The 72089-nt window shown below is 36.8% G+C and overlaps 5 protein-coding genes across 7 annotated transcripts in view; 1 reads left to right on the plus strand and 4 right to left on the minus strand.

Annotated features, from left to right (window-relative positions):
• Nucleotides 1-438: 438 nt before the first annotated feature.
• Nucleotides 439-4485, minus strand: tp53rk (TP53 regulating kinase). The gene is made up of 2 exons (XM_067387514.1): nt 4230-4485; nt 439-1318 (listed from the first exon to the last, which is right to left on the minus strand). Exons 1-2 carry the CDS (start codon nt 4456-4458, stop codon nt 846-848), a joined length of 702 nt encoding a protein of 233 aa, XP_067243615.1. The 5' UTR covers nt 4459-4485; the 3' UTR covers nt 439-845.
• Nucleotides 4486-6319: 1834 nt separating this feature from the next.
• On the plus strand, nt 6320-13153 carry slc2a10 (solute carrier family 2 member 10). 2 transcript variants are annotated; one of them, XM_067387516.1, is made up of 6 exons: nt 6320-6508; nt 6938-7009; nt 9056-10264; nt 11842-11964; nt 12058-12193; nt 12462-13153. In XM_067387516.1, the coding sequence occupies exons 2-6, from the start codon at nt 7006-7008 to the stop codon at nt 12553-12555; spliced, it is 1566 nt and encodes a 521-aa protein (XP_067243617.1). In that variant the 5' UTR covers nt 6320-6508; nt 6938-7005; the 3' UTR covers nt 12556-13153. The 2 variants fall into 2 exon arrangements, with proteins under 2 accessions (XP_067243617.1, XP_067243616.1); XM_067387515.1 differs by lacking the exons at nt 6320-6508; nt 6938-7009 and having other exon boundaries at nt 8830-10264.
• Nucleotides 13154-14701: 1548 nt separating this feature from the next.
• csnk2a4 (casein kinase 2, alpha 4 polypeptide) lies at nt 14702-28934 on the minus strand. 2 transcript variants are annotated; one of them, XR_010895302.1, is made up of 13 exons: nt 28570-28934; nt 25619-25730; nt 25183-25284; nt 24993-25043; nt 24815-24874; nt 23726-23809; nt 20919-21029; nt 19746-19847; nt 18995-19095; nt 18749-18897; nt 18531-18620; nt 16656-16861; nt 15115-15245 (listed from the first exon to the last, which is right to left on the minus strand). XR_010895302.1 is itself a non-coding variant. In XM_067387517.1 (12 exons), exons 1-12 carry the CDS (start codon nt 28668-28670, stop codon nt 15130-15132), a joined length of 1179 nt encoding a protein of 392 aa, XP_067243618.1. In that variant the 5' UTR covers nt 28671-28934; the 3' UTR covers nt 14702-15129. The 2 variants fall into 2 exon arrangements, 1 of the variants encoding a protein (XP_067243618.1); XM_067387517.1 differs by lacking the exon at nt 16656-16861 and having other exon boundaries at nt 14702-15245.
• Nucleotides 28935-35036: 6102 nt separating this feature from the next.
• On the minus strand, nt 35037-49101 carry ube2v1 (ubiquitin-conjugating enzyme E2 variant 1). Its single transcript, XM_067388681.1, has 4 exons — nt 48971-49101; nt 43179-43327; nt 39843-39968; nt 35037-36605 (listed from the first exon to the last, which is right to left on the minus strand). Exons 1-4 carry the CDS (start codon nt 49038-49040, stop codon nt 36459-36461), a joined length of 492 nt encoding a protein of 163 aa, XP_067244782.1. The 5' UTR covers nt 49041-49101; the 3' UTR covers nt 35037-36458.
• A 14226-nt stretch (nt 49102-63327) lies between these two features.
• pip4k2cb (phosphatidylinositol-5-phosphate 4-kinase, type II, gamma b) overlaps nt 63328-72089 on the minus strand; it is a 10032-nt gene continuing 1270 nt past the window's right edge. Inside the window, exons 3-10 of the mRNA XM_067387518.1 lie at nt 71770-71866; nt 67069-67218; nt 66033-66179; nt 65788-65826; nt 65362-65475; nt 64268-64532; nt 63559-63662; nt 63328-63411 (exon numbers count right to left, since the gene is read on the minus strand). Of these exons, the coding sequence (XP_067243619.1) occupies nt 63328-63411; nt 63559-63662; nt 64268-64532; nt 65362-65475; nt 65788-65826; nt 66033-66179; nt 67069-67218; nt 71770-71866 (1000 nt within the window). The remainder of the gene's footprint in view (nt 63412-63558; nt 63663-64267; nt 64533-65361; nt 65476-65787; nt 65827-66032; nt 66180-67068; nt 67219-71769; nt 71867-72089) is intronic.

Below are 72089 nucleotides of genomic sequence, written 5' to 3' on the forward strand. Positions count from 1 at the left end.
AGCAGTGCCACAGACTGATCGACTCCATGCCAAGCCGCATTGCTGCAGTAATTCAGGCAAAAGGAGCCCCAACTAAGTACTGAGTGCTGTACATGTTCATACTTTTCATGTTCATACTTTTCAGTCGGCCAAGACTTCAAAAAATCCTTTCTTTTTATTGGTCTTAAGTAATATTCTAATTTTCTGAGATACTGAATTTGGGATTTTCCTTAGTTGTTAGTTATAATCATCAAAATTAAAAGAAATAAACATTTGAAATATATCAGTCTGTGTGTAATGAATTAATATAATATACAAGTTTCACTTTTTGAATGGAATTAGTGAAATAAATCAACTTTTTGATGATATTCTAATTATATGACCAGTGCTGGGCATATGAAGTTTTTAATACTAGAAACTATATATTATTAATTTCAACAGTACAAACATTTTATCCAGTTCTTTATTGGATACATTTGCAGGTTTTGAGGAAATCTGAACCTGTTAAGAAGCTGATTTACATGTTTAAAATCACATTTATTTTTAGTAGGTCTCAAAATATTCAGCTCTAATTTTTTGGCAATTGCTCCTCTATATTATTATTTATATTTACCAACAGATAAAACACTACATTAAGAACAACAAGACCACTCTTTGAACAACATTGATTATGAACTTTTTTTTTTTTTGAAAATCAGAAGCTTTCCATGTGTAAATGTTGAGGGTCAAGGGTGTACATTTGTCTATTATGAATTGATCATTTGAGTTCAAACCATTTATCACATTATATTTGTATACTAAAGCTCAAATAAAAAGAAAAAAAAAAGAAAAAGCATGTGATGCCAAAATATATTGTGTACTGCGCTTTATCCGACCATAGACCTCTTCCGTCCTCTCAACCGAACCTCGTCCAGTTTCTTGATGACTGCCGAGGACTTTTTAGATGAAGCCGTGTAACTTTTCAGAAGTCTCTCAAACAAAGTCTCCGTTTTGGGGTGAGTGCTGAGAAATGCTTTCTCCAACACATACAGGTCAACTCCTTTATCTTCTGCAAGCGCAGAAATGTAACTCAAGCCAAAGTCAATCAGAACCAGGTGAATACGTTGCTGGTCAGCTCCGGTGACCAGAAGCATGTTGGAGGTGGTGAGATCACCATGGATTACGTCTTCATCATGCATCTGAGCCAGGACTTCACCGATCTTGTCCGCTAGAGCCTGGAGGCGCTGTGGGTTTTGTTCTGATGCAATGTGGTCTCTGACCGACACAGAGTGAATAATATCCTCCAGGAAAATACAATGCGTGGTGTAGTCAACGAAATACACAACAGGTGCGTTGATACCTGGGACAAAGGAAACAAACAAGTCGATCAGAGTAGATGTAATTAATGTATATCACATCTTATTGTTTAACTGCTCAAATACACACACTGTGAATGTAATCAGGTGGGGACAAAAGTATGTGTCAGTATATTGGATCTGTGCATTAGCTCTTAAAGTGACAGCAGCCTAAAAAACCTGCTGCTGTCAATATTGTTAATTAATCACCAATTGCTCATGACTTGAGTGCATTTTGTGACTTTAATAAGAATTATTGTATATTTAATTTATACAGTGGAGAATATGCACTCTTTTAGTTTACTGTTGATTACTGTGATCAATTCTGTAGTATCTTATGTTAGAACTTGTTAAAACTTAAAGCACTATTTATTTAATTTTTATTTGTTTTATTGTATTTTTGTCCTATTGTATCAAAATTGGTAGAAAAATATGAAAAATTATGGGTATTGTTAACCATTTCCAGCAAAAAACAATTATATTGGAATATAAATGGTTTGGAGTAAATAAAATTGCCTACATTATGATAAAATTTGGGTCACATCAGTCACCCGATTTTTTTTGTTTTTGCACACAAAAAGTATTCTCGTCGCTTCATAGAATTAAGGTCGAACCACTGTAGTCACATCAACTATTTTAACACATTTACTACATTTCTGGACATTTCAAGTGCTAATTTTGTTGCTTTCAATGGAGGATAAAAAAACCTCTTGGATTTAATTGAAGTATCTTCATTTGTGTTCCGAAGATGAACGAAGGTGGAATAACATGAGGGCGAGTAATAAATTACATTATTTTCATTTTTGGGAGAACTAATCCTTTAAAACAAGGTATTGGTTTAAAACCAAAACTAGACAAAATCCAGACAGATAATTGAAGACCCGCTACTTTAATGAACGTAGACTATAAGATCTAAACGTTAGCATATGCAAAGATTGCAAACAGATTAAAAAGTTGATATCAATAAACTTCTGGCATTGAAATATCAAGAAGGGTCAAAAGGTGATTCAATTACAGATAGAGAGAGACAGGACAGAATATGAGCGAGAGGGACATTTGAAGAAAGACCGTAGAAAGGGAGATGGCTGAGAGACATTACAAAAGAGAAATGGTCAGAGGAATATCATGTTAATATCGTAAAAGCTTTCCAGCGCTGGAAAGACTGAATCGGGAAGGCCTGAAAATGGACGCCGAGGTTGCGTTGTTTCTGCTCCATATGCGAGTAACACTGGTTATGCTCGGTTTCACAGAACCAAGATATGCTGTTGTAATATTAGCTATAGTAGGGGTGTCAAACATACGGCCCGAGGGCCGAATATGGCCCACAAAGGTGTCCAAGCTGGCCCGTGGGAAGATTTGATCTATAATAATAATAATAATAATAATAATAATAAATAGAGATGAACTACTCCACTGGTCATAAATCCAAACATTTTTTAGTTTTATTTTGGTCAATCTTTATTTCCGGGCTGGCAAACAAAGTGCTTTGTAATAATTTCCCAAAAATTAATTTGTGTGGAAATATTTACGATGTCTGTAAACAGGACGTTAACACAGGCACACACTGAACATGAACACAAAGAGGAGAACAGACGTGCTAACAGAGAAAATGCTGCACCATGCAGAAGCTCACTGTTCGCCAAAAACAGGAAGAATAATATACAAATTAAATTGGGGTTGATATGAATGTATCTCTGAAGGGAACTGTCTTCAGAAAAGTTTTGATGGCTTTTCCTCTATTTATAAATGCAGCGCTGCTTTGTGTATAGCTGTAACCATAGAAACGCTATATCACTGCTGCTCCGTAAGTGCCACCTACGGAATTTGCCTTTTCATTCAGTCCGTCAGCTGATTTTGTTTTCTGCAAGTGTCTTATGTAGCATAATTTCACAAAGCTAAAGTCAGACCATGCCGTTTTTGCCGTTAATCTTGAAATTATACAGTAATTTAAATTAAAAACAACTGCTCGTGCTCATATGCATAACATCTTTGTTGGAATTGTGATAAAAAAAAGCAGTGTTTGCTTCTAATATCAAAGTGCTATTTTTTGAACAAATAAACAACAAACAAATTTGCTTTATTAAACCTGCAACTAGTATCAGAATCGCCCAATTTGCTTCTAAAAACAAAAATTGTAATTAGCCATGAAAAATCAAAATAGGTGCATCACTAATAAAAAAAAAACATTACATAAAGCATAAAAATTTAATAGTTTTTTCGCTGTAAAAACAAATGCAGTTTTGATGAGCAGTGTAATATTTTTCTTGCAAATTAATTTGCTGTTTATATGGTTAATCTTAATGCAACTACGCAAATTTCTTTTTTTTTTTTATTAATTCGGCCAGCACATGGTAATTTTTTCCAATCCAGCCCTCAACCTAAAATGAGTTTGACACCCCTGACCTACAGTAACAGGACAGTTTTGAGTGTCATTGTTTGTCTGGAACCAATTCTAGCTTCTATATACTTGCGTTCTATAGGTTAATTTTTTGTTCTTCCTTGTCATTTGCTTCTTTATCTACACATTATTTTGCTTCACTTCAGATAATTTTGTGGGGAGAGCAATGAAGGTCGTTTGTTTGGGTTGACTTCAAATATGAACAGTGTCTCTCAGAAATTGCTTACTGCACCTTTAATGAATTACAACATTTGTATATGCTTTTATTTTGGAGTGTTTTCAAAATACAATCAAATCACATTATTTATAGCATCAAGTAATATGCATAACAGTACACAGAGCTGTACCTTTGTCTTTTTGTCTGATATTTTTAATACCTTCAAATGCTTTAGCTAAGACTTTTTTTAAAACCCTGATTAAAATAAAAAAAGATTGAATTAAATATACATTTTATATACTCGCTCGCACAGGACCTGTAGTGCGCGATAAACCCACAGGATCAGGTGTAGTGCGCTCACCTGCTCTCCTGCAGCGCAGTATGGATCGCACCTCCTGCGTGGTTCTGCGGCGCGTCAGCTTCTCATCAACTTCAGGATGGCGATATAATTTTGGGAATCTCTCTTTAATAATGACGGACCGCCCCAAAAACGTACCTCGATAGACACGAGCTTCAGCGCCTTGTTTAATCAACTGTGCGTCTTTTAAATACGACGGGACACTCGCTTTTAGTGAGTTTGACTGAGCCATGATCCAAACCAACCCCTGACATGCAGCCATGCGCTCTCTGCTTCCGGAAATAAACACTCTTCTTCTTTTATAGGGCACACAAGCGCATAGCGCCACCTATCGTACCGTCATGAATGTGCATACCTATCAATATTTTGGGAACATTTGTAAAAAAAAAAAAAAAAAAAAAAACAACCGTAAAATTAACATTCAACTAAAACGTTTCAGGAAAAAAAGTTCCACAAACAATAACGTAAGCTGGGTTCTCTCCACATCTGTACATATAAAAACTAAATATTCCAGTATTTCACTCACATGACAGGCATTCAATTTTGACGTTTTAAATGTTCTGAGAACATTCAGACATTTAGTAATAAAGTAATGGAAACATTATCAAATTGTTCTTAGGACATTTTTTATTAAATTATATAACATTTATGGTGATTATATTATATTATAACATTATACTATACTATACTATTGTATTATATTATATTATATTATATTATATTATATTATATTATATTATATTATATTATATTATATTATATTATATTAATGAGGTGTTGGGAGCAAAAGGGAGAAAAGGCCAACATTACTATGATTTTAAGTTTAATGGTATCAGAACATCTTCATGGTCTTTATAGTGATTATATTATATTATATTATAACATTATGCTATTATATTATATTATATTATATTATATTATATTATATTATATTATATTATATTATATTATATTATATTATATTATATTATATTATATTATATTATATTATATTAATGAGGTGTTGGTAGCAAAAAGGAGAAAAGGCCAACATTACTATGACTAAGTTTAATGGTATCAGAACATCTTCATGGTCTTTATAGTGATTATATTATAACATTATACTATACTACAGGCTACTATACTATACTATTATGTTATATTATATTATATTATTTTATATTATATTAATGAGGTGTTGGTAGCAAAAAGGAGAAAAGGCCAACATTACTATGATTTTAAGTTTAATGGTATCAGAACATCTTCATGGTCTTTATAGTGATTATATTATATTATATTATAACATTATATTATATTATATTAATGAGGTGTTGGTAGCAAAAAGGAGAAAAGGCCAACATTACTATGACTAAGTTTAATGGTATCAGAACATCTTCATGGTCTTTATAGTGATTATATTATAACATTATACTATACTACAGGCTACTATACTATACTATTATGTTATATTATATTATATTATATTATATTATATTATATTAATGAGGTGTTGGGAGCAAAAGGGAGAAAAGGCCAACATTACTATGATTTTAAGTTTAATGGTATCAGAACATCTTCATGGTCTTTATAGTGATTATATTATATTATATTATAACATTATGCTATTATATTATATTATATTATATTATATTATATTATATTATATTATATTATATTATATTATATTATATTAATGAGGTGTTGGTAGCAAAAAGGAGAAAAGGCCAACATTACTATGACTAAGTTTAATGGTATCAGAACATCTTCATGGTCTTTATAGTGATTATATTATAACATTATACTATACTACAGGCTACTATACTATACTATTATGTTATATTATATTATATTATTTTATATTATATTAATGAGGTGTTGGTAACAAAAGGGGAAAAAAGGCCAACATTACTATTACTTTAAGTTTAATGGTATTAGAACGTCTTTATGGTTATATTATATTATTAATGAGGTGTTGGTAAAAAAAAAAGCGAGAACATTACTATTACTTTAAGTTTAATGGTGTCAAAATGTCTTTATGGTCTCGAGGCTCAGTGAATCGTAGGGTGTTTAAGGAAGAGTTCAGCCTCCTGCCACGTAGCCGCGACTTCCTTGGATGTACAGACTTACGGGAAAGAAATTTTCAAGGAACTTTCCAAGAGCAAAAGGCAGATGAAAAACTGCAATGCAGATGCAACAGTAGCGTTTCAATTTTAAACAAAATCTATATGAACCGCGTAAAATCAATGTACGCCAGTTTATATCGGGATAAAACATCTCACGTGAGGGATGTTAACCGGTCAGAGGTGAGAATGCGGGTTAGCGGGAGCTGCTTTTGTTGTTTAAGTAACTGTTGGAAGCTAATAAACGGTGGAAGCTCTGTTTTTAAGCTTGTGTCCTGAAGGAAAAAGTGTCTTGCAGATGTATTTTTAACTCCGTTTGACAGTGGCTTGCTTCATAAAACTTTAGTCACACGTGGACTCTACAGGCTAAATGAGTTTCGAAGTTCTTTGAGAACAGGATTCCTGACAGAAACATCAGCTGCGTGTTATTTACAGCTCATCAGAAACACGTTCAAGAGATCTCTCTTTTGATTAATTCAATAGCGCCCTCACGAGAGTCGTCATGGTGACAGCGTTCTGAAAGAAGCGTGATTAGAACGACTACAATAACAGATCGTCCTTCAGAACTCACAGTTCTCATGTAACATGTCTACGCTTTGGTTTTGAATATAGGTTATGTTCCCGAACGAGACAGACCTGCTGCGTATTTGATGATCCAGCATCTTTAAAATCGGATAAAAATGGGTGAGTGTTAGACCTGTTCAATGTTTGTTTTAGTTTTACAACATCATTTTATAGTAGAATAAAAATGTAGCATATAATTGATTATGTGGTTATGTCTGTAGCAAACAAATATGACAGGTTTTTATTAAAGTTATGTGTTTGTGAAGTGTTTGAAGCCTGTTATGGAAAAGTTATGTATCCTGCAGAGAGACATGCTATAGCCTACTTACTTAACAAGGCTACTTAAAACAATATATTGTTGTATAATTGTTATAATATATATTTTTTGACAGGTCAAAGTTTAAGACCTCATGTTTTTAATTTCCTTTAATGTAAGATGAAAGGAGACTTTCTGAAATATGACTTTTTCTCCTTTTAAACCATTTGTAAACATGATTTTAAGTTGACGGTGTCCTGAAAATCTGACCTATCTCTCAGGATGATCTACCTATACAAGTTAGGCTTGTAGGTTAGTTGGCAGCAGCACATCCTGACTTGCTACATACTGTACATTTAACAAATTTTTGTGGTTGTTGCGGTGGTGATATATCAAATGTAAATGTATGTCCCTGTTACACTTAATGTTACACTCAATTTTCCTGGTTAATCAAACATTACATAAAAAAGAGAGACCAAATACAATTCTATTTTATATTTTTACACTATGTAATATTCTAATTATTAAAACTAAGATAGGGTACAACGGGGCTAAAGGCACACCTTAAGAAAAATTGTGCTTTTCAATACTCTCAAAGTATATGACTGCAGGAAAAATATATATGTTTGTATTGGACATTGATGAAGCAACATATTTTGTGTGAAAAAAAAAATCATAAAGTGGTTAATTTTGTTTAAAAATCTTATAATTGTATGAGGTGGTGAGGGGGCCTTTTACCCCACACATGCCCTTGGGTTGTAGTACATGTTAATTTTACAGTAAAAAAAGGAAGAATTTTACTGCAAAAAATATGGTAGCAACATTTTAAGTTTTACTTTTTTAACTTAAATTTACAGTGAAAAAACATATTTAATTAACTGATATGTTAGTATACCAACCTACTGAAGTACTAAAATCTGTTTTGTACCTTTAATACAATGATAGCCATCATAAAAACACAGTAAAAAGAAAACCACATGTAGAATCAAAGGTCGTCATCACAAGTAGCTTTTCCATGTGCTGAAGTACTAATACTAATGTATAGTGTCATGCACACAAATACAAAACACCATCATCATAACACGCATGACTAAAATAATGCAATAAACATTAATTTAACAGCACAAGATGTACCATAAAACAATATGGAAGCTTGTTTCCACCATGGAATAAAACAATTTAAAAGATAATTGCACTTTTTTTCTCACAATTCTGACTTGTTCCTCAGAATTACATGACGTAAACTCACAATTGCGAGTTATAAAATCAGAATTGTGTGATATAAAGTCAGAATTGCGAGATATAAAGTCAGAATTGCGAGTTATAAAGTCAGAATTGCGAGTTATAAAGTTGGAATTGCGAGTTATAAAGTCGGAATTGCGAGTTATAAAGTCAGAATTGCGAGTTATAAAGTCAGAATTGCGAGTTATAAAATCAGAATTGCGAGATATAAAGTCAGAATTGCGAGTTATAAAGTCGGAATTGCGAGTTATAAAGTCGGAATTGCGAGTTATAAAGTCGGAATTGCGAGTTATAAAGTCGGAATTGCGAGTTATAAAGTCGGAATTGCGAGTTATAAAGTCAGAATTGCGAGTTATAAAGTCAGTTATAAAATCTTGCAATTCTGAAAAAAGTTGCAATTACCTTAATTTCTTATTCTCTGCTGGAAACAAGCTTCTATGTTAATTCACATAACTGATAGTTTCTTTTCTTTTTTTTCGTATTTCAGTGGGAAAAAAAAATCAAATGTGGTGTCACTTCTTTTTCACTTCCAATATCTGTAAATGTAACAGTATTTTACTACATCTATTATGGAGTTTCACAGTGTCCTGGTTTTCCCTATATGACCTGTTCATCCCAGCTGCAAAGTTCATTTCTGTCTTATTTCTGTAGCATTTTCTCTTTTCTAGGTTGTTCTGTCCTGGTTCTCACTATCATCGCGTCCACTCTTGGCGGCCTAGTGTTCGGCTATGAGCTGGGAATAATATCCGGCGCTCTGCCGCAGCTCCAAGCTCACTTCTATCTGGGTTGCGTCTGGCAGGAAGCTGTGGTTAGCGCTCTTCTGATCGGATCATTGTTAGCGTCTGTGATTGGTGGCTGGCTGATTGATCGTCATGGCAGGAGAGCGTCCATTTTACTGAGTAATCTCCTCATTCTGGGAGGCACCATTATCCTAACTGCAAGCATGTCTTTTTTGACACTGGTGGTTGGTAGAGGTGTCATTGGTTTTGCAATGAGCATTTCCTCCATGAGCTGCTGCATCTTTGTCTCTGAGATGGTCGCTCCCAGTCGCAGAGGGTTGATGGTGACCCTGTATGAAGTTGGAATTACTGTTGGGATCTTGCTGGCTTATGCGGTCAACTACATCTTATCTGGTGTCCAAGCAGGATGGAGGTACATGTTTGGATTTGCTATTGTACCGTCCCTCGTGCAGTTGGTGTCCATTGGGTTTCTACCTCAGCAGACCTCTGAAGGCCTCATAACAGAAGATGATAACCAGCAGTCTGACAGATTAGCAGGGGAAACGTTGAATCGCCACCAAGCAGAACATGTGAAATATAGCATCTTTGACCTTTTCAGAACCAAAGACAACATGCGCAGAAGGACTGCCATTGGCCTCGGGCTGGTGCTCGGTCAACAATTCACAGGCCAGCCGAACGTCCTCTTCTACGCTTCCACCATCCTTTTCTCAGTGGGATTTCAGAGCAATGCGTCTGCAGTTCTTGCATCAGTGGGTCTGGGTTTAGTCAAAGTCATTGCTACTCTACTGGCAATGGTATGTTCAGACAAGGTTGGCCGAAGGTCACTTCTGATTGGTGGATGCACTGTGCTGGCTGTAGGATTGATACTTACTGGTTTCTTGTGTGGACAGTCAGTGATTGATACGACAAAACAATGCACTTCATTGGAGCCACATGTAAATCTGACCTCACCAGCTGAAAATCAAGAAAACATGGGCAACAACTCTGTAAATCAAAGCACTCCATTTATTGGAAATGAAACACATGATGCTCATGGACTTTCAAATAAATTCTCACACTCCGAGGATATGTATAAGTGGATAATTTTCATCTGCATGATGGCTGTTGTGAGTGCTTTCTCAGTGAGCTTTGGCCCAAGTAAGTTGCCTTTTAGTTTACATTTTCTGTAGTTAAAGATACAGTGTCACTGGCGGCACCAAACAAAATTTGCTGTCAGATTGTTTGAGTATAGAGTGGTGCAGGTATGACGCCACTTTGTAGTCCAAAGCACGGAAACGAGTTAGCATTTTAGCACTTCCGGTTCCATCGTCCCGAAGTCAATGGATTTTTTTAAATGGGATATTGGTTAAATGGATGAAATAAGGTCTGTGGTCGATGCAAGCTCAACTCGTGATTTCTTTTTAAGCTGTTACATGTCTTGAAAAGATGATTGCTAACAAGTGGCTAAATGAGACTACAGAGGCTGTTGGTGACATTAAACGTCATCACACCAAACAGGTAGTCCGTTTTTACAGCCTCATTATGCTTATAATCATGCTCTTATAAACTAAATCTAACTCAAACTTTCAGGAAAAAATGTTTTTAGATAAAAACTGAAAGAGTTGTCAGAAGCTTAGTGGTGGTGACATTAAAGTGACTTCTGATGACTGCATTTAGGCTTCAGAATTCATAAAAGTTGTTCATCTGTGAAATTTTTTGATGGACAAAACGTGCAAGCACTGTAGGGGGTGATGGGGGTATTTCCCCCCTTCTGGTTTATGTATTCCTGTCTCTGCTGAAATATTTTTATAAAAAAAATTATATAAAATATATATATATAAAAAAACTATTACTTTATTATAGCTTAAATAAAGCGCAAAAAAACTATGAGCATGCAACATCGTTGTTCTGTTGTAAATTAACTAAATTACCAAACATGCGATTAAAGCTGTCTCAAAACTGTGCATGTATCTATTTGTTGACATGGCTTTAAAGCTATTGTTATCCAATTTGTTGGCCTTAAAACGTCTTAAAATGCACATATGTACACCAGGGAAATCAAAATTTTCAAGGGGGATCATGCCCCCGAACCCTCTAGCAAACTACATTTTGTGATCTCGGTAATTATGAAAACCCTGTATGGCCCATTCTATCAAACAAAACATAAGGTAAACGTGCATTTCTCCATATATAAAGGTTTGTATGTGCATGCACAGCTGTGATAATAAATATGACCAAACGCGATTGATTGTAGAGGTTTACGTCTCGTTATTCTATTCAAAAAGTACATTGATTTTGCATGATTTTGCATTCCTATCAGAAATTAAGAATTTTTAGTTTCATTGTAAATAGTGGTGCAAATATCGAAGCTATCTAATCTATTTAAAAGGCTACCTCAAATCTCAAGGTTAAATCAGAAGATTTTTTGTTGATCACAGAGCTTGTTTTTTTTTTGTGATAATCCGAAAGCCAATGGGAAAATCCCATTGGGTTTTTGTCGAGGGAACCAGCGTGATTCTAACTGCTGATTGGCCTACAAAGTGACATCATAATTCAACATAATTTTAACTCCAATGTGTTTTGGTAGGTGATACCTGTTTGTCCGAACAGTGACAGATAGGGGAAGTGTTATATATTTAGCTGTTTGGTGCCGCTATTTGTGCAGAAATGACTTCAAATCTGATGCTGCACAATAGCTATTTATAATGCTCTGAAACTGTGTATGTGGTTCACAGTGACATGGCTTGTGCTAAGTGAGATATTTCCAAAGGAAGTCAGAGGAAGAGCCTACTCATTCATCAACTGCTTCAATGTGGGGGCCAACCTCATAGTTACTTTTTCTTTCTTGAGTATAATAGGTATGCACAACAACGAAGACCAAACATATGAAATATGACATGTATTTGTAAAGTATTTTCATAATTTTCCCACAACTTTAATCTTTCCCTCAGATGTGATAGGTCTGTCTGGAATATTCTTTGTGTATGGAGTTATTGGAATGGCAGCAGTTGTATTCATCTACCTTGTGCTACCAGAGACCAAAGGAAAATCTCTTCATAAAATTGACAGAGAGCTCTCTCAGACACGGTAAGAGAACATATTCGGGTTTAAGTATATTTATATAAAAACGAGTTCTGGTGCAACTATAAAAGATAATAAATCTGTGCTAGTTGTGCATCTATAAATGAGTGGTTGACTCAATCGCCAATGCCAATATTTGGCATTTTTTAATTATATAAGTTTTTCTCTTTGGCCGAGGTGTCGTAAGCAAGACTTTTATTTTGACGCGCCTGGGCACACCATTATCTCATAACATTCAATCAATGCAATACTCAAAATATGTTCTTTCTTTTAGATTTTTTCACAGAGAAGAAGTCTGCAATATTTTCCAAAGAAGGCATTTCTCTCCAGGTTATCAGAGAGTTCAGTTGACGAGTACAACAACATGACATGAGGTGGAAAGTTATGAAATTCTGTTCACTGGATGATATTAAATGTATTGCTCAGCGTTTTAATGATAATTAATAGCTTTACCTTTTGTAGTAACTATTGTACTTTGGTTCACATGTTAGCAATTAGTGATGAATCTTTGTGAAATCACAAAATACTTTTGTAATTATAATCTTAAATAAAGATAAATGACCCCTACTATTTGAATGCTTTCATAGTTTTGACAACATTTTTGTTTTAGAGAACAGGATGTAAAGTTTAAAGAACACGTTAAAATGAAATATATATTTAACTTATTATTTATATTATTATTTAATGAATTATTTAAACTGATTATGTGTGATGATCTGTGGAATTGCACACAGGATAAAGAAAACATTTACAGAGATATAGGGACATCTACTTTAATATTTCATGTATATTTGTGTTGCCAATAAATTTAGTTTTTGAAATGTATATATTCACTTTATATATGAAGTTCAATGAGAAAATCAAATGTGATATGTGCTTAGAAGAAACAGTAAAATAGGGCCCAATGTACTGTGTTAATATGAAGGAATTTTCCATATTGATTTGAAGAGTGTTTTCTCCGTAATGATCTGGGAAAAATTACCATTTTTTTTTTCTATAGATTTTTTTTTCTCATTGTATAAAAGTTGTCAATAAATAAATAAATCTCTCTAATTAAATATGATATCTTTATATGGCAACACGATCATCACTTTGTCTGAAATTTAACAGAATGAAACAATTCAACATTCATTCATTTGGCACTTTCATCGCAATCAAGGTATTGTTTCATTAGTTCATACATTGACCTTGCCAAACTTTTATTACTTGAAATAACATTAACAATGTACTGTAAGTGGTTGCCAAGGCAGTGTTTCTCATTTTCAACTAAAACTTAAAAACAATGTAACATAAAAAAATGAAAATGAAGTGAAAATGAATGGTCCGATCTGCACAAAAATTAGCGTGCTTCTTTAGATCATAGTCATATCCTGCATGTGCTCACATATTTTCATGAAATTTGTGAGTTTTCTTTGAAGTTTTATAGGCTTTTGGATATATTTAGCCACACCACTGGTTTCGTTCCGATCGGTTGAAAAACCTAGGACTAGTTTGCAAAAGTAGTTTTTTCAAATATTCGCAGCAATGGTTCTTGAGGCAAAGTTGTTCAGAAAATGGAGATCTATCCAATAATATGAATATTGTGTGGATTTGTGAAACACCACGCGATTACTGAGGTGTAAAAACTCATTAGTGGAAAAACTAGTGGCCGATTTCTTTCAAAATTCTTTCAGACCTCTAGGCCCATGAGTTGAACATGCCCACCGAGTTGCGTTCCGATTGGCCTCCATTAACCTTGTCTAATAGGTGCTCAAACTTCATTGGCTGATGGCAGCCATGATAGACTATCATGCCCCATTGGACCAAGACACTGCATGCCAAATTTCAAGTCAATCGGACTAACGGTTGCATAGTTACAGTTGTTTTCATGTTTTTTCAAGTTATAGCGCCAGCTAGTGTCTAATCGGCGCAATTTTTTATCGTGACCACAGATTGAGCCTATACACACGTGAACCGAGTTTGGTGCAAATATCTCATTTCGTTCTCGAGTTATAGCCATTTTAGTAAAAGTGGCTCTGCCCACATCGTACGTTTTGGCGCCCCTTAGCGAGAGTGAATCAAAATTTCAAGTATTTTTGATAATTATTGATATTCAGATGCCAGAGAACATTTCTGCACTGGTTTGGTTCCGATCGGGCCAAAAACCTAGGACTAGTTCGCAAAAGTATGTTTTTCAAAATTTCGACGAGTGAATCCCATCTTGTTAATCCCACGAGTGACATGCATCTTATCCTAATGGTTCAGGAGTTATAAGCCATTTCATACTTTTGAGCACTGTAGCGCCCCCTTCAGGCTACGCGCTTGAACCCCTAAATAAGGGTCAACCCATCAGAATTGCTTGGTATTGGTCGCTATATTTCCCTGGCCAGACTTAATTCTGGTTCAGTCAAATGAAGTGAGTACAAAGACTTGATAAGCAGTGATTCTTTATTACTGGATTGTGGGATAGGGAAGTTTTATGGATTGCTGTATTTATACAAAAATAAAATATGCCACAGCATTGCCATTTTCCACAGTGAGAGGAGCTGAAGACTCTGCTGTGTGTCGAGTAAACGCGGCTGGTGTGACCTGATGTGAGCTACAGTAAACAGCACCAAACTACGGCAGTATCATTTCACACTTGAGAGAGGATCTGCTCACTGAATGCTGAGGGAAATACTGTGCCACAGCGTGCTTCACTTGCTCCGAATACTCCATTTTTAAGTAAAAGCTAAGCTTTTTAATGGCACGACAATGTATGTAATATCACATGGGATGTTTCTCTTTTTGAACACAGCCTGCGCACCTTTGCCTGAGCTAAATGCATGAAGGTGAACGTCTCATGATGAAGTGCATTCAGTTTCAGGTAAACTCATGCTGCTCTGAGTGGGGTGGTGATGAAGAGCTGTATCTAACAGTCCCAGAGACCTCAGCGGGTTTCATTCAGGGTTGGTACAGTGGCGTCACTGGGCGGCTCCCGTGGCTGCAGGCACTGGAGGATTTAGGCTGCTGGGAGCCATGAGAATGGGAGAGCCGGTCAGGGGCCCTAGAGCTGTGGAGGCTGGGAGTGCAGCGATTCCTGATCAAACAAGGGAAAAAGAGCAATCTCAAACCTTCAAGTGTCACCAGCAGTACTTTTTATGTAGATTCCTTCAAATTTTAGCCATGTCATGCTGTAAACAGGGTGATCAAAAGTTATATGACACTGTTCTTGTCTAAAACACCCACAGTCAGACATACTAGCATTCAATAGTTTTGGGTTGGTGATTCTTTTGTTTTTGAAAGAAGCTTTTTATGCTCAACAAAGCTGCATTTATTTGATCAAAAATACAGTGAAAACATTAATATTGTTAAATGTTTTAATATATTTTAAAATGTAATTTATTCCTGTGATCAAAGCTGAATTTTCAGCATCATTACGCCAGTCTTCAGTGTCACATGATCCTTCAGAAATCATTCTAATATGCTGATCTGCTGCTCAAAAACATTTCTGATTATTATCAATGTTGAAAACCGTTTTTGTGACTTAACATTTTTGAGGAAACACTGATGCATTTTTTTTTTATTAATAAAATGTTCAAAAGAAGCATTTATGTACCAATGTAAAAAGCTTTACTGTCACTTCTGACCAATTTAATGCATCCTCGCTGAGTAAAAGTTTTTCTTTAAATGTTTTAGCGTTCATTTGCAAAACAACAGTGTTTTGGGGGCAAAAACGTGAATTTGTGAAAACGGTGTCGTCATGCAGATTACATGTTCAGTCTAGGTGCGTAAGCCCTATCATACACCCGGTGCAATGTGACGCCAGGCAAGCATTCTTTGCTAGTTTCAGCCCGAAGCAGTTATCATTTTCACGTCCAGCGCCACGTTTAAATAGCAAATGCATGAGCGCCCATGGGTGTGCTGGTCTGAAAACGAGGTGTGTTCAGGTGCGTTGTTGGCGTGTTGCTATTTTGAGGAACTGAAATAGACTGCTCCATTGACCAACAAAAACCTGGTCTAAAGTCAATGGGGCAGTATGTTTTTGTTATTTAAAGAGTGTGTTACTAATATGCACCTATAGGCAGGTGCACAGCGCTCGTTAACTCAGCTTGTTACACACAGGGACGCGCAGCAGCACACAAACATGCCTGATATTAAAGTCCCCCTGTAGACAATAACTGTGTCCCTTAAAACTCACCTTTGATCACCAAAATTACACATTTAAACCCTTTTTCCTGTGAAAAAAAATGTTCATAAAATCTGTTGTGAAATAGCTACAATGTAACTCTACACCCTTGCCTCATTTATTATATGCAGATCTATGAAAATGTTAATTAGCCCCGCCTCCACTCACTTGCACAAGCTCAGAGATCCACTCTGTCAACTTTTACTCAACTTACTGAGGTAAATGCTGCACAATGGTATCGCTTTTTACAACATCAGACATGTAATGGTATTTAAAGGATTAATCCACTTTTAAATAAACTTTTCCTGAAAATTTACTCACCCCCATGTCATCCAAGATATCCATGTCTTTCTTTCTTCAGTCGAAAAGAACTGATGAAAACATTCCAGGATTATTCTCCTTATAGTAGACTTCAATGGGCACCAAACAGTTGAAGGTCAAAATTAGTTTCACTGCAGCTTCAAATTGTTCAACACTATCCCAGATGAGAAATAAGGGTCTTATCTAGTGAAACCATCGCTCATTTTCTGAAAAAAAAATGAAAATTATATAAAAGATTTAACCTTGAATGCTCATCTTAAACTAGCTCTCTTCTTCTTCTCCTCTATTAGAATTCCAGCAGTGTAGATGCTAAGCATATTACTGCCCTCCACAGGCCAAAGTTTGAACTAAATTTTATATGCAATATGCTAGTTCAATAGTATATAACAATTAGTTCAAACTTTGGCCTGTGGAGGGCAGTAATACACAAAAAATCCTGGAATGTTTTCATCAAAAACTTTAATTTCTTTTTGACTGAAGAAAGAAAGACATGGACATCTTGGATGACATGGGGGTGAGTAAATTATCAGGAAAAGTTTATTTAAAAGTGGACTAATCCTTTAATATGATTAGCCTTAGACTATGGTATCAAACAGCTAATAATGTGTTGCTAATGTTACACAAACCATGTCCCTGTTCGCAAGTCAGACAGCTGCCTTCTAACAATCAGTATCCTTAGAAACACTTTGAACACCTTAACTTCAGTGGAGAAAGGCATATAGTTCATCATAACATTGTTATCATACACCCAATATATTGCCAAATCTACAATTTTTTATATCAACAGAAAAATATACCGGGATGTTCTCTTGAGACTCTCCTGCTTCAGAGCGCTCATGGTTAATGATATGCTAAAGCCCGCCGGCACATTGACGTGATTGGTTACAAGGTAGTTTGTGACGTCAGAAACACCAGCGATTTCAAACTGTGGGTTTGAGATTGTCCTTTTTTCAGTACAGTTTTAAGGAGAAATTCCTCAGCAATGGTGTTGACTTATGAATTTACACATGGTTTGTCTTAAAGCATATTAAAAACACCACTAGATATATAAACAACATTAAAAACTTGATTTTCACCACAGGGGGACTTAATAAAAATAAAATAAAAGGATTCATCTCTGCAGAAGCGTTCAGTTTTTCAACTTGCAAATTCCGCCATGTAAATAGCAATCGGCCATAATGCAAGCGCACCTGGCTTTTAAAGGGAATGGAAGATGAGACTCTGTTTGGTTTATTGCATTTTACACCCAAAACACACCCATGACTCATTAAGAGACTAGGTATAACCCTTCTGCACCTGGCATGCCGACCATTTTTTGCCTCATTAAACCAGCAAAAGAGGATTCAAACATGCCCTAAGTGCACCAGCGCCATGCGCTTCAGACCACGTGCTTAAAATAGATTGTTAAAAAAGTAGTCTTTCTTAACAAAGTGATATCGCCATCTACTGGCCTAGCAGCAGAATACAGTGTTTTTAGTCATTTCCACAAATTCGTATGAACGGGGATCGTTTTGACAATGTTGTCGTGTAAATACTCTTAAAGTACGATTAAATCTGCTTATAATTTTTGATCAGTATAAAATACTGACTAATACTGAATAATTTTTTTATGTTGATTCTTTGAATTATGCTTAAAGGAATTTAAATATCATATCATATCAGGAGTCTCTCCTCAACCACCACAAGTGGGCAGCATCCACTTGGATGGAAGTCAGGACCTCGGTTTAACGTCTCATCTGATGGATGGCGTCTCATCCGATGGATGGCGTCTCATCCGAAGGATGGCACAGGATCATTTAATATTTATATTAAACATATTAACATTATAATGATTTAAAGCATGTGCTTTAAAATTTCACATGCTGGTTAAATCACCTGTTATCATAGTGGCAGTGCTCACTGCGGTGTTCACTGTCGGCACATTAGCTGATCCTGCCATGCGACACTGGTCTTTCACAACAGGGACTAAGGCAAGGAGCAAGATGTTAGAATGAATAAAAAATACTAGTATTCTTTAGTATAAGCATTGTCTTCATAGTAATTCGGTAGCACAGGTGCTTTATGCACTAATGTAATAATTAAGAGGCTCTTACAGAAGTAGGGGTGCTCCATGGCCTCTCTCGCAGTCAGTCTAGTCTGATGGTCGTAACGCAACAACTTGTCCAGAAAGTCAAGAGCTTCAGGACTGACCAAGTGTTGGTTTTCACTGTGAACGAACCTCTCCCATCGCTTACGGGAATGTCTAACATGAAGCAGAAGTAAATCAGATTAAATGAACTCAGAGAAGATAACGCTAACAATGTTGGGTTATGAATGAAAGAGGCATTACGAGGGCTCACCTTCCCAGAATGTCATTAAATCGAGGCTCCAGCTCGATGTTGTATTTATCAATGCAATCATAAAGATCTTCTGTTCCAAGAACTTTGGCAATTCTCACCAACTTTGAAGAAATAGGAACATGCACTGTAATTAATTCAGTCAATACAATGATTACAAAAAGAATCCCAAAAGTAACGACCAACAACAACGTTTATTTATGTTGCAGTGCTCATATTTAGAGGTTCTTGCACTTACATATTGTTATTGATTTTATTATACAGTAACAAGATATACATAACAACAAAGATACTGTGAAAGAGACACTGTAACAGTATGATGATTCTGAGTATGATATTACTTAAAGGGATAGTTCACCAAAAAATGAAAATTACCCCATTATTTACTCACCCTCAAACCATCCTAGGTGTATATGACTATATAGATGTATATATTCATCTATAAAAAAGTAATCCATATGACTCCAGTGGGTTAATATAAACTCAAAATCGACTTGAGCATTCTGCGTCTGGTTGTCCGCTGAAAGCTAGATATTTGAATTTATAAAGTTTTAAATATGTATATTTTTCTTACAAAAATGCATCGCTCCCCTGGAGTCATACAAATTACTTTTTGTATGGATGCATTATTTATGGCTTTTTTGTGGAAATCAACATTATGCCACCAGTGCTGTTATTGAGCTTGTATTCAACCCAGAATATCAAACAGCTGTCACTTGAACTACCTATTGATCAAGTCCCATATTATATTCACCTGGTCATAGTTATCATGTCCATGGAAAAATGGCTCCTTTCTAAAGATCATACTGGCCAGCATACAGCCAAGACTCCACATATCAAGACTGTAGTCATACATCTGGAACGACAGAATAGAAGTGTTTCAGGTTTCTAAAAGCTGCCATTGACTGCAGTTTTTTAAAGGTGCCCTAGAATTAAAAATTGAATTGGCATAGTTAAATAACAAGAGTTCAGTACATGGAAATGACATACAGTGAGTCTCAAACTCCATTGTTTCCTCCTCCTTATGTAAATCTCATTTGTTTAAAAGACCTCCGAAAAACAGGCGAATCTCAACATAACACCAACTGTTACGTAACAGTCGGGATAATTAATATGTACGCCCCCAATATTTGCATATGCCAGCTCATGTTCAAGCATTAGACAGTATTAACCAGCCAGTATTAACGTCTGGATCTGTGCACAGCTGAATCATCAGACTAGGTAAGCAAGCAAGAACAACAGCGAAAAATGGCAGATGGAGCGATAATAACTGACATGATCCATGATATCATGATATTTTTACTGATATTTGTAAACTGTCTTTCTAAATGTTTCGTTAGCATGTTGCTAATGTACTGTTAAATGTGGTTAAAGTTACCATCGTTTCTTACTGTATTCACGGAGACAAGACTGTCGTTATTTTCATTTTTTAAACACTTGCAGTCTGTATAATTCATAAACACAACTTTATTTAGGGCCACAGCCTAAATCGGCTCATATTTAATGATGCCCCAAAATAGGCAGTTAAAAAAAGTAATAAAAAAAATCTATTGGGTATTTTGAGCTGAAACTTCACAGACACATTCAGGGGACAACTTAGACTTATATTACATCTTTTAAAAAGATGTTCTACGGCACCTTTAAAGAGATTTATTTAACTTTTTTTGGCCCAAGCTCAGCAATCAAAGTCTAAAGAAAACGTTTGGGTAACCATCCTCAGAAAATAAACAGTTTGAAAAGGCTGAAGACTTTGCAGGGTTAATTAACACAAGACGTTTCTAATCAATATATACCCCCCTAGTAAAAACAATACCAATCTGTACCAAATAGTATTGTTCCAAATAAATATATTAATGGTGAAACTAACAACAAAACACATTTTCCTCAGTTAGACATTGCTATACGCACAAATGGTAATAAGTCTGACCTGGTAATCTATCAGTAGTTCTGGGCCTTTGAAGTAGCGAGAGGCGACTCTGATGTTGTACTCCTGTCCTGGGTGATAGAATTCAGCCAGTCCCCAGTCAATAAGACGCAACTGAAACATGACAGCATTCAAGTCATTTTCTTTTCCATCCATCCATCCATCCATCCATAAATAATGATACAGGCTTAATGATACATGACCTTCCACTGAAGTTTGTTTCCACAACAACAAAAAAAAAAAAAAAGACTTGATTTTTTTGCAATTGCAAGTATTCTGCCTTGAATTGTGAGATATAAGCTTGTAATTGCGAGCGGTAAAGTCAGAATTGTGAGAAATAAAGTCAGAATTGTGAGATATAAATTCGCAATTGCGAGAAATAAAGTCAGTATTGTGAAATATAAATTCACAGTTGCAAGAAATAGTCATAATTGTGAGATATAAATTTGCAATTGCGAGAAATAAAGTCAGAATTGTGAGATATAAATTTGCAATTGCGAGAAATAGTCAGAATTGTGAGATATAAATTCGCAATTGCGAGAAATAGTCATAATTGTGAGATATAAATTTGCAATTGCGAGAAATAAAGTCAGAATTGTGAGATATAAATTTGCAATTGCGAGAAATAAAGTCAGAATTGTGAGATAGAAATTTGCAATTGCGAGAAATGAAGTCAGAATTGTGAGATAGAAATTTGCAATTGCGAGAAATAAAGTCAGAATTGTGAGATATAAATTTGCAATTGCGAGAAATAAAGTCAGTATTGTGAAATATAAATTCACAGTTGCAAGAAATAGTCATAATTGTGAGATATAAATTTGCAATTGCGAGAAATAAAGTCAGAATTGTGAGATATAAATTTGCAATTGCGAGAAATAAAGTCAGTATTGTGAAATATAAATTCACAGTTGCAAGAAATAGTCATAATTGTGAGATATAAATTTGCAATTGCGAGAAATAAAGTCAGAATTGTGAGATATAAATTTGCAATTGCGAGAAATAGTCATAATTGTGAGATATAAATTCGCAATTGCGAGAAATAAAGTCAGAATTGTGAGATAGAAATTTGCAATTGCGAGAAATAAAGTCAGAATTGTGAGATAGAAATTTGCAATTGCGAGAAATAAAGTCAGAATTGTGAGATATAAATTTGCAATTGCGAGAAATAAAGTCAGTATTGTGAAATATAAATTCACAGTTGCAAGAAATAGTCATAATTGTGAGATATAAATTTGCAATTGCGAGAAATAAAGTCAGAATTGTGAGATATAAATTTGCAATTGCGAGAAATAAAGTCAGTATTGTGAAATATAAATTCACAGTTGCAAGAAATAGTCATAATTGTGAGATATAAATTTGCAATTGCGAGAAATAAAGTCAGAATTGTGAGATATAAATTTGCAATTGCGAGAAATAGTCATAATTGTGAGATATAAATTCGCAATTGCGAGAAATAGTCATAATTGTGAGATATAAATTTGCAATTGCGAGAAATAAAGTCAGAATTGTGAGATATAAATTTGCAATTGCGAGAAATAAAGTTAGAATTGTGAGATATAAATTTGCAATTGCGAGAAATAGTCAGAATTGTGAGATATAAATTCGCAATTGCGAGAAATAGTCAGAATTGTGAGATATAAATTTGCAATTGCGAGAAATAAAGTCAGAATTGTGAGATATAAATTTGCAATTGCGAGAAATAGTCAGAATTGTGAGATATAAATTTGCAATTGCGAGAAATAAAGTCAGAATTGTGAGATATAAATTTGCAATTGCGAGAAATAAAGTCAGAATTGTGAGATATAAATTCGCAATTGCAAGAAATAAAGTCAGAATTGTGAGATATAAATTTGCAATTGCGAGAAATAAAGTCAGAATTGTGATATAAACTCGCAATTGCGAGAAATAGTCAGAATTGTGAGATATAAATTTGCAATTGCGAGAAATAAAGTCAGAATTGTGAGATATAAATTTGCAATTGCAAGAAATAGTCATAATTGTGAGATATAAATTTGCAATTGCGAGAAATAAAGTCAGAATTGTGAGATATAAATTTGCAATTGCGAGAAATAAAGTTAGAATTGTGAGATATAAATTTGCAATTGCGAGAAATAAAGTTAGAATTGTGAGATATAAATTTGCAATTGCGAGAAATAAAGTTAGAATTGTGAGATATAAATTTGCAATTGCGAGAAATAAAGTTAGAATTGTGAGATATAAATTTGCAATTGCGAGAAATAGTCATAATTGTGAGATATAAATTTGCAATTGCGAGAAATAAAGTCAGAATTGTGAGATATAAATTTGCAATTGCGAGAAATAAAGTTAGAATTGTGAGATATAAATTTGCAATTGCGAGAAATAAAGTTAGAATTGTGAGATATAAATTTGCAATTGCGAGAAATAAAGTTAGAATTGTGAGATATAAATTTGCAATTGCGAGAAATAAAGTTAGAATTGTGAGATATAAATTCGCAATTGCGAGAAATAAAGTCAGATTTGAGAGATATAAATTCGCAATTGTGAGAAATAAAGTTAGAATTGTGAGATATAAATTCGCAATTGTGAGAAATAAAGTTAGAATTGTGAGATATAAATTTGCAATTGCGAGAAATAAAGTTAGAATTGTGAGATATAAATTCGCAATTGTGAGAAATAAAGTCAGAATTGTTAGATATCAAATCGCAACTGCAAGAAATAAAGTTAGAATTGTGAGATATAAATTCGCAATTGTGAGAAATAAAGTCAGAATTGTGAGATATAAATTCGCAATTGTGAGAAATAAAGTCAGAATTGTGAGATATAAATACCTTTCTGTGCTCATGATCAATCATGATGTTGTGTGGTTTGACATCTCTGTGCATAATACCCATACTGTGACAGAAATCCAACGCCTATAGACACATAAAAACATGACTTCATATCAAAACCTCCAAAGCTATTGAAGGAATCAAAAACAATACAAAAACATGCTTGATGCTTGGTGCTTGATGTAAAAACTTGTGGTGTCCAATTCCTTTTTTTTAAGCTATAAAGAAAACTTTATTGACATAATTGAACTTTACATTTGTGATTTGTGAATTGTTACATGAATTGTGATAAAAGCTTTTTAAATAACTGATTTGAGTATCTAATGTCCATATCGCAACCCATGCTCACTGGAAAAACATACCTGTTTCTGCAAAATTATATTATGTTGCTTCCTGCGTTTCACGACACATTCAAAGCGAAATATCCGTGTTCGGTTTTATCCAAAACAGATGAATGTGAATCTGGCAACATTTTATAATGTCGGTCGTTGCACGTATCGCAGCAGTTCAGAAATGAAATGTTTGGGGAGTGGTGCTAAAAGGTTAATGCTCTAACGCTTTTGAAAATAATGTTTCACAAACACTAAACCTAACAGATAGTGTGTTAACAAAGGCAAACACGAGATAAAAACACATTTGCTGAAGAAACCATGCCATTTTAACTTGTTTCTACAAGTCTTTGAGCTCTTTTATCGTGACTTGTGTATCACAGGACTCATATCACAAGGGCAACCTTGTACCAGGTGAGCTACCGAGCAAATTTACTACGTCAGAAAAGCCACACACACATGGTGCAGAAGTGTAGTTTACAAATGATGCACTATGGTAAAAGTGTTTTGAGGTCATAACTTAGTATTGTGCAAGGAACCGTGCAAAAATATTATTAATCGATTCTAATTATAATTTGTTTGAAAAGGAATAAAAGTTTTACTGCCACTAGTGTTCATTTCAGCTGGAAACAGCTGAAGGTAGAGGCACGTTTCTTCAGTGAGCCTATGAAACCATCATTTGAAACCATCAATCATCATTAGTTCACAAACAAGCTAGTCCCTAGTGAGTTATAGCCTTATTTAAGGCCATTTAACTTACCTTTAGAATCTCATACATGTAGAAGCGAATGTCATAGTCTGTCAGTGTCTGATACAGTTGCTAGTAAAAACAAGCAAAAAAGGAACTAATTACATAACAGTTTTGTTGCTGTTGTTGTAGATCAGTAATAAAATGACATGATTTAACATAACTGAGATTGTTTGAGATTGACATTCACCTTAAAATCTGTGTTGTTCACATGTTCAAAAACTAAGGCAGGTGTTCTGGACTGCAATGTGAAAAAAAAGTGTTTAATTGTCTTACGTAACATCAGAACGAAATAAATACTCAAAAGCCATTATAATATAATTTGATTGTTGTTTTTATATTACGAATATCACACACAAGCATGCATTCTGAATACTGACCACTGGGTCTTTGACGATGTCTAGGAGGGAGATGATATTTGGACCTCCTCGAAGGTTCTCAAGAATCTTTATTTCACGCTTTATCTTCTTCTTCTTCACAGGCTAAAAAAAGAGAATTCTCAATGATCTGACAAACAAAATGTCTGTAACAGCTTTTTAAATGTTGTGGTAGTGATTTTTCACAATGGAAGGGATCAGTGTCGTCATCACATCAAAGAATTAAAAAAGAGAGTTATATGTGCATCCATTTCACCTTTGGACACCTCTGTGTGCTTTTGATATTGAGAAGCCATTTGTGTTAACAATGAATGCTCTAATAACCGATTTGCCACATTAATATCTGACACCTGAGAAAATAATGGTTTCAAAAGCATTCATTTTTGTACTTGGATCATCCATTTTCATTTACCACAGAATCAGGAGGAATTGTTCTTACCTTTAGTATTTTCACCACTACTTTCTCATTGTTCGTGATGTTGATTGCTTCAAACACTTCACTGTACTTTCCTCTGCCTAACTTGCGGACCAGTTGAAAATCATCTTGATTGCTGGGAAATATATTCAAATCCAAGTTTATAAGGTCATTTAAGTCATTTTAACATGACATATATGAGCAAATCTAAGTGAAAAATCATGTGATCAGCCAATAATTTCAAATAAACTCAGAACATGTCAAGTTACTGAGAACGAAACAAGACTCAAAACTGAAGTCAAAAGAGCTCTTCTAAAAGCAAAATGGCTACAGCAGGGCAAATCTGAACCACAATGAGAGCTGCAGAAGCATTTAATAAATGAACTGAAGAGGAAAAACAAAACATGTGTGCAGAGCCCCTGATAACTGCCTCTTTCCGGCAGAATCTGATGAATCTAGAATTTTTGGCACGAGGGAAAAATTTAACAACTCAAATAAAACATGAACTTAAAAAAACATGCAAACTGATAGTGTTTGTATATATATATATATATATATATATATATATATATATATATATATATACACTGATCAGGCATAACATTATGAGCACTGACAGGTGAAGTGAATAACACTGATCATCTCTTCATCACTGCATCTGTTCGTGGGTGGATATATTAGGCAGCAAGTGAACATTTTGTCCTTAAAGTTGATGTGTTAGAAGCAGGAAAAATGGGCAAGAGTAAGGATTTGAGTGAGTTTGACCAGGGCCAAATTGTGATGACTAGACAACTGGGTCAGAGCATCTCCAAAACTGCAGCTCTTGTAGGAACTACTGCAGGAACAGTAGTGAACCGGCGACAGGGTCATGGGCGGCCGAGGCTCATTGATGGCAGGCCTGTGTGGTCCGATCCAACAGAAGAGTTCTTGTAGCTTAAACTGCTCAAGAAGTTAATGCTGGTTCTGATAGAAAGGTGTCAGAATACACAGTGCATCAGTTTGTTGCGTATGGAGCTGCAGACCAGTCAGGGTGCCCATGCTGACCCCTGTCCACCGCCGAAAGAGCCAACAGTGAGCATCAGAACTGGACCACAGAGCAATGGAAGATGGTGGCCTGGTCTGATGAATCATGAATCACGTGGATGGCCGGGTGCGTACGCGTCTCTGGCACCAGGATGCACTATGGGAAGAAGGCAAGCCGGCGGAGGCAGTGTGATGCTTTGGGCAATGTTCTGCTGGGAAACCTTGGGTCCTGCCATCCATGTGGATGTTATTTTGACACGTATCACCTACCTAAGCATTGTTGCAGACCATGTACACCCTTTCATGGAAACGATATTTCCTGGTGGCTGTGGCCTCTTTCAGCAGGATAATGCTCCTGCCACAAAGCAAAAATGGTTCAGGAATGGTTTGAGGAGCACAACAACGAGTTTGAGGTGTTGACTTGGCCTCCAAATTCCCCAGATCTCAATCCAATGGAGCATCTGTGGGATGTGCTGAACAAACAAGTCCGATCCATGGAGGCTCCACCTCACAACTTACAGGACTTAAAGGATCTGCTGCTAACATCTTGGTGTCAGATACCATAATGTAAAGTCATAATGTTATGCCTGATCGGTGTATATATGTAAAATGTGAGAATAAAATCTATTGAGTATATGAAAGAGTGTCAATCGCCAGTTGGCGGGTAATATTTTTATGAATACTAGCAATGCAGTGTTGTGAGAACATGAACAAACGTGAACGATGGTCGGGACAGTTGACGGGCCAGTCATGAAAGTTTAAGCTTTGCCAATAGAAATATTCAAGCACTTAAAGACGTGAAAGGGAACTCAATTCATTAAGCGCTGTGTGAGATGCGCAAACATCCAAAGTGTGCGTCCAGAAATCTGCATCTCAGACAGCGCGCAAAAACTGAATTGAACACTCTTTGATGTCTTCTTTCCCTTTAAAATGCCCATATTGGCAAGTATCCTCAAGCCAGTTATGTCTTAAATGAACATAAACAGTTGAGAAGAAAATACATGTGTATCAGGATCCATGCATTAGCTCTTAGAGTGACAGCAGCCTAATATAAACCTGCAGCTGTCTGTTATTGAAGGATTAGTTCACTTTTAAATAAACTTTTCCTGATAATTTACTCACCCCCATGTCATCCAAGATGTTCATGTCTTTCTTTCTTCAGTCGAAAAGAAATTAAAGTTTTTGATGAAAACATTCCAGGATTTTTCTCCTTATAGTGGACTTCAATGGGCACCAAACAGTTGACGGTCAAAGTTTGAACTAATTTTTATATGCAATATGCTAGTTCAATAGTATATAACAATTAGTTCAAGCTTTGGCCTGTGAAGGGCATTATTACACTTAGCAGCGTCTACACTGCTGCAATTCTAATAGAGGAAAAGAAGAGAGCTATTCAAGATGAGCATTTATTGTTAAAACTTATATAATGTTCCATTTTTTTCAGAAAATGAGCGATGGTTTCACTAGATAAGACCCTTATTTCTCATCTGGGATTGTGTTGAACAATTTGAAGCTGCAGTGAAACTAATTTTGACCTTCAACTGTTTGGTGCCCATTGAAGTCTACTATAAGGAGAAAAATCCTGGAATGTTTTCATCAAAAACCTTAATTTCTTTTCGACTGAAGAAAGAAAGACATGAACATCTTGGATAACATGGGGGTGAGTAAATTATCAGGAAAAGTTTATTTAAAAGTGAACTAATCCTTTAATGTTAATCAAACAACAAAAGACAGAATATAACTCACTGCTCTTGACTGAATAACTTTTGGAACTTTAACAAGCACTGATCTATGTTTAAATTTATACAGTGAAGACTATGCATTGTTATTTTGCATTTGATTACTTTTTTTTTTTTTTTTACATTTCTGTGAATTTTCAGTGGCATCTAAAATAACTACCTGTTTTTGCAAAACAGTTTCAGTTATTTTATATATGCATTAGTAATACATACCCCCACTCAATAACATGAGATTCATAATCCCAGTATTCTCTGGGCCGGTGTGTGTTCACCTCAGTGTAGACTCTGGCACGACTCGCCACAGGTCCTGACATGACACACAGTTTGACACTGTGTTTACTATGTTTCAAATTAAAAATCAGATGGGAAAACACAAACAGTTGTGCTGAAGGCCACAGAAGATGAAAGCACCTCTGGATGGCTGTAGGAGAAAAACAAATAAAGTGGAAAATCTGAGACTTTGTCAGGAGGATACTATTTAAGATAATTCACTAAATATACAGTATAAATGATTATGAAACATAATCACCACAAAGAGTTTGAGATATTCGATAATTGTTGCACCGACTGTGTGCCATCTGTTCAGCAAAGCTTTGCATTACTTAGTTTTCTGTTTGAACTAATTAAAGGCACAATATGTAAAGTTTGGCCACTAGAGGTCGCCTATTCAAAACAGAGGCGTAGCTTAATGATGCAGAGGTTAAGCTCAGAATCTTGGGCGTTGTCGTCTTTACCTTCACAGCTGGTGTAAAAGAATCAGGACGGGACTTGGGCAGAAATCATGTTCATGGATGAGATTATTAACATTACTGTAGTATGAAGCAGAGCAGGGCTGAGTGTGGAGCGAGTGATAATAAGAGACGAGCGCGAAACACGCCTCGAGAGCAGCGGAGCTTTTATTATGCCACAGTCGCCACTTCCGCTTCTTCCGGTCAAGTGAATGTGGTGTAAAGCAGCTCTGTTTATCATATAAGATACATTTGAGTTTGATGAAAATGATGTTATAACGTTACTCTGTGCGTTCGCTCAGCGGCTGCTGTGAGACACTGTTACACACTGCAGTAAGATAGATCCATTTTACAATATCAGATTAATATGCTGGGTGGCTTGTGTTGATAAATGGCATGCAATTAATTTTAAAACGTATTGTATGATGGAGAAAATGCTGTATTACTATGTTAGCTACTTCACAAAATAGTGTTTTTCTCTGAGACATGGTAAAACATGCAGTTGGGAAAATCAAGAAAACAAGATTCAGACAATAAGACTAAACGTGTTGAGGTATATAACAACAGTTAGTTTACTGTCTATAAATGTATCCAAACCGTTGTTCCCTTGTCTAATAAAACATGTAATATATTAAAGCGTCTTTGGTGTTTCCATGGTTTCTACAAAATAAAATAGGAAACTGAGGGTAAGATGTCATTGATAGGAGACGCACGGACACGGTCCACGTCCTCTAGATTTCTCTAGATTTAAACATTCTTGGAAACATTTGGGATAATGTAAGTACACAAGTCAACAATATATTTTGGATATTTTAATCCCAAAATCTTACATATTGTGCCTTTAAACTTAATCTAAAAAAAAAAAAAAACCCTCAAAGCAACAGTTTCAGTACTTTTTTTTTTTTTGTCCATTCAATGTCAATAGTAACCAAAAGTGTTTAGTTACCAACATTCTTCAAAATTTCTGTATTTTGTTTTTTTGTGTTCTGCAGAAGAAAGAAAGTCATAAAGGTAGAACGACATGAGGGTGAGTAAATAATGACAAAATGTTAATTTTGGGGTGAACTAACCTTTTAATTAGTATTTGATTCAATAATGAAGATCTTGTTTTCATGGAAGAATCTAAAGGATCTAAAGAACTACAAATGTGGTGGTTTGCATTATCAAAAATCCTTTGTCAGAATATGTAAATCCCCATTTCATAATCAATCAGATTGCAGTTAGATTTGCATTTTCTAAAGGAAATACCAGCACTTGCAAGGAAGCCAAAGAAAAGTTTAGTTTTTTTAAATGCAGAAAAGGAGACCCAGATGACATCATCAGCTACTGAACACTATGACATCGTCAGCTCAAAAAAGCCTCTTGTTCAGTTTAATGAATTAAAAAATGAGCTAAAATAACATGATTTTGGAACATCTTGTTACAACTTAATGTGTTCAATCCACCTAATATATTTAAATATTAAGTTTACTTAATCCATTTGTGTTGGAACTACACTAGTCATTTTTGTTGCCATAACTAACTGGGCAGTGGATCTGTAGTTCCCAGCATGCTTTGCAAGGGATTAAGTGTTATTTTATGTGTTTTTCAGTAAAAGGAAAGACATGTTTGTGTTTAATATTCAGTTATGTTGGCAATTTATACGAGTTTCTGTAATGTTTTTGAATCTTGTGGTGAACTCAAGAGTGGTAGAGATTCATAGTTTGAATAGGAATAATTGTGTTTCAATTATTCGTATGATGCATTATTACATAGCATTTTAATTAGAGATTTTTTTTTATTTATTTAATTATGTTTACTTGAATTTACATTCTGCAACTGATTAGATGTTAAACCAGCTTGCCATAATATTATTATTCTAAATAAGAGTAATTGCAAATGATTCACTGGTTAAGAGATATGTCCACTTCAGCACAGATTACTGATAAGGATTATCATGTGTTATAAAAATGATACAAACACATATCTGAAGCACAGTGTAATAAATGTGTGATGAGTTTCCTCAGCACAATTCATGAGCAACTACCGGCTTCCTCATCCCAGCACTACTAGTCTTCTTCACTATAGCATTACACAAACGCATTTACCTGTTCGATGATCGCAGAGTGCTGATGCGCTTATGTCCAGCCCGTTCTGGAGGTATATATCCTTATTTCATTGGTTTATTGAGTCATTTCTGTCTCAGAGACTCAACATGGCTGTTTGAGAGCTGCGATGAGAGCGCACGCGCCAAACAGCGCACAAACAGGCAAATGCTGACTGACCTACACTGACTGAAGTGTGTTTTTTCTTTTCACATGGCTAAACAAGCAAGCATGGCGCTAACAACACGAGTGGTTCGATTCCAAGGGATACAAACATCTTATTTTTATGTATTTATTTATTTTGTATACCTCGAATGCAATGTAAATCTCTTTGGATAAAAGCATCTGACAAATTCATAAATGTAAATCTTCAATTTCTTATGTACACGTGCGCATACTGAAGAATCCCCATGGCATTTGTATGTGTCAAAGCATGGTTTTTGGCACATAGCACAATGCATTATAATCAACTTGTATATACACAGTTAAGTGAAAAAGAAAGTAGGCTACACCCTCTTTGAATTGTATGCTTTTACATATCAGGACATAAAAGTAATGTAGTCCTTAGCAGGTCTTGGAATTAGGTAAATACATCCTCAGATAAGCAACACCACATGACATATTACACATTATTTTTTTAACAAAAATATTTATTCAACAAAAATAAAGCCAAAATGGAGAAGCCATGTGTGAAAAACTACACCCCATGATTCAGTTGCTTGTAGATCCACTTTTAGCAGGACTTGAAGTAATCGTTTTCTTTAATGGGCTTGAGATCTGGGTTCATAATCATAAAAAAGTATTAGCTCCTACACTGTCAGAAAAAAAAAAAAAAAAATAGGCAAAATCTGTAATTTTAGGGGTACAATGGCTTGTGCCCTCAAGAGTACACCTGTTGTACCCTTTATAATGGGACCCTAGTGCTCACAATATACCCCAACCGCACCCCTTTTTCTGACAGTTTAGTGATAAAATTCTAAGAAAATTCTTAGAAATGTGGTGTTTTCTCTTAAAATTGAATAAAAGTAATTCAGAAAGCATCTTAACCCTTAAAAGAGGTCTTAAGGTCCAAAAGTTATCACGAAGCGTGAAGAGGGTGAAGAAATGTATTGTATGACAATGTATGACAGTGAGTTAATAAGACGCTACACATTAGATTGTGCAGGGATCATGTTTGTGACCGATCTTATTAGAGACACGCTAACATCTCCGACAGTGCAGAAATGGAAGTAATCACTACATTAACATATTTGGCAACTGGAAAAATGCAACTATGCAGCAGTGATAATTTGGGTCTGTCACAACCTTCTACAGGCAAAGTGATCACACAAACAATTACAGCACTTTCAGAACCTCTCATTAGCTGTTCATTTCCTATCAAATATGTTATGAAAAATATCATGCTGGATATATATATTGATATGGACTGGGTAATGTGTTAAAAACAAAAGGATCCCACATCATTTGATGGACAGAGACACCCTGAAAATCAAAGTGAAAAAATGATGCAGCAAGCTAGTCCATTTTGCTGAAATTTCATTGCAGCAACTCAAAATGGTACTCAGTAGTTTGTATGGCCCCCCATGTGCTTGTATGCATGCCTGATAATGTCGGGGCATGCTCCTAATGAGACGACGGATGCTGTCCTGGGGTATTTCCTCCCAGATCTGGACCAGGGCATCACTGAGCTCCTGGACAGTCTGAGGTGCAACCTGGTGGTGCCGAATGGGCCGAAACAATCTCCCAGAAGTGTTCTATTGGATTTAGGCCTGGTAAGCGTGGGGGCCATTCAAAGGTGTCAATTCCTTCATTCTCCAGGAACTGCCTGCATACTCTCGCCACATGAGCCTGGGCATTGTCGTGCACCAGGAGGAACCCAGGATCCACTGCACCAGTATAGGGTCCGACAATGGGTCCAATGATTTCATCCCGATACCTAATGGCAGTCAGGGTGCCGTTGTCTAGCCTGTAGAGGTCTGTGCGTCCCTCCATGGATATGCCTCCCCAGACCATCACTTACCCACCACCAAACCGGTCATGCTGAATGATGTTAATGTTCTCCGCAGCTTCTCCAGACCCTTTCACGTCTGTCACGTGCTCATGGTGAACCTGCTCTCATCTGTGAAAAGCACAGGGCACCAGTGGCAGACCTGCCAATTCTGGTGTTCAATTGCAAATATCATTCGTGCTCCACGGTGCCGGGCAGTGAGCACAGGGCCCACTAGAGGAACTAGTGAAAAACAGTCAGAAAAGATGAGTAGGGAAAATAATGTCAGTTGCCTCCACCTGTAAAACCATATCTGTTTTGGGGGTCATCTCATTGTTGCCCGTCTAGTGCACCCGTTGTTAATTTAATTAACACCAAAGCAGCTGAAACTGATTAACAACCCCTTCTGCTACTGAACTAGATCAATATCCCAGTGAATGGTGGACTTTAAATTGTTTGGAAATGGCCATATAACCATTCCCAGATTGATGGCAGGAAGAACTGCTTTTCTAAGATAATTGCTGATGGCTTTCCTCCTTGGGATTGTGTTAACACACACCTGAATGCCCCAGACCAGCAAACTGTGAGAACTTCAGCTTTTATAGAGTTGGCCACACTTGATAATCAATTAATCTAAGGCATTTGATTAGCAGCGTCTGACCGCTACTTACCCTCTTGATCCCTATGGAAGCTGTATGGGTGTACTTACTTTTTCACACACGGCTTCTCCATTTTGGCATTATTTTTGTTAAATAAATGACACATTATTACATGTAATGTGTTGTTTTTCTTATGTTGTATTTACCTAATTTTAAGACCTACTAAGGACCAGATGATTTCTATTATGTCCTGATACATATAACCACAGAATTCGAAGTGGGTGTACTTTCTTTTTCACACTCATGTATATATATATAAGTGAATTCTGGTATAGCTTGGTCCACTTATTTTGAAAGAAAATGATGTGAAACGATGGCCCAATTAACCATGAATTAATGTCTTATGTGTGCACTTGTTTTTTATGCAACTTTTATATAACCTTGAGTTTTTAAAGTCTTCATTGTGTGCATGTGGTCACCTATTTAGTGCATCAAGTGATCCAGCGAAGGTCTGCTCTTTGAACACTTTCAGCAGTGAGTAAAATCCAAATCCCTTGCAAAAAATAGTACAATAAATTATACTACCCTGAATAAGCGGTTTCACACACCAGTTTACATGCAGTCCACAAAACAAAATAACAGAATGAACACAAATTAACTAGTTCAAAAGTTTACAAATGCTTTATACCTAATAATACTGCCTATGATCAATGACTGTATGTTTTCTGATAGTTATTCATGAGTCCCTTGTTTGTCCTGATCAGTTAAGCTGCCCAAAGTTCTTCAGAACAATCCTCAAGCTCCTGCACACTCTTTGGTTTTCCAGCATCTTTCCAACAATGACTATAAATGGTTGAGATAGTTTTCACACAATCGGGGGACTCGAGAATACAACATGATGCATTAAGAGTCGGGGCGTGTAAATTATTTGGTCTTTTGGAAAACATGAAGCTTAACGTGAAGGGCAGTACTAAATTGAATAAGATCTATTTAAAGCTCTTATTTAATTTAGTATTGAATGCTATAAAACTTCAGTATGCAGCAATCCCCTAACTCTTAAAGGGATAGTTCACCCAAAAAATGAAAATTGTCAATTTATTCACCCTCAAATTTTTCTAAATCTGTACGAGTTTCTTCAAAAGGAGTTATTTTAAAGAATGTTAGTAACCAAACAGTTGCTGGTCCCAAACGTTCTTCAAAATATCTTCTGTTTTCAACAGAACAAAGAAACAGTTCGACAGGTTTAGAACAACTTGAGGGTGACAATTTTTATTTTGGGGTGAACTATCCCTTTAATGTGGCATGTTGCTTTCACACAGTCATGGATAATCCAGGTAACGACACTATTCAAGTGCATGTACACTTTTGAACTGGTTCATTTGTGCAAATTCAGTTTTGTGGACTATAAACATCTGTTATGGAAACAGCAGTTGCACTATTTTACAGTACATGCACTTACAGTGTACTTAACCAAGAAAGAACTGGGTAATATAAGGTAACTACATGGGTTAATGTTAGGTTTAGGGGTGAGTACCTAGTTATAACAATTACTATTATAAGTACATAGTATGTACATGGGGAACAGGAAGTAAAATAAAGTGCTACCAAAATAACTTATTTAGGGCAGTACCAAATAATCAAAATGCAATTTTTAGGATCCTTTTTTAATTATTAAAATGTTGCAGATTCTGCAAGGGCTATGTAAACTTATTAATCACAGATGTTCACTGAAGGTGGAGCAACATGTAGCAACAGTGTGTGGGTTTTTGTCATAGACTGTTCAGTGATTTAAAGCACAGTTCTTTTCCCTTCTCTAAAACCTGCAGTTTATCGTAATTCACAATGTTTCTAATTTTTCTATAACATATTGATCACAAAATTTATTCATAGTATTCATGGTGTCAAAGCTCTCAACAGCTCAATGGAACGAATCATGTTAAAGTTGAAGTGTGTAATCTATGCAGCACCAAACTAATGTGTAAAAATAACCAGCCATCAACCTACAACTGCCTTATAGTTTTCTCTGCACATGAAGCTAGGATAGAACATAGTCAAATACAAATTGCACACTTCATTTTTGATGACACTTTCTATCATTGAGCTTCCGTTGTTATTTTGCACAAACTTTTAATTAACCCATGAAGTGACCTAAAGCTGAGAGCCTGAAGGAAGAAAGTAATGAGACACCGAACTTTAACCGGTCAGGCCAGAAACCTCCGATCAAACAGTCAAGACTGCTGATTCTGATGCTATCATCACTAGAAAAAGATGAAAAAAAGAAAAGAAAATCTTAATATTCCCACCACACAGCATGTTACATGATAGCACAAATTCATTTCCACTTGCAGAACTATTCTCAAATGAGGGCACACAGATTACACTCAATAAGATCATTTGTTATTTTTACAATTTGCATGTATAACAAATAAACATTTAAAAAAAAAAAAAAAGATTAGAATGATGTACAGTATTCTGCTGTGCACACCACTACATCCATGGTTTCTGTCCAATGGGAGCTCCTGAGGCAGGACTGCTCATTGGTTGCTGCAGCACATGGGGAGTGGTCAGGAACAGGGAGGAATTCTCATGAGTCCAGAAAGAAAGAAAAAAAGAGAGAAAAAAAAAAGAGAGGAGGAATGCTCAGCCTTGCGTGTGTGAATGTGTTCTGATGAAGGTAGAGAAGAAGACGACAGAAGCTCTGAGCTCAGTTGCTGTAGATCTGTCCTTCGGGAGGCTGCGGCAGCTTCATGTTTTCTTTGCACATCATGAGTCGTCGCAGCTCCTGCAGGACCACGCGGATGCTGTAGGAATTCTGCCACTTGGCCAGTGAGGACACAGCTCGCATATCAACCTAAGTGAGCCAAAGACATTTACACAATGCATTAACCAGCACAAAAAGAGAGACAGAATTTGGCATATTTTGAGGGTTTTTTTTTTACTAATTGGTCAATTTGAGAAAAGAAGCATAATCTTTTGAGATTATCTGCTATGATGGGAATACAATTATGGCTAAAGATCACATGAGCAGCAAACTATATTCACAAAAACTGAGCAGAGTTTTTATTATGGAAAACATGTTATGACATTTTGGGATCTATGATTTCCGCCAAGGGGACATTTAATGAAACTCAGACTTTTTCTATCTTTAAGTGCTATAATCAGGTGCATCTACCAACTTTGTTTTGGTAAGCCTTTCTCTGCAAGCATGTGAAAAACAAGCTGCTCAGATGATAATATTACAGCCCCTTAAACCAGCAACACTGGTCTTGGAGTGCAGCTGTCCTGCACAGTTTAGCTACAACCTGATCAAACACACTTGAATGTCTTCAGGATTACTAAAGCTACGTGAAGGAAGGGGAGTTGGGTCGGACAGCAGCACTCAAGAACGACCGTCCCTGAGCTTGTGATGTGTCAGCTATGTTAACATTATCAGTGATCTGTTACCGGCTCCATAAACTCCTTGCATCTGAGCCAATAAGGACGCAGTGGTGTAATTTTATTTATAAAGGGAATGTGTTCAAATAAATTTATATACCAGTATGTGCAAGTCATTTTACACCAGACTGCTTTGCACATGATGGTCAGTAAAACACAAGATTTGCATTTAATGAATAGCTTTATACCTTTGTTTGAAGCAACTGCATGCCATATTTGTGTATAAAAATAAAAACAAGCTGAAAACACGCTTCCTGAAATTTGTAATTTTTTCTTTAGCATTAAACCTCAAATGTCAACTATATATTGGTTTGGGTTCTTCTTTAAAAGGTGCCATCGAACGTTTTTTTACAAGATGTAATATAAGTCTAAGGTGTCCCCTGAATGTGTCTGAAGTTGCAGCCCAAAATACCCCATAGATTTTTTTAAATTAATTTTTTTAAATGCCTATTTTGATGAATAATTAGAAATGCGCCGATTCAGGCTGCGGCCCCTTTAAATCTCGCACTCTCCGCCCCCTCCCGAGCTCTTAACTCGATCATTGCATAAAGTTTACACAGCTAATATAACCCTCAAAATGGATCTTTACAAAGTGTTCGTCATGCAGCATGTCTAATCGCCTAAGTATGGTATTTATTTGGATGTTTACATTTGATTCTGAATGAGTTTGAGGCTGTGCTCCGTGGCTAACGGCTAATGCTACACTGTTGGAGAGATTTATAAAGAATGAAGTTGTGTTTATGAATTATACAGACTGCAAGTGTTTAAAAATGAAAATAGCGACGGCTCTTGTCTCTGTGAATACAGTAAGAAACAATGGTAACTTTAACCACATTTAACAGTACATTAGCAACATGCTAACGAAACATTTAGAAAGACAATTTACAAATATCACTAAAAATATCATGTTATCATGGATCATGTCAGTTATTATCGCTCCATCTGCCATTTTTCGCTATTGTTCTTGCTTGATTTCCTAATCTGATGATTCGGCTGTGCACAGATCCAGATGTTAATACTGGCTGCCCTTGTGTAATGCCTCAATCATGGGCTGGCATATGCAAATATTGGGGGCGTACATATTAATGATCCCGACTGTTACGTAACAGTTGGTGTTATGTTGAGATTCGCCTGTTCTTCAGAGGTATTTTAAACAAATGAGATTTACATAAGGAGCAGGAAGCAATGGAGTTTGAGACTCACTGTGTGTCATTTCCATGTACTGAACTCTTGTTATTCAACTATGCCGAGGTAAATTCAATTTTCAATTCGATGGCACCTTTAAATAATAATAATAAAAAAGTAAACATATGCATGGTATAATAATAGGGTTTTTTGCATCGGGTTGTTCTTGGAACTTAGATATAGGAACTTGCCACCAGGGTGGTTCCCCGAGAGCTAATATTATTATACTATTGTGCGCACACACTGTGTCTGCGCTATTTCTCTGTTCGCAAGCTTTGGCACACACATGTAGGTGCCTCCCACGAGCACAGCATGCAAGCAATTCATATGATTTGATTGGTTGTCTGGGAACGTTGCAAACAAAGCGCTAAATGGCTGCAAGGAGAGCCAGATTCCGGGGCGTGGTGAACTTCGAATCTCGTGGCCGCCACCGTTCAAGCTAATATCAGACAAAAGTAAACAGTAAGGGAAAACAATTCCTCATAAATTTGTTTCCAAAGAGACCAAATGAGAACCTAATGCCTAAATGCCGCTGTTTACGTTGTGTAAATGTTTGCTGAACGGGATTCTGCATTTTCCTACATAATGAGAAACAACTTGTTTCTAAGCCGGTGATAAACGCTCTTATCGAACTCTAAACACCAAAAGTGTGTGACAAATCATTAGAGATACATTGTAAATATGGAAAACATTATGCAAACGATGTTTGTGTGCATCTTGCATAAAAATAATAATAAAAGCAATCTTAATATTGGTCATATCATTTTGAGATAATGCGTGCCAAATGCATTCTGTAGCGACCCCGAGTTCCCTACGCTCATCCATCGTGTCAACATTCATTTTGTCTATGATAAATCTGCAGAAATACCTCGACAGTTCGTTTTTGTTGCTAATGTTTTGCTTCTTGTTTATTGAAATTGTCTGTGTATGGTGTACAAACTTCCATCAAATTGAATGGAGAAATCTTTTAATGGTAGGCTGTCATGTCTACAGATGCACCTGCTCGGCCAGAATCGGCTCGAAGTCGTGCATCTTCAAACACACAAAACGCATCTAAAATGGGAAGGAGTTGTGTGATTGACAGACAGACTTTACAAACCTCCGAAAGCTACAGAAAAGAGAAGCAAATGGATCGCTGCAGTTCACAGACACAACTGTAATCCAGGCAGCAAGACATGGATTTGAAGTTTCCGTTTTGTGTCGGATATTTTGAGGTAAAAATCATACCCTAGGTTACATATTGTATTGTTATTAAATTTTACCAAAATTTTTTTTTTTAATATAAAAAAAAAAAAAAAAAACACCCATTATGATGAGCCTTGATTACCACAAAGGGGGACTGGTTAGATAATGTTAGACAAAACCAGTTGTTCTTACAAAGCAAGTACAGATAGAGTACATCTAGTATATGCATATGACAAGTGAAACAGATGAGGAAGTGCTGAAGTATTCAATATTTAGTACTTACCACACCATTTGAGTTATGCACTCCATTCAAGTTGATCTTCGTCACAAAGCGAACAAAAGGGGGTGTTTCTGGATATCTTGGTCCACATTCTACTCTGAGGCTGTACATCCTGTTCTCATAGATAGTCTGCATGAACAAAACAAATATCATCATTATGACAGGATTTCTTCAGGTTTTATAAAGGATAATTTAAGACCTTTTCAATAACTTAAAAGGAACACTCCACTTTTTTTTTTTTATTTTAAACAGTTGAGTTTTACCGTTTTTGAATCCATTCAGCCGATCTCCGGGTCTGGCGGTACCACTTTTAGCATAGCTTAGCATAGATCACTGAATCTGATGAGACTGTTAGCATCTCGCTCAAAAATGACCAAAGAGTTGCGATATTTTTCCTATTTAAAACTTGACTCTTTGGCTGAATGGATTCGAAAATGGTAAAACTCAACTGTTTAACTCTAGGGGAGTTGGAAAATGAAGTGGAGTGTTCCTTTAAGACAAAAAAATAAAAATAAAATACATCAATATGTTTTCTAGATTTAAATGTCTAGGGAGAAACTCGAGTTATATTAGCAACACTTCCGATTCTGAAAATTCAACTTCCAACAGATATCCATTATTTTTTAATTCATAAAAATTACAAAAAAAAAGTAGCTTGAATCGCTCTGCTCCCAACCACTAGAATATAGAAATAACTTTTACTGTACCTTCTGATCACACTACACAGAGGAGATGTTCTTCCTCAGTAGTTTTGTCTTGTTTTCCCAATGCAATTGTTTAAAGATTCTTAAAATCAAGATACATTTACTTGATATGCAAAATGACAAAAATAAGAAGTCTTATGAAACTCATCAAAATGAAGTGAATTTATGATTAAAGCAAGAACAAATATCTGCCAGTGGGCTCAGGAAAATCTACTTCATTCAAAGGGAGGTTTTCATAACTCATTTGCAGATATTTGTCCATTTAAAAAAAAATATAAACTCACTTAATCTTTCATTTTATATTTGCATTTCAAGTAAACATATTTTGATCCAAGGATGTTTACATGTTTGTACTGAAAACAGAACCAAAATACTGGAGGAAGATATTCATTTTTTTGCGATGCATGAAACATTTAATGCCATGACTTTATGAATTTAAAACCTTCTGCTCTGATTTAAGACTTTAAGACCCACAGAAACCCTAATTCTAAAACGATATCACACTGATGACTCCCATATTTAAAAAACACATTAGTGAAACTCATCAACAGTTTGGAACAGGATCTTATCAGCCTAGCAAACACAAAGAAACGTAAGATGGTGCACAAAACAAAGAAATAAACATGTAACAATGAAGATGCCAGGTTTGGTCTGGTCCCTATAATGGAGCAGGATTGGACGCCCCTGGATTAAGTCTATTTTTATTTCCACCAGGGACATAACGCCCCAAACAGACTAAAACACATGCTCTTGTGCAGTTCATGAACATTAGAAGTCAAGCTTATTTGGGCCTTCTTCAGTTGATAAGAGTGTTGAATGCTACTGCTCTGCATTGTAAGAAATTTAATGATTCTAGTCCCATAACAATTCTATGATTCTATAATTAAAAGATTTAATTAAAAAAAATTATATAATTAAAGAACTGTTATTTAATTATTAATATTAGCTAAATACATTTAACATTTAGTACAACAAAATGTGTCTCACAAACCCCAAGCATACACAAAGTAAGGGTTGCAAGAGAAATATTCTTTCTTATGTGTATTCAATCAATGTTGCTGCTTATACATGATTAATTTTGTTAATCTTATATGAGTTACATAGATTTCCTTATATGATCTTTGCGAAAGGGTCAATAACGTGACTTTTTTTGTCCAAAGGCCTTAATAATAATAATAAAAACAAAGATATGACATCCAAAGTATGTAAGGTAGTACAACTAGATCTCTTTTTTTGAATCCAAAAGGGTTTCATTATATTTTGCTACATATAAAGGTATTTTAATGATTTTGAAGTGTCAAATGGTCATTTGGTTTAGCCGTCCAAAGGCCAATACAACCATTTAATTTGTGAATAAAATATCTCAAAATGCAATAAATGTATATATTCTTTATTCTGGCATGATTTTATAACATCATATATCAATATAGTGCAAAATGGTATTAAAATTGTGTGTAATAATTTGTTACATTTATCACTTTTCTGGATAAAAAAAATGACTTTATTTTACTGGAGTTTATTTCGCCCCATAAAAATGATTTTATATTTTTATTAATTAATTAAACTGATTGTTTATTATTTTTCAGTTATAAATCTCTTTAATATTTAAAGATTTTAACTCTAATCATATGTTGCAAAATGATAACTTACAAAGGATTAAATTAATCACAATTATTTAATGAATGAAGCACACAAAAATATGACAAAGCCCTAAAACAGACAATTAATCGGCATAACTGCAATTATTTTTCAGACAATTAATCGTCAGTCAAATTTCATAATCGAGATAGGCCTAGTTGGTGCCTTGTCAGTGTCCTCTTTACTCTGCCATGTTTTTCACTGAGAAAATGGACGTGAGAGTTGGCAGCCCTGCAAGCAATGAAAAAGGTTTTGCCACAAACTCAACTTCGTTATCTTGATATCGCGAGACAGCTTTTCACCTCGACGAGAAATATCGTCTGTTTTAATATCACAAAATCTCATGGCATGAGATCTAGTCACACCCTTACTGGTTTTGATGTAAAAAGCTTACCAACATTATAAGTGGACTTCAGAGAACATGTAAAAAAAAAAAAAAAAAAAAGTAATTCATGACCCCTTTTAAAATTAAATTCTTGAGATATTGATTTTTCATACAGCACAGCAGTTCAATATGCATTCGCAATCATGCTAATATTTGAGAAAAACAGCAATCCTGTATTTTGCATCATGAATTTTGGGCCATTCTAACAGGCTAGTAAGCGCTCTGAATGCACACTCGCAGTAGTCCATCATACATACTAAGCTCCATCACAGTGAATGCATTGGCCTCTGAAGGTGTGTTTGGGTTTTGCTAAATAAGTGACATACTCGATAATGTCCGCTCGCACATTGTTAAAATTACAGTATTATCAGACGATGCATATCGCAGATCCTTACATCAAAGTGTAGTAATATGCCTTTTTTCCTGTTATTGGCACATTTGGTTCTTTTCAGAGTCATGCAGAGTGCATTTTCTAATACCATAAACACTGACCTCTTGTTTTTCTGAGCAGACACATGTGAAATGATAAAAATATTATAGAATTATTCATGCACAAGAATATGAATCTATACATATTAAGTCAATAGGGCCCAGAAAGCTAGTAGAACTGACCCTTGGGGGTCCGATGATCATTCCTCTCCAGCGTGTGAGGGTCATGTCCTCATCGTCTTCCAGACCCCAGCTCACCGTCCCATCTCCAACACCCTTCTGACCCTCTTCAAGCTCCTCCAGCAGCCGGAAGTTACGGGGGACTTTCACGCCTGTGAAAACACACACAATAACATTAACATCTGCTGCTGAAATAATGTTCAAAACAGATTCTGCAGGGAAAACTGCTAGCTGATATAGAAATTCTGAGTTTACATATGGCTAGAAATTTATTTTTAGTTTTCTAAGCCAGCCAGTGTAAAAGAATTCCCAATTCTACTGTCAGTGAGCTTGATTTCCTGAAGGTGAACTTAAAGAAAGGCCCGTTTCGACTAACAAACACTGGATTAAAGATAAAGACTCATTTGATCATGATACTGATAATGAAACCAGGAAGTGCAGTCCCAAGAACTTTTGTTTTGTGATATTAGTTTGCAATCCAATTTAAACTACTAAATGTTACTATTGTGGTTTATCTAGTGGGGATTGGTGAGGACCAGGTAGCACTTGGATGCTCAGATTTGATCAAAAGGTGGTACACAGCCTGAAATATTTGAGAACCGAAATCAATATCAAGATACAGTACAGACTTCTTCAGTAACAAAATATTATCCCCCAAAAGTGCAACAGTGCCGTGAACTGTTGTAGTATTAGAAAGTATTTTTCCTATAAATTTTTCCACACATTTATTTATTTTTTTTAAAGTGTGCGAAAAGGCTAAAATTTAATGAAGCACTGCAAATGACAATCAAATAAAAAAGGATAGAGAACTATAAAACTATTGATGTAGATATGCTGATTGTTTATAAAGAAACATTGTTTGCAAAATATGTATATACACAAACATTTAAATAGTTTGACAGTGTAGGAAGACTATTACGTCATACACTGTATTTCATGAGAGTGGGCGGAGCTGAAAAGAGTTATTTTGGCATTATTTGCTTGCCGTGATTATCTGAATGGGTGGAGATTTTTTGCAGAATCATGGGTAGTGTTTCATTGTTAAATATGGTCATTTAAAATACAGGCTGATAGCTTCAACAGAATTAAGGACAAAGTGAACGGCAGTTGAACCAACACATGAACAAATAATTTTATTAGCTTCCAATAAAGTGTGTGGGCATCCAAGGAACTGCCCTTAGCTGGTTCAGATCTTATCTTAGTAATAAGAACCTTTTCAGTAGGTATTGGTCGCGCTGTTTCATCTGTAGCTCCCCTTACCTGTGGTGTTCCCCAAGGATCTATTCTGGTTCCCATTTTGTTTTCATTTTACATGCTTCCACTAGGTTCAATTTTTAGGAAGCATGGAGTGTCTTTTCATTTTTATGCAGGCGACACCCAAATCTATTTACCTTTAAAACATAATGACAAGCAAGGCCTAGAAACCTTGCTTGCAAGGTGTATGATCTTGGATGTATGATCTTGGATGTCTCTGAACTTTTTGCATTTAAATGAGGTTCAGTCTGAAGTAATTGTCTTTGGGCTCTCAGTGGGAAAAGGAAAACCAATCATTTAAATTATTATGTCAAACCAACTGTGAAAAATTGTTTTTTTTTTTTTATTCTTCCCTTAAGTTTGACCAACATATAAATTCAGTAGTTAAGTCATGTTTTTTTCATCTAAAACTTGTCAAAAGTTAAAACTTTCCTGTCTTTTAAAAGATCTTGAAAGTATGTTTTTGTTTTATTTCGATTGGACTACTGTAACTCATTGTATGTTGGATTACCTCAATCCTCCATGTCACGAATACAGATGGTCCAAAATGCCGCAGCCAGGATTTTAACTGGGGTTCGTAAACAAGAGCACATTACTCTGATTTTAGTGTCTCTTAATGGGTTGCCAGTGTGTTAAGATTTTGCTGTTCGTTTTTAAGTCTTTAAATGGTCCGGCACCTCCCATTTGTCAGTTAGATGATTGCGATCCTCAGACAGTATTACTCTGTCTTACCCAAGATCAAGATTGAAGTTGAAAGGTGACCTTGCGTTGGCAGTGGCCGGTCCTAAGTTATGGAATGGTCTTCCTTTATCTGTAAGAACTGCTTCGTCCGTATATTATTTTAATTAGAAGTTACAGTCTTATCTTCTTACTCTTGCGTTTCATTAATTATGACTCTTGGTTTCTTAAATTTAGTGATGTCTTTTTATTATTACTGTGTCTTATTTTATTCTTTTCTCTGTACAGCACAGTGGTCAACAGGGATGGGTAGTATTTATGATACATGTATTTCAAATACAAAAATAGTATTTTGTAATTTGTATTTGATAGGGTTGATGAAAATTTGTTTGTATTTTTGTATCAAAATACTTTAGTGTTTTAAATGCGGCCTCTCATTGGTGCTCAGACTTGCCCAGACTTGCTGAGCTCAGAACAGATATTAAGTTTTGGTGTTTGTTTTAGTAGCCTAGGCTAAATAGTTTAAATAATGTTCTTGAAAACTATTATAGCGAGCTGCAGTCCCCTATATTTATGATTAACAATCAATTGATTAATTAGTTAGAAACTAATTGCTATGAATACAGGTGCCATCAGTTGTCTTCTTATAAATGACTTGTTTGTCATTGAGTCAGTGTTGCTGATGCAAAGTAGGCCCTTCATTACCAAACACCAAGTAACTAAATTAGGATACAATTATGAGTCATGTGCAAACTTAAACGTTAAACTGCTGGTTACTTTAAAACTAACCTTCATCTGGGAGTTCACAGGGATATATGAATATTTGATCTGTTAAAGCCACAATATGTACATTTTCATCGCTAATGGTCCCTTATTCAGTCGCTTATCCTTGATTTTGTGGAATCATGGGATGTGTTGTCTTCACGTCAACAGCCAGTGGAAAAGAATCGGATGGGACTCGGATGGGCAGAAATCATGTTCATGGATGCAATTATTACCATTACTGTAGTATGAAGCAGAGCAGGGCGAGTGATGTTGGAGCTGAATGAGACCGCTGGAGCAATTGATAATGAGAGACAAGCGTGACACGTTTCGAGAGCAGCGGAGCTTTTATTATGCAACAGTCGGCGCTTCTGCTTTTTTCGGTCTAGCGTATGTGTAAACCAGAGCTGTTTATCATATTAGATACATTTGAGCATGTTGAAAGTTGTTATAGTGCTACTCTGTGTTCATTCGGCTATGAGACACTTGTTGTAAACTAGATCGATATTAGTCATGGTAAAACATGGTACTCACGGTAAATCAAGAAAACGAGATTTAAACAAGAAGCTACATTACATGATTAGTTTTCTGTCAATCAATGAATCCAAACAGTTCCTCATCTGTCTAATAAATCATATAATGTGTTTTATTAAGCAGATGAGGAATATAATGCGTCTTTAGTGTTTCCATGGTTTCTACAAAATTAAACCAGAAACCGAGGGATTTAAACATTCTTGGAAACATTTGAGATAATGTAAGTACACAAGTCAACAAAATACAGTCAACCCAAAATTATTCAGACATTTTTGATAGATTTTTTCTAGTGGGTGCAGGCCACTATAATTCATTTATGTAAGTGAGAATAACAAAATAAATTAAACTGTGACATCTTATACCCAAAAGTTCTTCATACACCAGTATACCATACTACCAGACACTTCGACCTGACCATGTTTTGCTTAAGTGTTATCTGACATAATTAAGATAATTTTTTCTGACACAGTTACACTTTGAGATCTTGTCATATTTTATTACCATTTTTTTAAACTATAGTGAATAAACTGTATTAAAGGGTTAGTTCACCCAAAAATTAAAATTCTGTCATTAATTACTCACCCTCATGCTGTTCCACACCCATAAGACCTTTGTTAATCTTCGGAACACAAATTAAGATATTAAGATATTTTAGTTGAAATCCGATGGCTCAGTGAGGCCTTCATAGGGAGCAATGACATTTCCTCTCTCAAGATCCAATAATGTACTAAAAACATTTAAATCAGTTCATGCGAGTTCAGTGGTTCAATATTAATATTATAAAGTGACAGGAATATATTTGGTGCGCCAAAAAAATATTTAGTGATGGCCGATTTCAAAACACTGCTTCAGGAAGCATCGGAGCACAAATGAATCAGTGTATCGAATCATGATTCAGATCGCGTGTCAAACTGCCAACGGCTGAAATCATGTGACTTTGGCACTCCTAACAGCTGATTCGATATACTGATTCATTATGCTCCAAAGCTTCCTGAAGCAGTGTTTTGAAATCGGCCATCACTATATAAGTTGTCATTTTGTTTTATTTGGCGCACAAAAAATATTCTCGTCGCTTTATAATATTAATATTGAACCACTGTACTCACATGAACTGATTTAAATATGTTTTTCGTACCTTTATGGATCTTGAGAGAGGAAATGTCATTGCTCCCTATGAAGGCCTCACAGAGCCATCGGATTTCAACTAAAATATCTTAATTTGTGTTCTGAAGATTAACGAAGGTCTTACGGGTGTAAAACAACATGAGGGTGAGTAATTAATGACAGAATTTTCATTTTTGGGTGAACTAACCCTTTAATGAATTAAATGTTCAAGGTGTCTGAATAAATTTTGGTTTGACTGTATATAACATTGTTCTAGAGGTTTTTGGATATTTTAATCCAAAAATCCTACTGTACATATTGTGCCTTTAACTGGTTGCATTTGTCAGATTTATTGCATGACTTTATCGCATCAAACAGGCCAATGGAAGGTTTGCGAAGAAATTTCACGCTCCTTTTTGTAAAAGTATTTTTTAGTATTTTTAAAATACAGTAATTTATTTTGATACATGGAGTGGCTGCTGTACTTTGTAGTTTATTTTGATACACTTAAAATGAAGGTATTTGGTATTTTATGTATTTTTGCCCAACCCTGGTGGTCAACTTTTGTTGTGTTTATTTGTGCTTTAAATAAATGAAATGAATAAAAAGAGCAAAAATTACATGCATGTGGATATGATGTGACAAAATGTCCCTCTCTCATATTATAAATATTATATATATATATATATATATAAAAGATGTCAACTGTATGCTGATAAAATAGCTTATAGAGAAATGTTTTTAACCAGAACAAAAGCAACTTACATATGAATGCACATTAAAAATGTTATAATGCTTATCAGATAATTAATGTTAGATATTGTGTTTAAATGGAAGAGGTTATGAAGTGTGAGGTTTTCATTGTTTTTTGGGTCTGTAAAGATCACAGAAGTCAATGGCTGTGCCTCAAATTAGCCAGCTGCCTACCTAGACAGCACTTTGATATACGTATTCTTAAACATAACGAGCTGCCAACCTAGAAAGAACTTATAAAACATCACTTAAAGTTAAACTGACACAGAACGCGTCTGAGATACACAGGACTGCAGTCTAGATAGGCAGCTCACCCGGTTTTGAGACACAGCCAGTGTATTGTGTTGTTTCTCTATCATGACGCTGCAGTTGAATAAGCTACATGGCTAACCGACAGAATAGGCTGATTACATTAAAAACCTGTTGTATTTTCACCCATATACATTAAGAACCATGTATCTGAATCTTAAACTATTTAAAACTGACTCAAACATAAAGTCCATCGACATTAAACGCGATAAATGACACAGATTTGACAGGCTAATGCTGTGCAAACACACCCACATGAATGCTGAGACGCTAAACACAGCAACACGAGTGAATATTTCAATTAAAGTATACTTTTCCAGCGTTTTACCATATCATAACACTCGTTGTGCACACTAAAGAAAGAAATAATCTGATACAATAGCAGTTTTTCATAAATTTACCTGATCCGGCGGCGGCCGCCATCTTGTTGCTCAGCAGCGGGGACGCGCCAACAGTGAACAATCTCCTCATGAATAATGCATGAGAATAATCAGTGAACTGGATGTTGAAGTTCACTCTGGTGCGTTTATATACTCAAAACTGCATTACTGCTCCACAATCCAATATATTTAAAAATGACCTTTCCTATAAATGACTGCAACTGTTGTTTTAAATGTATTTTGTTTTCTTTATATAGCATATGATGACTGTCAGAGTATTTTTGAGAGGAGACATTATTAAATTTGCAGATGATTCAGTGTCTCTCCTCACTGATTCAGATGGTAGTCATGAACTAGTGGTAGATCATTTTATTCAGTGGTGTGATACTTCATTTTTAAATACTTATGCTTTCAAAACAAAAGAAATTAATTGATTTTCGTAAGAACAACACTGTTGTGTTGCATAAGGGACAGCAGCATAGCCATATTTAGGGACAGTACTTGATGATAAATGACATTTTAAGGCACTGATATTAATAGAGGTAAATCTCTTAAGCGTATGCATTTTTTGAGCAAACTTTGTAGTTTTAATATGGATGTTTTTTTTTGTTTTTTGTTTTTTAATGAAAATGTTTTTATTAGGCCTGTTGATCTTATCTTTTTTCATTGTTGGTATGGCAATCTCTGTAAGAAATAGGGGTAAGTTAAAGGGTTAGTTCACCCAAAAATGAAAATAATGTCATTTATTACTCACCCTCATGCCGTTCCACAGCCGTAAGGCCTTCATTCATCTTCAGAACACAAATTAAGATATTTTTGATAAAATCCGATGGCTCAGTGAGGCCTCCATAGCCAGCATTGTCACTTCTTCTCTCAAGATCCATTAATGTACTAAAAACATTTAAATCAGTTCATGTGAGTACAGTGGTTCAATATTAATATTATAAAGCGACAAGAATATTTTTTGCGCGGCAAAAAAAACAAAAAAACGTTTCAACAATACAGTGATGGGCCGATTTCAAAACACTGCTTCATGAAGCTTTACGAATCGAATCAGTGACTTTGAAATCTGCCCGTCACTATATTGTTGAAAAATCATTACTTTGTTTTTCTGGTGCACAAAAAGTATTCTCATCGCTTCATAACATTAAGGTTGAACCACTGTAGTCACATGAACTGATTTAAATATGTCTTTAGTAGCTTTCTGGGCATTGAAAGTGTTAATTATCTTGCTGTCAATGCAGGCCTCACTGAGCCATCGGATTTCATCAAAAATATCTTCATTTGTGTTCTGAAGATGAACGAAGGTCTTACGGAACGACATGAGTAATTAATGACAGAAATTTCATTTTTGGGTGAACTAAGCCTTTAAGATTAAAGTGGGGACCGACTTAAAGTGACCGTTCACCCAAAAATGAAAATTCTATCATCAATTAATCACCCTCAAATTGTTCAAAATCTGTATACATTTCTTTGTTCTGTTGAACACAAAGGAAGATATTTTGAAGAACAGTTTGGGGGCACCATTGACTTCCATGGTATTTTTTTCAATGGTGAATGGTCAGTGGTGCCCCAAAACAGCATGGTTACAAACATTCTTCAAAATATCTTCCTTTGTGTTCAACAGAACAAAGAAATGTATACAGGTTTGAAATAATTTGAGGGTGATCAAATGATGATAGAATTTTCATTTTTGGGTGAACTGTCACTTTAAGGATTATTGCACAAAATTATGAAATCCTTTCTGATGTCACACATCCGTTGTGTACTGAATTTCAACTGCTTCCCTTTGGCCTGGAGATTTAAACTCCCCTTGTGTTGTGTTGCTGTACATGTATACTGATGTCTACATAGCAAATTGCCTTTCAAGGACAATAATGTTGAGTATGTAAGCTTAGCAAAAGCATGTAAAAAAAAAAAAAATAATAATAATAATTGATCACACAGATTTGCAGTGACAAGGAAAGTACGGGTCAACCAGTTTGGGCCAAAGTCCTGTACAGTTTAGCTCCAACACACCTGCCTGGAAGTTTCTAGTTATCCTGAAGACCTTGTTAGCTGGCTGGATTTGTTTCATTAGGGTTGAAGCTGAACAGAAACAGTGGCAGGAACAGGACTAGTTCAAGCCATATCTGAAAATGTTATTATTTATGGGACCATTTGACTTTTTTTTTCTTTTTCTGGAAAGTCTCTGCAAGTTTTTCGGCCAAACAGACAAACAACCAAAATGAGATGATAAAAGTTTTCTAAAAATTCAAAATATTAGAACATGTTGCAGGCTGAAATGGAAAACATTTAAGCAAAACAAAAATTCAAATTCACATATTATAGCACCATCTAGTGTCAGAAAAATCTCTTTGCTCTTCTTGTAGCCTATCTGTGGCAATCCCACCAACTTTGATGTCTACGGTCAAGATACGTTTAGGGAAGAAGAAGAGAAATAAAATTTGAAATATATTACACACATATTTTGACATGGATTACACTGTCCTGCAACTCCAACCCTAATCTGAACAGTCAATATCATCAGAGTCACAAATGTGATCAGGGTTTAGCACTGTATTTGAGGAACCCTGAGCTAGAGTATTCTTGTTTACTGCCTTATCTAAAGTTAATTAAAGTTACTGCCTGAAGTAAAAGGCTAGTGATATCTATCTAACCATGATACTACACGTTACTATGAATAGGTAAAATAAACTACAAAATTGCATTTATATTTTCTTATGTTATACCACTTCTGAAACCATAGTCTATAGTTAACTGTCCCTGTTTTACTTTACTTTCTCTCAGCAGTGGAGGTGATATTACAATGTTGTTGACTTAACTAAACCGAATGAAATTACAGTTAAATGTTCATGGTGATTTTGGAAATACAGCATTTAATGTTTAACACAATCATGTAATATAAAAAAAGTCAGTTATAAAAGTAACAGACTTAAATGGAATATACATTTGATTGCATTTTATTTATTTTTAGGCAGAAAATGGTAATAAAGACAATGCATCATTGCTGTTATGAACACACTCAAAGACTCAAAGATTGAGGATCCAAGCGCAGTATTTTATTAGTCAGAGGGTAATCCACGTTCGTAATCAAAAGCCAGGCAAGGGTCAAAACACAGATGAGCAGTCCAAACAAAGAGAATATCCAGAAGAAGGCAAAATGGAAAAAAGAAATAACAAAAATCCAAGAAATAATGAAGGCTTAGAAACACAGTACTTGACAATGAATGAATGAATGAATGAATGAACCAGGCTTTTATAGAGTTAATGAGGTTAATGACAAACAGCTGTGAACCATCATGGCTGATAGATCGGGCAGTGGGTTATGGGTAATGTAGTCTTTGACAATAATAATGGTCCAGGTTGGAGTGCCCTCTAGTGGCACTCTCACTGGTGATCGTGACAATTGCATTATATGTTATCATTATTGTTTTTGGTTTATTACAGTTGTAATTTCCTTGTCCTTGTGAGCCTAAGGGGTTATTTATTTTCAGAACTGATTCATGGTGGATTTGACAACAGCCAGCAATCAAATATGCTTGGTTCTGTTCAGTTGCCTAAAATGCTGGTGAAGGAATGGATTCTGGAATCCACTGCCGCTTCAGTATATATCTTTTAAGTTATTATTCAGCATATCTGGTTTCAAGGGTCCTAAACTGTTTATCCCCAACAGTTTATGGTGGAGAATGCGGGCAATCATTCTTCGGCAACATCCCTGGCTAAACAACAAACAAGGTAAGAAGCTGTTTTATTATTTGGTTAGGGCTGTCTGGTTGGAAGGGTTGAGAGAACTGCGAAGTGAGACAGTGAGTTTATGCACACACTCAGATGTGAGTGTGGTGCACCAGATCATTGGATACAGGCTGGTGTCACGCCATCTGAGTGAGATGGTGGGTGATAACTCCACTCCATTGAGGTGGTTGGAGGAACACTGGAAGCCAGAGGCAGAAGGTGTTGAAATAACTCCTTCCTATTGAAGGGTAGGAGGTCACTAGTAAGCCGGTTTGCTACTAGTGTCTCATGAACCAAAGTTCTCTGACTCTTCCATTCAGACAGGGGTGCCCTGAATTTAGTGATTCAGGAAGTTAGAGATTAAGCTTTTTGTTAAATACGACGAAATAGAGATAGGTTTGGTTGGTCAAAGATGCATCCGGAACGATACCGACGAAAATAAAAATTTTGTGACCCTAATTGGCTTGGACCAGTATATGTAACTGTGATTTTGGAGTATACTTTGCAGTTTCATCAAGCAGAAGCCAAAGCTGTGTTTTTCAAAGATCGCTGCCTCCATCTCTTTCAGTTGAGTATTAACCCATTTTAGCCCACCGGAAACTATAGTTGCCACAGTGTATGGTTGTCATTTTCCTTTTGTACATTTTTTTTCTAAAAGTTTTCCATGTTTTATTTCTCAATGACACGCAAGCAAACATCCAAATAAAGGATTTCAAGAACAAAAAAAAAGGTATTCACTTCCTTCCTTCCTTCCTTCGCTGTCAATATTAGGAATTTTTTGTTGACATATATATATATATATATATATATATCTATGTAATCATGAGGGTCTCTAGAATCATCCAAACAAAACAAATCTTACAAGAGATCTATAGTTTTTTTTATACTAAGTCAAAAGTCCAAGTGGCAACTATAGTTGCCGGTGGGCAAATGACTTGTAAGTACATACATCATGGGGAAATGGGGTATACTGGGTTAATAAATCAAGGTTATTGGTTTTGTTTAGTGCTTGTGGTTGTTTGCTTTCATAATATATTTTATATTGTTATATTGTTATTTGTTAATTCATTTATTTATTTTTTTGTTTGTTTGTTATATGTGACCCTGGACTACAAAACCAGTCATAAAGGTCAATTTTTTCATCATCTGAAAGCTGAATATATATATATATAAGCTTTCCATTGATGTATGAATTGTTAGGATAGGACATTTGGTCGAGATACAACTATTTGAAAATCTGGAATCTGAAGGTACAAAAAAAATTGAAATATTGAGAAAATTGCCTTAAAGTTGACTAAGTGAAGTCCATAACAATGTATATCCATTCACAAAAAGAATTTTTTATATATTTACGGTAGAAAATTTACATAATATCTTAATTGAACATGACCTTTACTTAATATCCTAATGATTTTTGGCATTAAAGAAAAAAAATCAATAATTTTGGCCCATACAATGTATTGTTTGCTATTGCTACAAATATAACCGTGCAACTTATGATTGGGTTTGTGGTCCAGGGTCACGTATAGATGTAATTTTTTCTAATGAACAATGTAATTTAACATTTTAATCCACAATGCTCTGTTTGAGCAACTTAATGGCTGCACTTTGTTCTTCACTATGTTTCACCACTTTAAGACAAATGGATTTGTTGTTTGTTGTGTTTTCATATTCAAGAAATTATATGCTAGATGCATCTTTTTCGTGTTCACATTGAATGTTCGTCAACTTTGATTGATCTGTTGATCTGTTGAAAGCAGTTATTTTGAATTAAATGCATACATGTTCTCCTCCTATTCAAATTCTACATTGAGGGGTACATACAACATATTTGCCCATCGGCAACTATAGTTGCCGCACATTCAAACACGTTTTTAAGAAAAAAAAAAAAAAAACCTGGGGAAAATAAATGCAGAACATGTTCACATAGGACACTATTAACAGGACTATATGCATGAAACCATAAAGAAAAATTTGGGCACAAATGGGTTAACTTTGACTAAGATATGGCTGACAAATTGAGTAACTTGATCAGTCCTGATACAGATAATGAGGTACAAGAGAGCAAACGCTGTAAAAGCTCTGCTCTGAAGCTCTCACTTCAAAGACATTTGCAGAGATTATTAAGAAAATGGTTAGTCAGGGTTTTGATTCTGATTGGAAAGTTAAACAACAACCAGATTGGCTACAAACCAAGAAAGAACCAGAAAAATTCACATTTTTAGCTGTTTGTGCTTCTTCTTGGATTTGTAAAATGGGTGGGGTACCATAAACCCCTGATGGAAAAATCCCAGAAGTAACTGAGGGATGGTTTAATTTGATTACCCAATGTGATAAAGATGACAAGGAGTGTTTTAATTGTGGTGAGCAGGGCCATCTCGCCCGTAATTGTAAATGCCCACCTAAAAGGTGTAGACAGTGTGGGAAACTTGGCTATAATGGATCTGTTGTGAAAAGAAATCTTACAAAAAGTGTTATTACATAAAAGTAACAATTCTATGTTTTATTGAAAAGGATAATTGAAATGGTTATGGTCATATAAATTTGTTTCGTTTTCTTTTTCTTTTTAAAGGTATTTAAAAAAAAGATTTAAAAGATGTTCTGCAATTAAGGTGGTACATTTTATCTATAGACTGTAAACTAAACAATGATTTAAGAAACTTAAAATACTTGGATTATGTTGGGTCTTATTTTTCGTTGTTTATTTTGAGTCAGACCACAATTTAGTTTTTAATATTACAAATTATCTGTAAGGTGTATATGTTACATGTCACGTTCCAGTCTTCCTCCTGTGACCTAGTTTCCCCGTTCTGTTGATTAGTTCATTTGATCCACCTGTGTCTTGTTAATTATCCCGTCACCTTGTTTAGCTCCCTTAGTTAGTCACCTGTATATATACCCTGTGTTTTCCTTCACTCCTTGTCCGTTCTTGTTTGTGTTTACGCGTGTGTAAGCTGTCTTACTTTGTTTGGAATTAAAGTTTTGTTATTATTGTCATCTTCATCATTGTTGTGCTTGTTACTACAACCACACATAACAGTATAGTGAAAGGAGTGGATTTATGATCCATCTCCTTGTATTATATAATGAATTGGTAAATATTGTTTTCTAAAAACCAGTGTATATATCCTGGTGTTTATGATTACAGGCAATGTCTGTATTTAGTATCTGAGGAGTGACTGAGGGCCTGGCCCATGCCATGAATGCAGTAACAATGCTTGCTCATTTAGCCCAGCTTCCGGAGAATAAATATGTATTTGTTTTGTAGTCAAGGAATCTGATGAACAGAATCACAAAGACTGATGTAAAGACTATGTGTAAGGACTGAAGGTCAATAATGCACTGTGTGCTCTGTAGAATATTCTGTTCTAGTTAAGTCTTTCGAGGGAAAACCTATCGTCTATTTTATACAATTGTAACCTGCCAGGGTCAGCAATGTTAAATTGAAGTGGCCTAAATTATTAGACCAGATGATGTGTGTCTCCACATTTGGAGGGGGGACTGAAGGAAGTGATTCTGGAATATCTTTTAAGTTATTATTCAACATATCTGGTTTCAAGGGTCCTAAACTGTTTATCTCCAACACTGGTCATGTACATGGAGGAACAAGACCACAGGGGTGGCTTATTGAAGGCTGAGTTTTCAGAGGAATGGAGGAATGAGGCTCTTGAATCCTCCTGCTCTGTTTTTACTCAGATGCAGAACATGCGTATTTACCTTGAACAAGCTACTGACATAATAAAACTCACGGTTGTGACTGAGTGCAAATCTGCAGCCAGCAAGTGAAAGTAGATTTACATCCATCATTTTACCCCTGGAACCTGCAGCAACAACGTGAAAGAGATTTTACATATGTCGTTTTACACCTGGGCATAATAATATAAAAACCAGGTAGGCCTATCAACATTTTTAATATAGTCTAGGCTAACATTTATTGCTCATGCAGGAATTTATGTGTACTTGAAATGGGAAATGATGAACATTTTGAGGTGAGTCTTCAAGTGTCTTCATCTCAATTGTCTCTGTGAGAGAGCAGGAGTTTAATTTTCACCTTCGTCTGTAACGCTTTTACTTTTTTCTTTTTGTCTCAATATGCAACCCTGAAAAATTACATTTTAGTTTCAATGCACACACCTAAAAAAATCTATGTTGGAAATACATTTCAAAGATTCATTACATGATTGTGATTGCTTTTTACTTTTTAATGTGATAAATGTAGTTTAAAATTATTGCAGAAATCTTATCAAGAATGTGTAACGTCTTAAACTTCATTACCACGTTACACGTCTGTGCCACTTAATATTTTCGTCACATATAGGCCAATGTTTGTTTACCAATAACATAATCAGTGAAAAAAGAGTTAAGGAATGGGACCTTAAATATGAAAAAGCATTTTTAATTTTAAAATATAATTTTTTTTTGAATGCTGTATCAACAAATAGCATGTACAAGGGTAACTACCATATTGCATCAGAAGAACATATCACATGCCTCATTATACAATAGAAATTACAAAAAAGAGAGAAAAGGTAAAGAAAGAGTAAAAATATATTGTTGAATAGACATACTTTTTATATATGAAAGATTTGAAGAAATAGACACATCAACTGATCTCAGGTACAATATAGATCAGCTAAAAAACTCCTAAATGAATTATTGTTTGTATTAGGGCTGGGCGATGTATCGAATGCTTTTGTCACGCGCATTTCTTCAGTAAAGCCGGTTCCCTGATTGCCGCTAAATCGCCATCACCTGCTTTCAAATGAAGCGGCATTTAATAGACAGAGCCGTAGATCACTGATAAGACACGCAATATCGCGTTCAATATCGACGGCGATACATATCGATATTGAACGCGATATTGCGTGTGATGGCGATTTAGCGGCAATCAGGGAACCGGCTTTACTGAAGAAATGCGCGTGACAAAAGCATACATCGCCCAGCCCTAGTTTGTATTTTATTATCTCTGCTCTACTCTATTGTCTGTTTATATTATACCCAATTCTACAGGCAGAGATCAAACTCGTTGGAGTCCAGCTGTGTGTCCAGTGTTCAGTCTATGGAGCTGCCAGTAAAATTTGAGGAAAGAGACACATCAACTGTTCTGAGGTACAACATTTTTTAGACAGGGCAATGATATTCTGGAAGCATTTAAAACTCAGTGACCACCACTCATTCCATTATAAAGCTCTGAAATACCAAGAGTTGAGGAACAGATCAGGTCCCTTTTCACAGCTGGTCCAGAACATTTCACTAACATCTGCTGACATCCATCAACGATGTAGCATGCTCAAATCAGCTCAAGAGGAGGCATATAGTATATATACCCAGCCCACTCACCTAGTTACCTCGACAGGTTTCTGCATCCCTCTGCCACCCTGACTCCTCACTCTCGGCTGGTTCCTATTCCCAGGATATGGGATAGCAAAAGTCAAATATGCATATTTTACTCATTAACTGTAGGCTATTAATCATTTGTATGTTTGAACTGGTGAAAACAACTGCCATAGGTAACCAGGCATTATTTTCTTCTTATTAATTTATTTTCAAATATTTATTTTTTTGCCATTTTTGCTTTTTTATTATGATGTGTAAGAGACACTCAAGGCTATCGGCGCCAATGATACATTATTTTATCATTCAATACATTTTGCCTGTACATAATTTAATATTTATGTTATAAATCAAAATATTTATTGCATTTAAGAAGAAAAGGCTCTATCGCCTATTGCCTCAATGATGTTCAGTGTCTTTGGGTGGATTGCTGAGGCGGTTTGCTGGCAATAACCATTTTAGGATTATTTGTGATTTGGTCTTAGTGACTTAGGAGTCCTCTTGTCCAATGTTTTCACAGATTTAGGAGCTAGTTTTATTTTTAAGTGTTTCTCCTAAATGTTCAAGTTAGAAGCTACTTTTAGCCTTAAGACATCACATGACCCTTACTGGACCCCCTGCAGTTTGCTTACCGAGCAAACATGTCTGTGGATGTTGCAGCATGGGTCTGCACTTCATCCTACAACATCTGGATAAATCAGGGACTTATGTAAGGATCCTGTTTGTGGACTTCAGCTCTGCTTTTAACACCATCATCCCAAACCTCCTCCTGCCCAAACTAACTCAGCTCTCTGTGCCCACCTCTGTCTGTCAGTGGATCACCAGCTTCCTGACAGACAGGCAGTCAAAATTCTCATCCAGCACCCGCACCATCAGCACCGGCACCCCTCAGGGCTGTATTCTCTCCCCACTGCTCTTCTCCCTCCACACCAATAACTGCACCTCTAAAGACCCCTCTGTCAAGCTCCAGACGTTTGCAGACAACACCACACTGATCGGCCTCATCTGGGACGGTGACAAGTCTGCTTACAGACTGGAGGAAGCTGGCTGTCTGGTGCAGTCACAATAACCTGGAACTCAACACGCTCAAGACAGTGGAGATGATCGTGGACTTCAGGAGAAACCCCCTGCTCTTCCCCCACTCACCATCATGAACAGCACTGTGACTGCAGTGGAGTCATTCAGGTTCCTGGGCACCACCATCTCTCAGGACCTGAAGTGGGACAACCACATCGAGTCCATTGTGAAAAAGGCCCAGCAGAGGTTGTACTTCCTTCGCCAGCTGAGGAAGTTCAACCTACCACAGGAGCTGCTGAAACAGTTCTATTATCAAGAAAAAAACATTTTTAAAACAAAGATTTCGCAGATGGTCCTGCCCAGCCTCTCTCTCCCTCCTCATCTGCCAAAGCCAGTTTGCCAGTTCCTCTGCCTCGCCTCCACTGTTTCCCTTCAGCCCCTCGACTCTGCCTTCTCTGGTTCTACCCTGCTGCTCAGATCCACCTTGGCCTTCCCGGTTGGTCTGGGGATCCTTCAGCTCTACCGCAAGCCTCTGACCCCCTGACTCCACCTTGGCCCTCCAACCCATCAGCTCAACCTTGGCTCAACTTTCCCTCGGTTCCATGGTCCCACCATGGTCTGTCATCCCTCAGGCTCTGGTGGGCTCCCTTTCCTCTGGCTCCAACTTGGTCAATCATCACTCTGGCTCCACTTCAGACTTGTGGATCTCCTGCTGTTGCTTGACCCTCCACTCCTCTGGCTTCGCTAGGCTCCTCCTTTCGTCTTTTTCTGGCATCATGAATGAGTGAGTGTCTGTTGAATTATCTCTGCTCTATTCGATTGTCTGTCTTTATTCTACTAAAATCAATTCCACAGGCAGAGATCAAGATCACCAGAGTCCAGCTGTGTGTCCTTGGATCGGTCTATGAAGCACCCAGAAAAAAATGAGAAAAGAGACACATCAACTGATCTGAGGTACAACGTTTCTGTATAGACTGATGAATAAATAAACTATACATTTATTCTAAAGTTATTTAATTCCATTATTTAATTATTCAATCTTTCAGTTATGACACTCAAGTGGTCCAAAGCACACTGAAATCAAATCTGATTAAGAAATTTCAGTGTCTGCATGAAGGAACAGCAAAGCAGGGAAAACCAACACTCCTGAATGAGATCTACACAGAGCTCTACATCAGAGAGTGAGAGTGCAATAATCAATAATGAGCATGAGGTGAGACAGATTGAGACACAGTGCAGAAGAGCAGAAACAGAGGACACACCAATCAGGTGCCATGACATCTTTAGACCTTAACCTGAACCCATCGGAAGTGTGCTGACAAACGGAGTTGGTGGCATTGGAAAAACAATCTCTGTGCAGAAGTTCATCCTGGACTGGGCTGAAAGGAAAGAGAATCAGGACATCCAGCTCATATTTCCACTTCCTTTCAGAGAGCTCAACTTGATGAAGGACAAAATACTCAGTCTTTCAGATCTTCTTCGTGACTTTCTCCCTGAAACCAAAGAAATTAAACCACTGAGTGGTGAATATAAAATGTAGTTCATCTTTGATGGTCTGGATGAGTGTCGTCTGTCTCTGGATTTTCAGAGAAAACTGAATCAGCCTCAGTGGACGTGCTGCTGACGAACCTCATTGTTGGGAATCTGCTTCCCTCTGCTCTCATCTGGATCACCTCCAGACCAGCAGCAGCTGATCTCGTCCCCTATGAGTGTGTCCATCGACTGACTGTCAGGAAATGAACACAGACAGAGGATCCAACTGCAAGTATAACAATATTTATTGACAGAATACGCTGTACAATAACTTCACTCCAAATGGACAGCCGAAGCAGAGACTGAATAGTGCAGAGACGGTGGCGTGCAGAGTGAGAAGAGCTGGGTGGTGTAGGGCTGCAACGGGTATCAGAGACCAGGGATAATCCAACCCAGAAAGCAGGGCATATGGGTGACGCCCACACAATCATTAAATCACACACATACACACACAACAAACACACAAGGGCAGACACACGTGCGGGCCTTCGACTCGACCTCCCACGTGAGTGAAGAGACAATGAGTCTCTCAGGGAAAATACACTCGGGAGTGGACGAGCGCTCGGAACGATCAAAAATATGAGATAAAGTATCGGGCTTGATGTTTTTAGACCCGGGACGATAAGACTGAAAAACAGAGCCCACCGAGCCTGCCTAGAGTTTAGTCATTTAGCGGATCTGATGTACTCTAAGTTCTTAAGATCAGTCCAGACGATGAAAGGTACCCCCGAACCCTCCAACCAGTGATGCCACTCTTCCAAAGCTAATTTGGCCGCCAGCAGATCCCTGTTACCAATGTCGTAATTGCGTTCGGCAGCGGATAAACGGTGGGAGAAAAACGTGCAAGGATGTATCTTATCGTCCGCGGTGGCACGCTGGAATAGAACTGCACCTACCCCCACCTCTGACGCAACAACCTCCACCACAAACTGACGTGACGGCTCAGGGGCGACAAGAATGGGAGCCAAAACAATGCGGCTTTTGAGGTTGGAAAATGCAGCATCGCCTGCATCAGACCACCTGTGGTGGAGGTCAAGGCAGTCAGAGGAGCGGCTAATTGGCTGAAATTGCGAATAAAACGCAGGTAAAAATTGGCGAATCCCAAAAACCTCTGCAGGGCTTTGCGGGGATCTGGGATTGGCAAATCCACCACAGCCTTAACCTTGTCAGGATCCATGCGCACCCCCTCGGACGACACGATATAACCCAAAAATGGAACTGACTGTGCATGAAAAACGCATTTCTCTGCCTTGACAAAAAGCCCATTCTCTAACAGCCTCTGGAGCACTCGCCTGACGTGTTGCACATGTTCCTGGAGAGAATAAGAAAATATCAATATGTTGTCCAGGTAGACATAAATGAACTGAACTGACCATGTCTCTCAACACATCATTAACGAGTGCTTGGAACACGGCAGGCGAGTTGGAAAGGCCGAAGGGCATAACCAAGTATTCAAAGTGCCCTCTAGGGGTGTTAAAAGCCGTCTTCCACTCATACCCCTCCCTAATGCGAACCAAATGATAAGCGTTGCGCTGGTCCAATTTCGTGAAAAGAGACGCGCCCTGCAGCCGTTCAAAGGCAGAAGACATCAACGGCAAAGGATAAGTATTCTTTACCGTGATGTTGTTCAGCGATGGGTGATGCCCACACAATCATTCACTCACACACATACACACACACACACACACAACAAACACACAAGGGCGAGTAAGTGAATCCATGAACCGTGACACTGACAGCGGTACCAGGCTTCAGTGAGCCACAGAAGAAGGAATACTTCAGGGAGAGAATCTGTGATAAGAGTCTGGCCAATACAGTCATCACACACCTGAAGTCATCAAGGAGCCTCCACATCATGTGCCACATCCCAGTGTTCTGCTGGATCTCAGCCACTGTTCTAGAGAAGATGTTGAGCGAAACAGAGAGTGGAGAGATTCCCAAGACTCTCACTCAAATGTACACGCACTTCCTAATCATTCAGACCAACATCAAACATGAGAAAGACTATAAAAATAAAGTGAAAGATAAAGACATGATCCTCAAACTGGGGTAAGTGGCTTTCCAGCAGCTTGTGAAAGGCAACCTGATCTTCTATGAGGAAGACATGAGAGAGTGTGGCATTGATGTCACAGAAGCATCAATGTACTCAGGATTGTGCACTCAGATCTTCAGAGAAGAGTTTGGATTGTATCAGGGGAAAGTCTTCTGCTTTGTTCATCTGAGCATTCAGGATCGCTGTGCATCTCTTCTTTATAAACAACACCATAAATGCAAATTGCTAACTTTTTTCCTTTAATTGCAACGGGTGTCAGTTTAAGATTCATATTCTTTGATCTCTGTAGGTTGTATGATTCTGGTAAACATAGTTTTTGCATATGAGTTCTTTTAACTGTTCTTTCAATTCACTGATATTTTAATCCAGTGTTTGAAAAGCAATTTGATTACATTATATACATCTTATTATATACATATGTTTCACAGTTGTCACATCCAATTCATAAACAGAGGAATATTTTATTGTAAAATAAAAAAAAGTTTTAGTATTCGTGTGATTATTATATATTTTATTCAGAAACTAAAAGAATCAATTTAAAAGCCATTAGAGTACTAAAATACAATTTCAAAACAATTTTTATAATTTATAGAGTAAAAACTAAACATTTTAATAATTAAATAATGTTTCTGAAATAATTTAATCATGAGAAAATCAAACCAGCTCTCAATCAACATTCTTTTTGTCCACTAGATTTAAAATGTTCTCAATAGGCAAATATGTTTGCGACGAATTCTCGAAACCGCTTGGCATATTGTTCAGGATGAACTGTAGAGATCTCAGCTCCAGCCTTAAAATACAAAAAAAAAAAAAAAAAAAAAACAGAAGGAAAAAAGTAACATGTAATAACAGTGTATTTACAGATCATTTTAGTGTTTTTACAAAATAAATGTGTAAAAAGCAAATCTCAGTTCTCCATTCATTAAGTATCACTTACTCCGTGCTTGACTGTTTTAGCTGCATGGGCTGCTTTCTTCTTGGTATCATACTGGGTCAAAATATCTATAAGACCCATGAAGTATACTTCTCTGTGTGGGGCACCTAGATAAAGGGAGTCAAACACAAGACTTACAAATCGAATGTGAGGATTTAAACAAAATCTCAAATGTCATACACCTTGGTCAAAGTCACACTATGTAAATTTTCACCACTAGAGGTCGCTTATTCAAAACAAAGTCATAGCTTAATGATGCCTTGATTTTGCGGAATCACGGGATGTGTTATCTTCATGTTTACAGCTGGTGGAAAAGAATCGGGATGGGACTCAGGCAGAAATCATGTTCATGGATGAGATTATTAACATTACTGTAGTATGAAGCAGAGCAACGAGGCAGCTGGAGCGATTGCTAATGAGAAATGAGTGCCAGAACTTTTATTATGCCACAGTCGCTGCTTCTGCTTCTTCCAGTAAAGAGTATGTGGGGTAAAGTGCTGTTTTATCATATTAGATACATTTGAGTGTGTTGAAAATTGTTATAGTGCTACTATGCGTTTGCTTAGCAGCTGCTATGAGACACTTGTTGCACACTGCAGTGAGCTAGATCGATATTAGGCATGGTAAAACATGGTACTCATGGTAAATCAAGAAAACAAGATTTAAACATTAAGTTTATTGTTTATTGTAAACAGACGGGAATGTGACTCACCAACAGCGCTCTGGATAGCATATACATCAACATAAGGGTCAAACTCTCCTGGACCAAGAGGTTTATAAGAGCTCATGTACCCTGCAATGCCCTCAGGAGAAGTGCCGAAAGACCCCACAGCTGCAGTGCATAGGTCATTCTCTGAATCCTCCTCCTCTTCACTTAAAGATTCTTTTATTTCTACCTCTTCCTCTTGCTCTGCCCTCCCGACATCATGAATACCCAGCAGCAGGCTGTAATCCATGATCTTCAAACGTGCAAGAAACTGCACCCAACACATACAGATACACAAAGAGACTATTAGGCCCTGTTTACACAGATGCATTTTTGGTTGATTGGATCACAAGTAAATGAGGGGAGACACTCCTATTTACACCTGGTGTTTTAATCTATCTCTATTGTCCGCTTTCAACCACTTCTGTCCTGATTTATTTGAGGGGTGGGTCTATGGGCAGGTAAATGTATGCGCTTTTTCAGATCTTTCAATCTAATGGATGAAATAAGCTCATGCAGTTTACATATGAATGCGTACATACAGAGAGCATCAGCTTTTGTTTCTGCTCTGACAGCCGCAAGACCATGCTGAACGCTGTGAGTGTTAGAAATCAGGAACTGTGAGAGAACATTGTGATTGGTACATTTTTCATCTTCAAACCAAACTTGGGTCTTCAATTAACAAAGTTTATATCCCATCTGGCTAGTAAACTTCCCATAATGCTTACACATTAGGTCTGTTGGCAGAGAGTAGGCAGTCTTAAGTTGCTGTTCCAACACATTCGACCACATACATGTAAGTGTCTATGCTACAAAAGCAATCCGGTTAAATGCTTTTCCAACTACCTCTGGAAGTGGTTGAAAGTGGACACCCCGTTTACACCTGTATATAGTGTTGTCCACTTGTGATCAACAAAAATGCATCTTAATACCAGGTGGAAACAGGGCCTTAGTTTTAGTGTCAGTTACAAAAGTTACGAAAACCAGGTTGTTTGGGTCCAAGAAAGCTCTGTTTCGCAGTGGGTAAACCTCAACTAATCAATCAGAGTACATCTGACCAAAATGTAATATTCTGTAAATTGTATCATTAATCCTCTCACCTCTACATCCCTGTTCAGTTTATCCAATAGCTTTTCTTTCTCCTCTTCACTGATGTAGACGCGCTGCATGTTGTTTCTGAAATCTACATCCTTGAAGGTAGGCAGCTCTTTCACCTGGGTTTTCAAATTATTTTTAAGCAATTATTTTCAAAAACAAATTTTCAGTTTTGAGAAACTGAAACATCTTTCAAGAATAGCATACAGGAATGCCTTTGTAACAGAATGAAAACAAGAAAGGGTAGTCTATAAGTTTAGGATTTAGGAACCTGTTCTAAAGCAATTCTAAAATTAACCAAAACAACTCTATCATTTGAATTAGTTATCAAATAAAACATTTTAGATAAAACACTCTAAGCACAGTATGTTTGTGAGGAACATGAATGTAAATGTTTTGGACAAACGAAACTTGATTGCATTATCTCTTACCCTTTCCTTATCACTTGCTTCTCGAGAAACCAATGAGCCCTATAATATGAAATATTCCTGCTAATTTATTGAGATACATAACAATAATTGATGATCCTTACAAAATAATAGCTGTTCTACATAAATATGTGATACAGTAGTTCTATCTTATTCAGCAGATTACCTTAAATATAGGGACGTTTTTATACACATCTAGTCACCATAACAAAATAGTAAACAATGAGTAAAGAATGAATTTTATCTACCTTGAGGTCATATTTTCTGTGGACAGTTAGTCGGTGGCTGAACATATTCCTCATGACTAAAATGTATGTTTCTTCATTGTCCACAATGACCCGGTACATGCCAAGGAACTGTGGTAGTAGTGTGCAACCATGGCAAGTGACAATATGCTAAGGGGGAAAAAGTAAATGTTTTAATTTAAAAGAAAAGGGAATAAGCCTCAGTACACTTATGTGTAACATCTTTTTTTTAAAAAGTTTGATTAAACTGTTCAGAAAACAATTTTTTTTCTTATTCTTTGCTTATTTCTTAAATAGCATTACAGTCAAATCTTACATTGTTTTTGTCTTTTAAATAATCAATGACTAAACACAAATTAGTGACTGTGTATCTCAGTGGCATAGTAAAATAAGCATAAAGCATAATACTTTATATGCTTGGTGTGTCTTTGGAAATGTATCCATCCAAACAGCATACATCTCAATTTGATGCAGTACCCCACTTGGCATTCATCTAGAAGTTAAAATAACTTTTAAAAATAAAGGCTGAAGAGAAAACATTGCGACTGGATCAACCTACAGATGTTAAGCACTTCAGCTGCACTACACATGAAGAAATCTTGGGTATTGCGGTGTCTCGATAGATACAATTGGACCAGCATTTGGAGTAGCAACAATCAAGTAACTGAGCAACTATACAGAGCACTGAAGACAACAGTGTGTTCTAGATGACTTGCCCTCTGTGCTTTGGAGAAACAAGCACCAGAAAAGATGTTCAGAAGACTCATGCACTGTATTCCAAGTCTAGCTTTGTGTAAGGAACAGACCAACATTTTACTTGACATCTAGCTTTCCTTGATGAGTTCATGATAGTGCATGAGAGAATCATCAATATTCAGTTTGGGAACAAATAGCACTTTCATCAGTTCTTTTCAGTGAATCATAACATATGATAGATAATGGCTGAATTTTCATGTTTGAATGAATTACTCCTTTCATTTAATTTTACAAAGGTTAAATTAAACTGTTATTAAACAATTTATGAAACAGTACTCTATACCTGGTGGTATTCTGAAAGGATGTTGTGCACTTCCTCCACCTCCTCACTGGAGATTTGCTTGACAATTAGTGTGCGGTCATATGATGTCAGCAACAATCCTGGTTCCTGACTCTTGCATTCCTTAATTGGAGGACTACGCGTTAGAGAAACCTAAAAGGACACATGGAAATTTGAAAAATTCATGACAATCCAGTCAACTTCAATCTCTCTTACCAGAAGGTATGACCTAAACGGTAACTACAACTACACCAAAGTCATTCCATACAAAATCATATGGGAAGGATCTGGTAGGGGGAAAAGAGGCAGATGAGAACTGATGAGGGTGTATGGAGGTTAACATCGGGTTTGTGTTTGTGTGTGTGTTTTGTATGACATTGCAATGTCCATATTGTAAGTAGAAACCAGTCAAAAGGCTATTATCTTTATAAACGTGAGTGCAAGTAGTTTTTAGACACAGACCATGACATATACTTGATCCTCGGATTAACTTTCTAAAATGATTGTCTTAGAAACTATTTCTAGATTAATCTACACACAATCATTCACTTGATCATCATCCTTGCTAAAAATCCAAGAGAGCTTGGATGAGAAATGGACCGGCCATGCATCCAGGGGTTTTTCCTGCCTACAGCCTAAGATGTTGGGATAGGGTCCAGTATCACCTTAACCCTAGGACAAGCGGTTTGGGAAATAGATGGATGTTAAGTTCACCCCCTACAGTCAAGCAAACAAGCCTGATTATATTGTTTTGCAATCTGCAAAGAGCACACCCCTCTGTGGTAAAGCATAACTCATTCGATATAGAGACTATCATTTGTTAACCTGGGCGCTGAAAAAATATGCGCTGCTTGCAATAAAAATGCTGCTTCAACTTTCACAGTTTTGTTCTTAATGAAATTCATGTCTGTGAAAAGACTTCATCCCTGCCTGTGCCAGTTAGTGAAAACCGTTTGGCTTTGACTAAAGACATGCCATTACTGTTGGTAACCCTGCCAAAATTCATTTTATTGTCATTTATTGTCCAACTAGACAACTTCCTTGAGGAGCTAGATAGCCTGCTTTCCTCTTCCCCAGGGGATGGCACCCCACTGGTAGTCCTGGGTCTGCTGGGTAACAATGCAGTGGGAAAGGAGGCAGAATATGTTTCAGCAGCCTTGAACACAAATGGGATGCTGATATCCTGGTGTACTGAGAGGGTCCTAACCATCTGGAACAAAGAGATGAAGGCACCTTGAAGTGAAGGTTGCTTGTTGGGCCTTAAATTTGTTGACAGAGACTCTGATGTATCTGTTGCTGAAGGACAAGTTATGGTTAACAGTTCTGCGGATGGCAAAATTATCAGAGAATGACAAGCTTTAAGGTGATGGTGGCCCATTTTGAAAGCACACCTGGTGAGAAGGGAGATGATGAACACTACATTTACTCACTATGTAGGAAATTTGTGGGACTCTCCATAGTAAGTGAGCAGTGGAGTAAAAAACATTGCTTTCTTTCAGGTTGCTGACCATGGGACCATGGGACTGGTCGAACTCACCGAAGGAGGAGTTCAAGGTGGAAGTGGAGAGGCAGCAGCAGAATGAACAGGTGGGTTCTTGTGGAGTGGTTGTTTGGAAAGGTGAAGTGATGTAGTGAGGGTTCGACGAAACTGACTGACCAATTTTTCTATGGTGTCAGCGATGAGATGAGGAACTGGTCCTGCTGAGTCCATGATAGCCTTTGACTTTGGTCACCCATCACGCCCCTGATGCTACTAGACTAGACACTTTGTTTTTAGACCACAAAATCAATAATGTCACCAAAGAAGTGTGTTTTTGGTTGTGAGGGAAAGATAACCTTGCTTGGATGGAGCTGAGAGATTTGTTGTTACACATTACATTGATGCACTCTCAGTATTTGTCATTAAAATAACCATAGAAACCACCTTAAATTAACTATCAAAATAAGGATAAAGTCATGTCCGATAGTTGCAATTAATTTTTTATTGGTTAAAATGAATGGAGAATATTGTGGCGACCAGGGCGGGCGAGAGCCGTGAGGGAACGGCGCGAGTCCCTCATGGAGGAGCTCCGGGAGCATAAAAGGAGGAGCGACTACAGTGAAGGACGAGAGAGGACCAGGCCTGGACTTTATTTTATGGTTTATTATGTTTGTGTGGCATTACTTTCGTTTTGTTTGTTTATTTTGAGATTAAAGTTTTGTTGACAGTTCGCCGGTTCCCGCCTCCTTCTTCCCACATTTACGAACCGTGTTACATTGGTGCCGAAACCCGGGAGGAAGGAGGGACATGCTGTCGGAGAGCCCTCACTGCTGAGGGGGATCGCGGTGCTGCGGAGTTCGGGCAGCGCGGAAGTGAAGAGGCCGCGAGAGGCTGCCCGAGGTGGTGGTACTGGAGCCTAGTGAATGGTGGGACGGAGACCCGGATGCCGTGCTCCTGGGAAAAGGTGGGGTGGCTGCCGTCCAGGAGGGAGCGGAGGAGTCGCCGCCGTTCGCCGTGGACCGGAGCCTGCTGCCGTCCGCCATTAAGGGGAGGAGCAGGGGACAGGGGACTCGCTGCCGGCTGCCCTCAGCCGGAGGAGCCATCGCCGGCCGCCAGGAGGCGGTCGAGGATCGGGCCGTCCACCAAGCGTCCAGTGCCACCGCATGTGGCACCGCGAGGAAAAGCCTCTCGGCAGGCTGAGGACCGAGCGGCAGTGTGTCTGGGAACCGGACCCAGAATTTTTTTTTCCTCTTTCTTTTTCTTCTCTCCCCTCTCTCGTCCTGTCGCTCCCATTGCTTCTGTCTCCTTTCTCTCGTCTCGTCTGTCTTTACCCCCAGGTTCTGCTGCTGCCGAGACAGGCCCCGGGGGGGAGTAGAGCGCAGTCTCGGGAGTACCCCCCGGCCTGTGAGGGGCGATTGTGGTATGTGGCGACCAGGGCGGGCGAGAGCCGTGAGGGAACGGCGCGAAGCCGGTGGCGCGAGTGTTCGGAGGAGCTCCGGGAGCATAAAAGGAGGAGCGACTACAGTGAAGGACGAGAGAGGACCAGGCCTGGACTTTATTTTATGGTTTATTATGTTTGTGTGGCCGGCAGACGTCCGCGAGGGTCTGCCGGCATTACTTTCGTTTTGTTTGTTTATTTTGAGATTAAAGTTTTGTTGAAAGTTCGCCGGTTCCCGCCTCCTTCTTCCCACATTTACGAACCGTGTTACAAATATCTTGTGTTTTTCCGTGGCTGCTCGAGCCCTCAGGATCGTCGCTTATGGTTTCATAAACAAGGCCCAGTTCTACACTGGATTTACAGATTGTTTGAAACTGAACGATGGAGCGGTCACAGCAGTAATGATTCCGGTCATGAGTCAGAACGCAGGTGGTGAGTAAAACTGCATCAAATGTCTGTTTTGTTGGAAATAGGCGCCTAAGTGCATATAATGTAAACAACACAAACATAGTGAATTCGTAAATTCATTATTCATCATTCACTATACGGTATATTCTTTATAGTGATCCAAAAGTTATCCAGGGATAATGTGATGGTGTATTGTGTGTGTTTAAATACATTTGTTTAGCTTGCAGACAATCACTATGCAAAAGCTGCGCATACTCGTCACTCTTTACCTTTGCACACGGCACGCCTCCAGGAGCTCGGCTGTTTTCAGAAAGACTCGGTACAGCGTATATTTCTTTTATAAATCTGATAAAACTAAAGACTTTTCAGAGATATGAAGGATGCACTACTACTCTATACAGCAGGTATTCAAGATTAACATGAGATTGGCAGAAACTGTGTGTGTTGTGCACCCTTTAAGAATTTCACCATCTAAGAATGCTTTATGTTTTTTTTATCAAAAAATGAGATGCCCTGAAAGAAGCTTGTGGTCAGTTTGCAACTTTCTAGCTGGTCCAGTTAAAAATAAATAAATAAAAATGTTTGCTGTCTGCTTTCAGCTCACTGAGGTTACCTAAATATCTTCATCCATCCATCAGGTCTCAGTGATGATGGAGCCTATCCCAGTGTCTCGGGCCACAGGCGGGGGAAACAAACTGGACGGTGTGGCCAGTCCATCACATGCCTCACACACTCACACCTACAAACAATCATCTATGCTGCATGTTTTTTTGGATTCTGGGGGAAACCAGAGCACCTGGAGGAAACCCAGTGGGAGAACATGGAAACTCCACACAGAAAGGCCTTCTGACTCAGCTGAGACTTAAACCGAGGACCTTCATGCCGTGAGGCAATAGTGCTACCCGTTGCACTGTGCCACCTCCCCAAACCTTTATTTAATATTATATTATTTATTTAATATATTTTAGTATTATATGTGTCTTATGGAATTTTAAAATAGCAAACTTTATCATTTCATGTAAGTATTATAAGAAAAGAAAATTAATTCTTAAGGACTGAAATAGAGACTATTATAAAGAATTGGCATATTTTAAAGGTTAAAAAGCAGACAAATGCAGAATACATTGGCAAGTGCCTCATGCAAACATAAAAGCAAATGATGGCCACCATTCAAATTTAGTTGAGCACATGTGTTCATATAATGGGCCTATACCAGACCTGATCTATGCAAATAATGAAAAAGAGAGACTCGCTGTAAAATATTGTGTGGAACAGATGTTCTGTTTAACCATGATTAAATCGTTTTACAGTTGAAGTACAGTAAGGGAGCTTTCAGCCTTTTATGCTTTCAGTCTTAAACTATACAGAAATTTCATACCTGGTAATCCTGATGTTCAACTCCAAATCGCTCTCTTAGATTCCGGAACACTAGTGGGCAGTACTCCTTAAACTTGAAATGTCCAGGGAGGTTTTCCCTAAATATTTAAACATAATTAAGCATTGTGCATTTTAACAGTGTAAGAGCACCTCTAATAAACTGTCTTTACAATAGGGAAATAAACCATTAAGTGTTGCTTTACTAACATACTAAAAATTTAATTGTTTTATCACACATTACTGGATAATATTTAGCATGTACATTAATTGTAATGCCAGAGGCGGAGAGCTCCTCCGGGGTTTCTCTCAAGGTTTTTCCCT

This window comes from Chanodichthys erythropterus, chromosome 6 (assembly GCF_024489055.1).
Source record: "Chanodichthys erythropterus isolate Z2021 chromosome 6, ASM2448905v1, whole genome shotgun sequence".
In the NCBI taxonomy this organism is placed as follows: domain Eukaryota; kingdom Metazoa; phylum Chordata; class Actinopteri; order Cypriniformes; family Xenocyprididae; genus Chanodichthys; species Chanodichthys erythropterus.

Excerpts from the sequence above, each read along its gene's own strand:
- ube2v1 (XM_067388681.1), bottom strand. The coding sequence starts at position 49,040 with ATGAGGAGATTGTTCACTGTTGGCGCGTCCCCGCTGCTGAGCAACAAG. Across the intron at positions 43,328-48,970 it reads GGCGGCCGCCGCCGGATCAG|GCGTGAAAGTCCCCCGTAAC; the intron begins GTAAATTTATGA and ends GTGTTTTCACAG. Across the intron at positions 39,969-43,178 it reads TGATCATCGGACCCCCAAGG|ACTATCTATGAGAACAGGAT; the intron begins GTCAGTTCTACT and ends TTGTTCATGCAG.
- csnk2a4 (XM_067387517.1), bottom strand. The coding sequence starts at position 28,670 with ATGTCAGGACCTGTGGCGAGTCGTGCCAGAGTCTACACTGAGGTGAAC. Across the intron at positions 23,810-24,814 it reads ACATGTATGAGATTCTAAAG|GCGTTGGATTTCTGTCACAG; the intron begins GTAAGTTAAATG and ends ATGTGTCTATAG. Across the intron at positions 18,621-18,748 it reads CATGGAGCACCCCTACTTCT|TCCCTGTTGTGAAAGACCAG; the intron begins GTAAGAGCCTCT and ends TCCTTGCCTTAG.
- tp53rk (XM_067387514.1), bottom strand. The coding sequence starts at position 4,458 with ATGGCTCAGTCAAACTCACTAAAAGCGAGTGTCCCGTCGTATTTAAAA. Across the intron at positions 1,319-4,229 it reads ACTGCGCTGCAGGAGAGCAG|GTATCAACGCACCTGTTGTG; the intron begins GTGAGCGCACTA and ends CCTTTGTCCCAG.
- slc2a10 (XM_067387515.1), top strand. The coding sequence starts at position 8,989 with ATGACCTGTTCATCCCAGCTGCAAAGTTCATTTCTGTCTTATTTCTGT. Across the intron at positions 11,965-12,057 it reads TTCTTTCTTGAGTATAATAG|ATGTGATAGGTCTGTCTGGA; the intron begins GTATGCACAACA and ends TCTTTCCCTCAG. Across the intron at positions 12,194-12,461 it reads AGAGAGCTCTCTCAGACACG|ATTTTTTCACAGAGAAGAAG; the intron begins GTAAGAGAACAT and ends TCTTTCTTTTAG.